The 71,530-nt window shown below is 49.0% G+C and overlaps 2 protein-coding genes across 2 annotated transcripts; one reads left to right on the top strand and one right to left on the bottom strand.

The window, feature by feature from the left end:
- The first annotated feature begins 1,807 nt into the window (after positions 1-1,807).
- On the top strand, positions 1,808-35,319 carry LOC127227811 (mucin-5B-like). Its single transcript, XM_051192136.1, is given in 51 exon segments — positions 1,808-1,877; positions 4,085-4,156; positions 4,497-4,565; positions 4,925-5,186; positions 5,330-5,441; positions 5,852-5,942; positions 6,168-6,274; positions 7,332-7,533; positions 8,004-8,129; positions 8,483-8,600; positions 8,686-8,824; positions 9,055-9,165; positions 9,432-9,501; positions 9,806-9,943; positions 10,319-10,483; positions 10,639-10,733; positions 11,591-11,717; positions 11,975-12,230; positions 13,313-13,368; positions 13,652-13,752; positions 13,992-14,143; positions 14,444-14,582; positions 14,681-14,794; positions 15,412-15,591; positions 15,965-16,204; positions 18,033-18,189; positions 18,513-18,641; positions 18,804-18,948; positions 19,076-19,119; positions 19,197-19,394; positions 19,831-22,074; positions 22,705-25,307; positions 25,309-27,115; positions 27,311-27,492; positions 27,789-27,957; positions 28,634-28,890; positions 29,150-29,336; positions 29,440-29,665; positions 29,765-29,943; positions 30,029-30,098; positions 30,246-30,346; positions 30,802-30,833; positions 31,084-31,264; positions 31,581-31,685; positions 31,815-31,852; positions 32,265-32,381; positions 32,927-33,013; positions 33,108-33,230; positions 33,380-33,425; positions 33,893-34,007; positions 34,605-35,319. Coding segments are annotated over 51 exon segments (13,044 nt in total). The 3' UTR covers positions 34,795-35,319.
- A 12,486-nt stretch (positions 35,320-47,805) lies between these two features.
- Tollip (toll interacting protein) lies at positions 47,806-65,662 on the bottom strand. The gene is made up of 6 exons (XM_051193427.1): positions 65,486-65,662; positions 56,932-57,081; positions 56,205-56,387; positions 54,963-55,115; positions 53,519-53,609; positions 47,806-48,985 (listed from the first exon to the last, which is right to left on the bottom strand). Exons 1-6 carry the CDS (start codon positions 65,516-65,518, stop codon positions 48,771-48,773), a joined length of 825 nt encoding a protein of 274 aa, XP_051049384.1. The 5' UTR covers positions 65,519-65,662; the 3' UTR covers positions 47,806-48,770.
- Between the last annotated feature and the right edge of the window lie 5,868 nt (positions 65,663-71,530).

Below are 71,530 nucleotides of genomic sequence, written 5' to 3' on the forward strand. Positions count from 1 at the left end.
CTAGTCCCATTAAAGATAGGATGCCAGAGGCATCTGTCTCTGTAGCTCTGATAGCTCTGGGATCCTTTCAGTAGTGGGATCCTACAGGACTCTCTCTTTAGAGACCAGGATCCTCAAGGTCCACTCAGGTTGCTGTGGGTATCAGAATGCCCTCTTTATTTAAATGTCTATATACTATACCACTGTAGGGATGGGCCATTGTTTGCTCAGCCATTGTGCAAGCCATTGGGATACTCCTGTTTTAGCATCCATGAACGGGGTTATTAGATCAGGAGTGCCAGTATTAGTCACTGTTTTCTCTTTTTCTGGGGAATGTACTTAAGAGGAGAACTGCTAGGCCATTCAGCAGTTCTACTTGTAACTTAAGTGTCAGGGTGTCCCCTAGTATTGGCCCCACTTGGCTGCTCACTGACTGGGCGGCGTTCCCACCTCCCCACATCCTCACCAGCACTACCTGTGTTCTGCTGTTTGATGGCAGCTGCCCTCTTGGTGGTGAGTCAGTTCAAAGGCTTTTTCCTTTCCCAACATTCCATATCTAGGAATCTGTTATCAGAAAGCTAAGTGCAGGAGCAGTCAGTGAAGGACTTCCAGGATACTGAAGTCACTCAAACACCGTGCCACTCCCCCAACAGGGCCCACCCCTGGGAACTTTCTCAGACTGCTATGATCTGGTGTGCATTGCTGGTGGCTGCATTGCTGTAAGTGAAGGGATGTGAACATATTCTGTGGACATCAAACAGGAAAGCAGTGCTAAGACATGACATCCTGCTCTTTGTGCAGCCTAGAAATGGCATTGGTGGGTTTGTTCACTGTCTAGGAAATGGCCCTCCACAACCCTTGGGAAACCTAACCAGTACAACTGATAGACTCCCATTCAGGATGGGCAGTAGGGTCTGGAAACTCCCTATTCCCCCACCCCATGGTATGGGATTCACCAGTTCCATCAGCTGAAGCCTCAGGCAGGTCCAAGGCCTTTGAGACCCTTGACAATCTTCTTTGTCAGGCCTAGGGTTGATAGGCTGGGTCTGGGAAGAGGTAGAGTCCAACAGGGGAAGTCTGTGGCCTGCATTGGCCCAAGCCAATACCGGGCTTCACTTTCATTGTGAGCTTGAGCTGTGCAGCAGACAGGAGCCCAGAGAGGCATCCTTTCTCAGAGTCTGTGAGGGTTCCCCTCTACCCTGCACCCCCAGAAGCTACACAGAACAGGGACCCTACCAGATCCATGGCCATCTGGATGGAGCATAGTCAGAGTCCCTTGGCCACCATCTTCCAGGCAGAGGGACGACCCTTGAGGAATGGGTCCACCCTCAAGCCGTGCCCATTCTTTTGGAACTCAGTGCTGAGCACCTGGGGTTAACTTCCTAGGCAAAAACAAGCCAAGGTTGCTGCCCCCTTGACCCTGATCCTTGTAGTGTCCAGACTCTCAGAGGAGCTGACATGGGACTGTCTGACCAAATACCCAACCCATAGGCCTAGGGCTTTGAATCCAGAGTAGCCAGCTCCACCCCTGTCCAAGTACTGGCCCTTCCTTGCCCTGTCCACTCCCTCCCAATTCTCAGAAGCTGCAGGGGGTGGGGGCACTCTGTCTGGTGGCCCAATGCTACAAATCCTTCCTCCTCCATGGCCTCTTCCTGCCATGGCCCCTCCCCAAGAGCAAACACACGTGGCTGTACAGGGAGTAGACAGTGCCTTACCTGGCCTAGGAACTAGGCACTGGGCCAAGGTCTTTTGCTATATAAGTCCAGGCCCCCAGGGAGCAGGCGCCTTGTCTCAGTCTCTCCTGCCTGCCCTCTGTGCTGCCTCCAGGATGGGCAGCAGGAGCTGGAGCTGGGCTCTGGTCTGGGCTTCTGTGGCCTTGTTCAAGGTGTGGCCAGCAGGTAAGGCCAAAGCCCCTTGCATTCTAAAACCCATCTTGCCAGAGAGATGACTTCCACTTGGGGATTTTCCCCCCTGAGATGACAGGCACCTCCCACTGTCCCCAAAACCATGGTCCTAGGTCTTATAGTTCTCTGGGCTCTGGCTCCTGTGTCCCGCACTGTAGCAATGTCAGCAGCCTAAGGGCCTGGCTTTGATGGAGGTGTCTGAAAGAGGTTAGGTCTTCTAAACCTCGATGTACAAACCCTGGTAGAAACTCCACAACAGCTTGGCCTTGGAAATGAACAGGAATGGGAGGTAAATGGGGACTACAGAGGTCTTTCTGAGTCAGAGAGGCCAGTACCAGAATCAGTAGGGACAGAGACTCCTAGGTAGGACAGCCGCCCGCCCCCCCCCCACTTCTGGAATCACAAGTGCCAAGGTGATCTTCACCAAAGTCTGGGACCTCCTTGGTGAAGTAGATTCTACCTCCAGGTATTAGGGCTGGAGCCAGATCTGATGGATACGATACTCAGAGCTGTAGTCTGAACTCTGGGCTGAATAAGGTGGTCTGTGTGACCCTTGTCAGTTAAGCTGTTTTCCTTTGCCTGTTTGCTTTTGAGAAAGCTGCAATACTAATACTGTCAACAGCATTGGAAAGATGGCTCCCACAGGGCTCAGCAGTAAGCAAGCAGAGCTAGCCTGAATCTCCAAGTGCCACGACCTTCCCAAGCTCTGTTCCCTAGACTAGGAGGCTAAGCAGGAAGGAACCTCAGCTCCAGGCTTCCTCTATCTGTGAAAGAAGACAGACAGTGAGGTAGGGTGGTGTCCCCAGAGCCTATTCTTTGAGAGCCAGAGAGGCCATGGTTGTCCCTCTTGCTTCCAAGGCTATCTGCTGGCTGGTAACTGCTCTCCTGGGCCACGGCCCTTCATAATGTGGCTCTCTCCATGTCAAGTCCTGTCTATCAGAGTGTTGAGCCTACCTGGTGAACAGTCAGCCCTCCATCCTCACTCATGTTATTTGGGAAGGGCAAATTTAAGCCCTGGGTTGTGGGGAAACATGCTTTTGTGACAACTGTGCCTAGGGTAAGGATGAGAAGGTGGGCCCTCACATAAAGGGAAATTGGTTCTTGTCTAGATGGGAATTGGTAACCCAGACCAAGATTTTGTGGTGTGTGGCTACAACTCTCTGGATAAGTGGAGACAAAGATCTCAGCTTGAGGAGGACTGGCATAGAGCAGTGCCTGGGGTGGGGGGGTATCTTCACCTGTGGGGCTCTCTATCAGATGACAGAGGACAGGCTGGGCCAAACACACTTGGGAGAGGCTGTGGATCTGGGATCAATGATGGACAGAGGGAGAGGCCGTGCCCTCTGGGAAATGCAGTCAAGCGGGGCCCTTGAGGAAGGATTAATGCACAGGACGGTCCCTGCGGTTTCCAAATGTCAGTTGGACACGCTGGGAAAATCAAACAGGAAGCCGCTCTGCCCATGGCATCAGAGCAAGTAGCCATTTGGGTCTAGGCCTGGGGGACATGGTCTCCTGCAATGGGCTGGCCTTAAGGAGACATCAGGCTTAGAAGCTTGAGTTGTGGAGGTTGAAGCTGTCTCCTGGGCCTCTAGCAGTCAGGCTGTGGAGGTGGCCTTGCCCAGAGGCAGTGGACAATCCAGGCCACTGAGAGTGGACATTTTACACCAAGAACTGAAGCCCTCATGCTACCTGCCCTGACTCAGAGATCCAGGCTGGGGCTGCCTCTGATCATAGGTTTATTCCTCTATATCCCTCTTAGAAACCTCTAATTGTATTCTCCCTAACAAAGCCAGCCTTTGTCTTCCAAGGGACTCAAGTGATGGGGCTGATGGTCACCTCTCAACAGATGATCACAGTTCTGATACTAACATCATTTCTTGATTTGCTTCCTTGAGCCACTGGCAACATCTGCCTTACTACCAGCAAGACTAGGTGTCACTCCATAGGTGCAGGTGGCAAGAGCCACTGCAGGGGAGGGACTAGTCTGGAAGGGCCAGAACTCCTGAAGACACCTGGCTCTTTGGTGATGTTTAGTGACTGAAAGTTATTACAGCTGATGGGGTTGGGATCACCAGGCCCAAGTCCATTCAGGTTTCTATAGATTATAGGAAGGCCTTGACCTGGGACCAGAGCCTGTCTGTATGCTTCCCACTAAGCCAGAGCAGTGGCCATGGCCTGACTCATGTTCCCCTTTACTGCAGAGAGCCAGAGCCAGGTAGAGCTGAGCTTGAAACACCCAGAACTTACTGAAGACGGTCAGAAAGTGTACAGCGGTATGTGGCTCAGGTTCTGGGTTGGGGAGTCATATTCTGGTGGCAGGGGTAGCAGTGAGTGGGATGGGGCTCAGGTGGCACAGGCAGATGGTGTAGTCCATTCTGCCTGAAGGCAGTGCTGGGCACACACAGACAGGAACACCCAGAGAGGAAGAGCTCCTGGATAGACAGGAGAAGTTTTCCGGAGGAGAGTCCAGGAATGGTCATGGAGAAACTGGATAGCCTGAAACCATCCTACTAGTCATGGGCTTCCTGATTTCTTTGGGCATTGAAGAGGGTGGGTAGCCAGAGAGGGTATCTCCAGCAACATCCCCAGTATGACCTGACCTTTCTCCTGCAGCCCCCACATCCTCGTCCACCCAGCATGTCACCTTCATCCCACCTATCACTGTCTTCCCTAGCATGAGCCGTAAGTGGACAGTATCTGCCAGCCAGGCCAAGGAGTGGGAGTGGGGGTGGGACTTGCCAGTCTGGTTGAAGCTGACATAGGTTGGGGCCCCTAAACAGCTCTGAACAGGGTCTGGAACTTGCCCTGGGAACATCTGTTGACCACCTTGGGGTGTCTGGATAAAAGGGATGAGAGATGGGTCTGGGTCTTTAGGTTTTATTCAATCAGTGAGGGAGTGGGGTAGCAGAGAGCTGGCTCACATAACTATGGGTAGCTGCCTTTTCTGCTCCAAAGATATTGCCTTGGCCCTAGGAGGTTGTCCCTTGGGTATCTGGGCATGGGTTGGTGGCATTTGATGACTCTATCTGGTTTCCCTGTAGCCATAAACCTGGCACACAATGGGAGAGTGTGCAGCACATGGGGTGACTTCCACTATAAGACCTTCGACGGTGACATGTTCCGCTTCCCTGGCCTCTGTAACTATGTCTTCTCTTCACACTGTGGGGCCACCTATGAGGACTTCAACATCCAACTGCGTCGTGGTCTTGAGGGTTCCAGGCCCATGGTCACTCATGTGGTCCTCAGGGCCCAGGGGCTGGTAATTGAGCTGTTCAGTGGCTCTGTCCTGGTGGACGGACAGCGGTGAGTTGGGCCTTGGGGAGAAGTATGTTCAGGCCAGGCCTTTAGACCTTTTTCTGTCCCCACTTGGTGCTCTGGGGAGGGGTCAGAAGCAGAGCAAGTAGGGAGGACAGCCCCTGCTCATCCCTGCTGACCTTTCTATCTAGGGTGGAGCTACCCTACAGCCGTGCAGGTCTTCTGATGGAGAAGAGCAGTGGTTACGTGAAGGTCGGCATCCGGCTGGTCCTCACCTTCCTGTGGAATGAAGATAGTGCCCTGGTGAGGACATTCACCCACAGTTCCCTACAGCCCCCCCATAACCCTACAAAGGCCTTACATAATTCCTCTCAGTCCTGTAGATCTCCACACACCCACATCACCCCCTATAACCCCCACAGTTTTCATGGACCTCACAAGCTCCCCCACAGATTTCATAAGCTCTCAGTCACTCAGGCTTCCTGCAGTCTCCACAGCCCGTACAGCCTTCCCCATATCCTCACAGTTCACTCACAGCCCTTTGCAGCTCTCTCACAGACCCTGTAGTCCCCGGGCCTACAATAGGGACCCTACAAACTATTGGGGGAATATCTTCTCTTGTCCCCTGGGAAAGTGGGGTGGGAAGCTGCCAAGTAGGCAACTGGAGCCAGAGCAGAAGCCCTGAGGCTGGAGTTGCTCTGTGTCACCCTCAGCTGGAGCTGGACTCCAAATATACCAACCAGACGTGTGGGCTGTGCGGCGACTTCAACGGGCTCCCAGCTGTCAATGAGTTCTACGCCCACAGTGAGTGCCACTGAGTCTTCAGGCTAGGTGGTCCTAAAGGCTAGAAAATCAAGGACATCCAGAAGGGACATGGGAGGAGGGGTTGCAGAGACATCGAGGAGGGAAGTGTATGAGTGTGTATGGTGTGTGTGTATATGTGTGCATGTGAGTGTGTGTTCCAAATAAAGTCCCCCAATAGCTGCCTCAGAAAGTCTATCTCTTGACTGTGAGCTCTCTTTCCTGCAGACACCAGACTGACTCCTGTACAGTTTGGGAACCTGCAGAAGCTGGATGGTCCTACAGAGCAATGCCAGGACACCCTGCCCTCAGCTGTCAACAACTGCACAGATAGGGTGAGCACATTGATCATGCCACAGTTCCCAAGGCTGGGGATAGTGCAAGACCTGCATCAACTGATCTCAGACTAGAGAACTGCCTGGCCAAAGATTGGGGAGCATCTTTGGGTGACTAGACAGCACAGGAATGACCTCTGAGCCCCAAGGGTGCTGCTGCTTGGGCCTGAGGGAGGCAGGCCAGGTTGGCTCTCCACAGTAGAACCACATGTATCACATTTTGATGGAAGTCACAACCCATTCACCAGGGCACAAGTATTCTCTAAGTGTAGGTTATGTGTGTGGAGGAAATGTGTGCCCACCACCACACAGAGGGACGAGGTGGACACTCAAGAAGTCCCTTCTGTAAGCAGGGAGGATTTATCCTTTGGATCTGATCCTAGAATCCCTGAAGCTATAGAATATCTGAGTCCTACCTCAGTTGTGAAGTGAATGAGGATGTTGCCAAGCCCTGGCCTATCTGAGGGTGCTGGAGTAGGAAGATGTTGGGTAGCAGCACTGAGTTCATAGGGGCCGACTAAGGGTGGGTGTTATCTTTATTCCCCTCTCTTCTGAGCCACCACACAGGGGTGCATTCTGCATTCTCCTGAGTGCACAAGTCACAAGTCAGCATGTCTTGGAGTCTTGAAGTAGGAGGTTGGAGAAACCGAGAACCCTGGGTGCCTCCCTCAGAGCCAAGTAGAGCTCTATACCTAGGCATAGCACAGTATTTGTGTAGAATAATGTATAAGGAAGATGGATGGATGGATGGATGGATGGATAATAGATGGGATGGGTAGATGAATGATGGATGAGTGGATGGATGGATGAATAAAGTAGGTGATTGATGGGAAGATGAGTGATGAATTAATGAATGGTGCTTGGCAGATGGGAGGTGGTTGGATGATAGGTAGATGATGGATGATGAACAGATGGACAAATGGATGTGTGGCTGGAAGGAACCTCCAGGGGAAGAAGGGGCTTCCTGCATGGCCTAGGAGGGCCAGGGTTCCCATTACAAGTGTCATGACAATCCTGCTTGAGGGTCAGAAGGTCCTTAGCTCTCTGTGCTCCCTAGGAGAACATCTGCCGCCACATCCTGCTTGGCCCTGCCTTTGCCGAGTGCACTGCCCTGGTAGATGTCAACATGTACTTGGATGCCTGTGTTCAGGACCTGTGCCTCTGCCCCACGTGCCCATGTGCCACTTTTGCTGAATATTCCCGCCAGTGTGCCCATGCAGGGGGCCATCCACAGAACTGGAGGAGTCCTGATCTTTGCAGTGAGCACCCTCACTACAGTATAGCCCAGGGTCTTTCTAAGGGCCAATCTTGAGCTTAGAGCCTGGCTGGGAAGTCAAGGTAGAAAGAGCCACTTAAGGGCCATGGAGAGAGGGTGAATGCCAGGGAAAGAGGAGGTAATGGGGAAGTTGAAGGGAAGATGCTGTGCCTGAGGGTTCTGGTGGACCCGTTCAGTCCAGAGTGGGAATCCAGCTGTGTCCCTGGGCACAGCAAGAATCTATGGTTCTAGAATCTTGAGGTAGGGTCTCCGGCAGAGCAGTGGTCTCGGGTGGTCATAGGTAAAGAAGGATGTGTGAGAAGTTCTATGCCTCTGGTTTCTAGCCCACTGCTTTACCTAGCAGATGACTTTTTGGGACCTCAGTGAGCATGGGAGCAGGGAGTGGGCATGGCTCCCATTGACTGAAGCCATCAGGAATCACTTCTCCTAAGTCAAGTGCTGCCTCTGTTACAGACTGGACATGCCCCTTCAACATGGAACACCGCGAGTGCAGCTCTCCCTGTGTGGACACCTGCTCCAATCCCCAACGCTCTCAGCTCTGCGAGGACCACTGCGTGGATGGATGCTTCTGTCCCCCAGGCAGGCTCTGTGCCCTTTGCCCCCACCTCCATGGCTTCCTTTGGGTCATGGTCTCCGTTTGAGCTAACTCTCTCTACTTCTAATGGCAATGAACCTGACTAGGGGTTGCACCCCATGTCTAAGGGCAGAGATTTGATTATCTGTGTACAGAGAACAGGTGTCTTGAGTGTTTGAGGTCAGGTGGGAAAACTGAGGGCCAGAGGAACTTATCACAAACAGTTCAGGCTGAGGCAGCATTCTAGACCAGGGGCCCTTCTCCCTGCCTAGGGCTGGGGTTGCCTTGGAGGCAAGCTGCCCCCTGCTGCCTGTGCAGGGGTAGGGGGGGCATCTGTATTCACTGTCCCTTCCTCCAGGCACTGTGCTGGATGATATCAGACACTTGGGCTGCCTGCCCCTGGAGCAGTGTCACTGTACCCATGGTGGCTACACATATGCCCCTGGAGAGTCCTTCAACACCAGCTGCAGCTCCTGGTAAGCTAAGCGGTCTTTGTGGATGTATGAGTGGTAAGGTTTGCCTCTTCCCACCGTACCCCTTCTTCTCATGGACTCCCCACAGCACCTGCTTCGGGGGACTGTGGCAGTGTCAGGATTTGCCGTGCTCTGGGACCTGCTCTGTGCAAGGCGGATCTCACATCTTCACCTATGATGAGAAATTCTACAATGTGCATGGGGACTGCGGCTACATCCTGTCCAAGGTGCGGCCACAATCCTGGTCCACAGATATCAGCTAGGGTCCTGTGAGGGTCCACAGCAGGGGTGAAGGTCATGGTGAACCCCTACACTGACAGGGAAGTCCCAGGCCCCAGGACAAGCTTTCTGTGGCAAATCAGGGTACACAAGGACACCCCCAGAAGCCCTCCAGGTCTTGAGAAGTTGTGCATAAGGGAACTCCACATCCAACCACATGTCTTGGGTTTCTTGACAGAAATGTGCTGATAGCAGCTTCACTGTGCTGGTGGATCTACGGAAGTGTGGAGTGACGGATTCTGAGAACTGTCTCAAAGCCGTCACCCTCAGCCTCAACAGTGGGGACATGGTGAGCACCGGGGCTCTGACTACCATCACATTCTGGGCTGCAAGTGACAGAGGTAGGGAGCATACAGGGTAGTGACAAGTCAGAGTAAAGAGAGGCTGCTGCTCCCTCTCTAAACCCACTACCCAGGTGGTAAGAACCCACTGCTAGGGCAGGCCTGAGCTTCCATCCTGCCTCTGGCACTGGGCTGGGGAGGGTATTCTATCAGAATTCTTCCTGTAAGTGGTTGGATGGATCCCGTGGGTACTGACTGTGTCACCCCATACCAGGTCATCCGGATCCAGGCTAATGGTGCTGTGTTCCTGAACTCCATCTTTACCCAGTTGCCCCTGTCTGCAGGTGTGTGGCTCCCTGGGACAGTAAGCCAGGGATGGCACTTTCAGTGAACAGTCTTCTTTCAGGCTAGCTCCTGGCCTCAGGCAGCTCCAGTGTTTCCCATGGGGTACCCCTGGTTTGGTGGAAATGCTATGTCTGGTAGTGTCATCCATGCTCTATGTGGATCAGATGGAAGTCATTTATGACCCATGCATGTTTGGAAACTTTGGGCATGGGATGTTTTTAGGTGCCCTACCTCCTGTCCCAGCCAGCACTGTCATGTTTGGTGGGTCAGCTCCAAACATGTCTAACACCTCTCACCTTACAGCCAACACCACCATCTTCAGTCCATCATCCTTCTTCATCGTGGTGCAGACAGGCATGGGGCTGCAGCTGCAAGTGCAGCTGGTGCCCATCATGCAGGTGTTTGTCAGTCTGGACCCCTCCTATCGTGGCCAGATGTGTGGTGAGGCACCAGTGGGTTTGAGGGTGGGACCATGCAGGGGGACTATTGGGGGTCGGGCCCGCCCTAGCTCTAGGCTGTGAAGTGGGATCCCCTGTCGAAGGGGGTTGGGAAACATTGGCTCCAGGGCTCAGTGGAGACCACAGCAGCACCCAGCACACCTGACATTTAATCAGTAACCTGTGGAGTGGCCTTGGAAGACAGGTCCAGCTGTGTTGCCCTGATTGGGCTGTCCCTGTTAGGGGCTCATCTGTAGGCAGTTCTGGAGTCAGACACGAGGAAGGGACTTTCCTCTTCTGATAGTCATTAGAGGGACAACAGCCCTGAGGAGAGTGGCCAGGTTCAGCAACCTGTTGACCTCCTAACTCCGGTCCCTAGGTCTATGTGGGAACTTCAACCAGAATCAGGCCGATGACTTCACAGCCCTCAGTGGGGTGGTGGAGGGCACAGGAGCCGCCTTCTCCAACACTTGGAAGACTCAAGCCTCCTGCCCCAACACCAAGAACACCTTTGAAGACCCCTGCTCCTACAGTGTGGAGACTGGTAACCATCCTTCCTGACCTCCGGGCCAGATGAACCCCTGGGGGAAGGGCTCAGAGAACCCCCATGGAGGCAGGAAGGCATGAGGGTTAGGGTTGAGGACAGGGACAGCCTCTGGGAAGCAGGTGAGGGGCACTCCACATTTCTCCCTTCCCTAGAGAACTATGCCCAGGAGTGGTGCTCCAAGCTCACTGAAAGCTCAGGAGTCTTCTCGGCCTGCCATGCCACCGTCAGCCCAGCACCCTTCTACTCGGTGAGACCATTACCTGCTGGGCCTGGGTGGGGCACGCTTAGGAGTCCTTGGTGGCTGGACTCACAAGGCTCTCACACCACTACCCACTCTGGGGTTTACTTCTCAGTCAAGGGGTTCACCAACTAAGAAGGTGAAAAAGATGGTTCTGGGGGCTCAGAAGGGTCCTTAATAATTTTAGTGTGTGTTCAACCTCCCTCTTTCAAGGACAGCAGGTGCTGGAGCAGAGCTATTTCACGGCCTTGTCCCCCTGAGCTCCCCCTTAAAGGCTTCTTTCTATGTTGGGCCCATTCACACATGACAGAGCACCCCAGAGCACCTTTTGGGGGACACAACTTAACCCTAAACAGCACTCCAAAGCCCTAAACTTTAGCACATCACTCCATCCCCAAGGGTGCGTCTCCAGTATCCCTCTTCCATGACTGGACACACCCTCCTGAGCCTAGCTGGCTTTTGTCTCAGTATACTCTGCCCTTCCCATCCAGGTCCTCTATGTGCCGCCTAGTTATGATGATACCTCAGAAACAAGTTGGACCTGCCCTGGTCTTGTGGAGACTCTTCCTCAGGGCCCCTACCTTACTTAGGCTTCAGGTCTTCCAGCTTCTATGCCCAGACCCCAGGTCTGGTCTCCATTCTGGCTGGCACTTTGCCCTGTGACCTCTGACACTGTCCTTAACATGAATGCCAGGCCACTGTGTCAAGACACTGCTTGTCAAAGTCTCTCACAGGGTGCCTTTTGCTGGGAAGCCACAGGTCTAGGCCTTGACCAGCGTTTGGCTGATGTTGATGGGAAAGTTAAATAAGCAATAAGGGGCTCTAGGAGTCAGAGGTACCTGACTTCCTGAACTCTTGTCTCCCAGAACTGCATATTTGACACATGCAACTGTGAAAATAGTGAGGACTGCATGTGCGCGGCCCTGTCCTCCTATGTGCGTGCTTGTGCCGCCAAAGGCGTGCTGCTCAGTGGCTGGAGGGACAGTGTCTGCTGTGAGTATGCTGTGGGCCAGCAAGGCTCCTTGTCACAGGTTATACCTCCCCACAGTAGCCACCTGGATCCTGTCACTCTGGCATGGGGGCACTTGGGACCCTTGACAGCAGCAGCTATCAGTCTTCTGTCCCATGTCTACAAGCACCTTGCCTCCTGTTGTATCAACAATGGCGTCACTAGTCCAAGGCAGGGAAGAACAAGGGCTGGGCCAGTTCACCCAGCCGTTGATCTCTCTGTCCCGTTCTTCTTCCTATAGTCAAGTACATGAACAACTGTCCCCAAAACAAGAGCTACTCCTATGCAGTGAGTACTTGTGAGCCGACCTGCCGCTCTCTGAGTGAGGCCGATGTCACCTGTGGCATCTCCTTTGTGCCCGTGGATGGCTGCACCTGCCCTGAAGGCACCTTCCTGAACGACAAGGGCCACTGTGTGCGTGATGAGGAGTGCCCCTGCTTCTTCCATGGGACTGTGGTGGCTCCCAGAGAGTTTGTTATGGACAATGGTGTGGCGTGGTAAGGAAGATCGCCCTCACCCATCCTTGCAGATCTCTGTCTGTGGGGTTGCTAGCTGCTGGTCCTTCTATACCCGGAAGTTTGTGTGGCTTCCTCACTGACAGTTTCAATACATACTTGGGGCATGCTGGTGTTGGGGGAACCTTTCAGATCCCCTGAGAAAGGGCAGGGAGGTTGTTCTGAGAGTCTTGTGGCATCAGGGCAGAAGCACTGACAAGCACGTCTCAGCTGAGGTCCTACTCTCTCCTTGGCCTCAAAGGCAGATCCTTACAGCTCACCATGTAAGCGAGCTTTCTATTACAACAAAAGCCCAAGAAAAGACACCGAGAGGTCTGTCTTGGTTTCGCAGTTTTGGAGGTTCAGCCCATGATAGGATATGACTGAGTGGCCCCGTGGCTTTGGGCTTGTTATTGTGTGGAACAAAACTCTCCTCACAGCAAAGAAAAGAAAGTGAGCACTTGGACTTACTTCTTTTTTCTATTAAACCATTTTTAGTAAAACTTTCATTTCTTTGCATACCAACCACAGTTTCTTCTCCCACCTCTCTTCCCAGCCCCTCCCCACACCTCCTATCTACCCGCATCCACTCCTCCTCCCATGAGTCAACCAAGTATAGCCTATCATGTTGAGGCAGGACCATGCTTCTTCTCCTGCATAAAAGTTGGGCCAGGCATCCCAGCATGGGAAACAGGTTCCAAAAAGCCAGTTCATGTGCCAGGGACAGGTCCTGATCTCACTGCTAGGGACCCCACAAACAGACCAAGCTACACAACTGTCATCCACATGCAGAGGGCCTAGGTTGGTCCTATGCAGACTCCCCTGCTCTTGGTTCAGAGTCTGTGGGCTTCTGCATTTCTTCTTAAGGGTACAACCACCTTCTAGTATTACTATAGGCTGATGACTAAATCTTTTGTGTATGGGAATGTGGAATCTGGGGTCTTCCCAAGGACCCCCAACAGCAGGCACCCTCTTGGCTTTGGGAGGAGGCAAGGTCGTCCAAACCATGGTGAGGTGGGGGAAATACTGGGGGTAGGATGTAGGAGACACTGGGCCTAGAGCAGGGGTACTATTGTCTCTTGTAGCTCCTGTGAAAATGGGAAACTGACTTGTCTTGGAGCCCTGATGCAGAGGAGTACAGGTACCATTCCACACTGACTAACTTGCACTTTGCCATGGATGCTGTGCCAAGATGGTCTAAGGGAGGAGGGCCCATGGGCTTTCTGGCAATGTGGTTACATAGCTCTTGGGGTTGTGGGCTATATCCTCTGGGGAAAGTCCACACAGCCTGGATGCTCGGGACAGAGCACAAAGCCATGCAATATCCAAGCTTGCTACAGTTTGAGCAGCAAGACAGGGTCAGGAGACCACAGGGACCAAAAATATCTCACTCCAGGCCTCTCTCACATGCTTGTCCTCCCCAGAGTGCCAGGCACCTATGGTATATCTGGACTGTAACAACGCCTCAGTGGGTGACAAAGGGGCTGAATGCCTCAGAAGCTGCCACACACTGGATGTGGACTGTGTGAGTCCTCTCTGTTGCTCAACACCAAGCTTCCTCCTAAGCTACAGGAAGAGTGGGGTCGGTGGGGGAGGGGGAGATGGCACTGGAAGGCCAGTGGTGTTGGGTCTTGCTGACCCTGGATGGCCTCCTTCTGGGCACTCCCAGAACAGGGTCTCCTTGCTTGGTGTCCTGGACACCTGAATAGGGATGAGGGAACAGGGTGTTGTTTCGGTCCCTGACCAGGCTACCTGTGCCCACAGTTCAGCACGCACTGTGTCTCGGGCTGTGTGTGTCCCTCAGGGCTGGTAGCAGATGGGAATGGGGGCTGCATTGCTGAGGAGAACTGCCCCTGTGTACACAATGAGGCCACCTACAGACCTGGGGAGATCATCCGGGTAGACTGCAATAACTGGTAGGTTTGGGGACCCTCAGAGGAGATCAGTAGGTATCTAGAGTGACACTGGTCTGAGTTGGCCTTGGCATTTCAGGGGCCTCAGCATGTGTCTTGGGGGCGAAGGTACCCATAGAACCCCATTCTGTGGAGGAAGGGCTGTTTCTCCACCTGGGAGTGATTGGATATCCACCCACACAAGACCAAAGCTTGATGTATTCTGAGCTTAATCCCCCAAGTGTAGTGGCATGTTAGCACAGAACTGGGACAGCCAGTCTCAGAGAGCAATACCCTCGTCAGCAACGACCTCTCCTTTCACAGCACCTGCAGGAACCGCCGGTGGGAGTGTACTGACCATCCCTGTATGGGTGCGTGTGTGGCCTATGGGGATGGCCATTTTGTCACCTTTGATGGTGAACGCTACATCTTTGAAGGCAGCTGCGAGTATACCTTGGCTCAGGTGTGTGGTCCCTGGCCCGTCCAAATGACTCACCATTCTCTGTCCTTCCCACCACTTATTTTGAACTGTGACCAGAGCCTTATCTCTTCCCTTCTCAGGACTACTGTAGAGGCAACACCAGTACTGATGGGACCTTCCGTATTGTCACTGAGAATGTCCCTTGTGGGACCACAGGGACCACCTGCTCCAAGGCCATCAAGATCTTTGTGGAGGTGAGAGTGTACCTGTAGCCACTGGGGATTACTTCCCTTCCCCTGCAGCTCTGCCCCTGGTTCTCCAGCCATAAGTTATTCTCAGGGACAGAACAGCAAGTGACCCAAACCTAGGACGTACAATAGCAGACTACTGTCTTCCATCCATTCTTGAGCCAGAGTTGGATCAAGGCAAGCGGGATCATGCTTCCTGTAGGTCAGGAGGAAGGATCCTTCCTGCCTTTCTGGGATAGGGGTTCCAGCAGTCTTTGGTTTGTGGCACCATCACTCCAGTCTGCCTCTGTCTACTCACGACCTTCTGCTTTGTGTCTGTATGTCTCTGGTCATTGTATGGACAGCCACTGAATGGCTTAGGGGACATCCGGGTAATTTCAGAAAACCCATCTCAAGATCCCCCAAAGGCTCTTTTTCTAGGAAAGTGTTATTTTAAAGTCCTGGGAATTGTGGGTATATTTGGGAGGGATAGTACACTCAGTACCCAATTTCTGGCAAAGGGAGTCATAATTCACAGAGCAGAAAGCAGAGCTGCTGGCTTGGGATGTGTCTTAGTTAGGGTTCCTATTGCTGCAATGAAACACCATGACCAAAACTGTTGCACTGTATTTTTCCATCTGCAGAGCTATGAGCTGATTCTTCATGAAGGGAACTTCAAGGTGGTAGAGAGAGGGCCAAGTGGGGACCTTCCATATAAGATCAGATACATGGGCATCTTCCTGGTCATTGAGATCCGCAGTGGGATAGTTGTGTCCTGGGACAGGAAGACCAGTGTGTTTGTCCGACTGCAGCAGCATTACAAGGCAAGTGTGGCCACCATGCACCCTGCTTCTAGACCCAGTAGGATAGGTCAAGGTCTGGCAACTGTCAAGGCTGCTGAGAAATGGTTCATTTTGAAAGTCCTGGTCCCTGAGACCACACATGACACCAGATTCCAAGAGGGATGAGTTGAAATTGCACTGAATAATGGCTGTACTGGACTCATGACTGGTGAACCAGCCTTTCCCACAGGCCTGTACAGAGATAAAATCTTCTAAAGAGAATAAGTGCAACTCACCCACCTGCCTCAGGACCCAATTCCCACATCCATTTGCTAGTTTACTGGGTACTCCCAAGCTAGGCTCTGTGCCACCTTACCTAACCTGCTCAGGATTCTCTCTCCTTATGTGTCTACAGGGAAGGGTCTGTGGCTTGTGTGGGAACTTCGATGACAATGCCATCAATGACTTCACCACACGCAGCCAGTCTGTGGTGGGTGATGTGCTGGAGTTTGGAAATAGCTGGAAGTTCTCCCCATCCTGCCCAGATGCCCCAGTTCCCAAGGACCCTTGCACTGTCAACCCTTACCGCAAGTCCTGGGCCCAAAAGAAGTGCAGCATCATCAACAGTGCGACCTTTGCTGCCTGCCACTCCCAGGTAGGGCCTGACCTTGGTTCACAGGGCTTGCAGTTGCCTGCTTCTTCCTGGTAAGAATTGAGTCTTGCTGGACTAGACACACAGCGAGCCTCTGAGGACCATCTAGACCCAGTCAGAGCACATAGTCCATGGCTCTGGGTTTTCAAGTTCTAGGTCTAAATCTTCCACAAGATGAGTAAAAACTCACGCGTATATCCTCATCACGTGATCATCAACACTATTTTTGGACCAATCCTTGACTACAGTCTCCATCCATGGCTTCTAATCAGGCATCTTGTTTATCCTTCTGGGTGACTCCCAGGCCTGTTCAGTGTGTATCAGGAACACCATCAGAACTGCCCCAGAAGAAGTGGTAACTGGCTCTCAGTAGATTTCCAAAGGCTACTTCCTGTTACTAAATCCAAGACTCAAGTATCCAGCTAGGAAAGCGGCTTCATAACAGAGGTTTTCTGGCCATGATCAGAAACAGCTCATGTGGAGTCATGGTTAGCCAGTGCTACTCACTTGTGCTGAGCACCCTGAGCACCCAACCTCATGAACAGGTGCCCAGCAGTCTTTGGCTATCCTGCTCCATGGCTTTGTTCACTGTGGCCTGACAAGGCTGACTTGGATGTGCCTTCAGTGGCAAAAGCAAGAGTTGAGTGCACTCTGGGGTCTGACAGTTGGTACAGTGTGAGTGGGGGGGGGGCTCTTCTTCACAGAATTAGACAACTCTTCCTTGTTGGGGCTGGGTGACCACATGTCCCACACCTGTGCCAGTCTGGAAGTTAAACAATGCTGGATGAAATAGTCACCACTCATTTCCTTGGGGCATGTTCTCAAAGGTATGGAAGTTCAGGTGGATTCTGGTTACTAGCAAATTCACATGGGTGGGGGACAAAATTTTCTGTCCCCTAGCGATCCTCCACTGGAGTGAGGTAGCAGAGTGGTCAGGGAAGGGCTCACATAAAAAAGCCAAGTAGAGAGCCACCAGAAGGCATGTAAACAGCGATCCGGGGAACAAGTCAGCTGTGAGAAGGCACATATAGGATGGAGGTCAGTGAACTAAAGCAAGAATTCAACAGAAGTGGAGCCACAGTAATGCCCTGCAGGTATGAAACCTATAGATCATATGGCCAGATCCAAGTAAAGGGATCCCAAAGAGTATTAGTGAAGATGTGCAGGTGGGCAGGTGCACATGTGAAGGTAAGCAGGTGTGAAAGTGGGCCAGATGTGTTGGCATACAGATGTATGGGTAAGTATGCAGGTAGGCACACAGGTAGGCAGGCAGGCAGATACTTATGCAGGTGTGGGTAGGTAGGTACACAGTATTGTGCAGGTGAGCAGCTGTACAAGTAGATGGATAGGTAGACATATGGACAAGAGGGAAAGTGCACAGGCATAGGCAGGGATGCATACAGACAGGTGTGAAGGTCACAAGTAGGCAAGCACACTGGTGTGCATTCAGGCATGTGCATAGGTGGGCAAGTACACAGTTTTCCAGGTGTAGAGATGAACAGCTGTACAGGCAGACGGGTGTTCAGGTGTGCAGATAGACATATAAGCAGGTACACAGGTGGCCAAATAGATAGGTATACATATGGACAGGTCTTCAGGTATATGGGTGCACAAGTGGCAGGTTATGGTATGTGGGTGCACTAGTGAGTGGGAAAGGTGATGTTGAACAGTTCCCACTTGAGACACTCAGATAGCAGCCATAGTACTAGGTCAAAATTCTCTTAGTGTGGGGTTTGAACTACAGCTAGCTCCATATACTCCCCACCTTCACCAGCTCTCTGGGCAGGCATTGCTATCCTCCCTGAGTGGCACCTTGTCCCCTCCATTCCAGGTTGACTCCACCAAGTACTATGAAGCCTGTGTACATGATGTATGTGCCTGTGACTCAGGAGGAGACTGCGAGTGTTTCTGCACTGCTGTGGCTGCCTATGCCCAGGCATGCCGTGATGTGGGTGTGTGCTTGTCCTGGAGAACACCAGACACCTGCCGTGAGTAGGGCTCTGTCCATGGTACTGAAGGGTGGGACACTGAATGAGGTCCTGGCTTGGATGGATTCTGGCCACTCTGGTGTGTGTGTGTGTGTGTGTGTGTGTGTGTGTGTGTGTGTGTGTATGTATATGTGTGTGTTTGTACATGTGTGCACGTATCTATATATACAAGTGGTTCTTTAACATCTGATATGTGGTAGTTGAGGGGACTCCAGGACCTGGGTTAGGGAATGAATCCAAGAAGGCCATCTGCTTGGCCCAAGGCCTGTATGTCTGGGTGTAGTCCAGCATGGGGCCTAGTAGACTCTGTCTTCTGTGCTTAGCTCTTTTCTGTGACTACTACAACCCTCATGGGGAGTGTGAGTGGCATTACCAGCCCTGTGGAGCACCCTGTCTGAAGACCTGTCGAAACCCTGCTGGACACTGCCTTGTTGACCTGCCAGGCCTGGAAGGTGAGTGTGGAATGTGTTGGTGGAGGTCTTCAGGCCTATACCCCATACATGGTACCTCTAGGATAGACCCAGTGTACCAAGGGTTCTCTACTGATTAGGAGCTGGGCAGCTGGATACATGCTCAAGAGGATAGAAAGTCAATGCTACCCCTGTCTTCTGTAGGCTGCTATCCACAGTGCCCACCCAGCCATCCCTTCTTCAATGAAGACCAGATGAAGTGTGTGGCCCAGTGTGGATGCTATGATGATGATGGAAACTACCATGACATTGGCACACAGGTTCCTACAGCTGAGAATTGCCAGAGCTGGTGAGAGAGGAGGCAAGGAGGGAATAAGATAGAGACTCAGAGTGGTTGGGAGAGGGCAGGGGTGGGCCAAAGCATGTGCCAGCTAGGGGATGCTCATAGGTCCTCAGAGCCCCTGTGTTCTCTCTAGTATCTGCACCCCTGGTGGCCTCCAGTGTGTTCACAACCTTACAGGTAAGCAAAGTCTGTGGGTTTGGGGTTGGAGGAAGGCTAGAGACTGAAGAAGCTGAACCAATACATATAACCCCCAGCCTGCACATGTACCTATGAGGGCCGTACCTACCACTATGATGATGTTGTCTACAACACCACGGATGGCCTTGGTGCATGCTTAGTGGCCATCTGCAAAGACAATGGGACTATAATGCGCACAGCTGAAAAGTGCCCTGAAGTCTTGTCTACCACACCATTCACATTCACCACTACCTTGGCGTCCCGTGCCATATCAGGTAAGACCATATCAGAGTCTCTAGAAGCCCTGGAACTCCTAACTACAATATTAACCAAGAGAGAGGCTTGGCCACATCTGGGATAAGGGAAGATGACAAGTTGTAAATGCAGGGAACTCTAGCTACAGAGATATCTTTGGTCCTAACCCATTGTCCAGTTGCCCAGGCTCTGCCTGGTATCTGTGACCCTCATCCCTCTATGATTTCCCAGGAAGTCTTAGCATAACTGCTAGAGCTGCCATTGGGACCAGAGAAATTTTCAGGTACCATTTGCCCTTGGTGTACCCCATCTCAGTGAATGATCTCTCTCAAGACTGTTAGCTAGGTCCAGGGAAAAGATTTGGAATGGGCCTAACTTGTATTAAAGTGACAAGTCGTCTGTTCCTTCACACTGAGATGGGAGGAGGTGAGTAGAACTTTTATCATTTTCACACAGGCTCAGCTCCCACTGTGTCCCCTGTATCCACTGTGTGTGTCCATGAGGTCTGCCGCTGGTCCATTTGGTATGATGAGAGCTACCCAGAGCCTGGCATGACAGGTGGGGACTTTGAAACATTTGAGAACCTGAGGCAGAAAGGGCACCAGGTGTGCCAAACCCCTGCTGCCATCGAGTGCCGAGCAAAGAAGTTCCCCAGCATGGACTTACAGAATCTGGGCCAGAAGGTGAACTGTGATCCATCTTGGGGGTTGAAATGCCTCAACAGTGAGCAGAACCCCCCAATCTGCTACAACTATGAGCTGAGGGTTCTGTGCTGTGATTATGTGCCTTGTACTTCCTCCCTGACCTCAGGCACAAGTACCACTCATTCCCTGTCTGAGATCAGTAGAGAACCCACTTTGCCCACTCTCAGTACTCAGACGGCAACCTCAGAATCCAAGTACAGACCCTCCTGGACCACAGAAGGGAAAGAGACATCCTTGGATATGATTCACAGCTCAAGGCAAACAGTGACATTTACCTCAAAAAGCAGGGCTACTTCACATCCCATTGTGTCCACAAACCCAGTCAGCAGTCTCCCCCCATCAAGCCCTACCTGGACTAAAAGACCAAACGAGAACACCTTGCACACAATGCCTAGCTCCCAGCCAAAACCAGTATTTACCTCACAGACTGGGTCCACTTCCACAGCCAGCACTGCCACAAAGACAGTAGGCAGCCCCGTGACCTCCACAACCTGCCAACCCCAGTGTCAGTGGACAGAGTGGTTTGATGTGAACTACCCTTCATCTGATAGGGAGGGAGGGGACATTGAGACATATGAGAAGATCAGAGCCACTGGGGCAGACATCTGTGGACAGCCTCAGGACATCCAGTGTGCGGCCCAGAACTACCCAGACGTGAATTTGGACATGCTGGATCAGAGAGTGAAGTGTGATGTCAGCTTTGGTCTGGTGTGTCACAACAGGGACCAGGACGCCAAATTCGGGATGTGCTACAACTACATGATCCGTGTGCTATGCTGCAATGTGAGCCACTGCCAGGGGCCGGCCACCAGTGCAGGCTCACCCCCAACACCAGGAACTGCCACCACTGCTACCCAGACTCTGTCCTCCAAGCCTTATCTCAACACGAGTCCAGTTGAGACCTGGTCTCCCTCAGGCTCCATCACCAGCATCTATCCCTCAGAGATCCCCACCTCTGGGATCCTGACTACAAGTGTGTCACCCCCACCCAGCACTCCTCTGACAGCAACCTCAAAGACCACTCAGCATCCCATGAGTTCGGCATCCTCTAGCACTGTAGGCAGCCCTGTGACCTCCACCACCTGCCAACCCCAGTGTCAGTGGACAGAGTGGTTTGATGTGGACTACCCTTCATCTGACAGGGAGGGAGGGGACATTGAGACATATGATAAGATCAGGGCCACTGGGGCAGACATCTGTGGACAGCCTCAGGACATCCAGTGTGTGGCCCAGAACTACCCAGACGTGAATTTGGACATGCTGGATCAGAGAGTGAAGTGTGATGTCAGCTTTGGTCTGGTGTGCCACAACAGGGACCAGGACGCCAAATTTGGGATGTGCTACAACTACATGATCCGTGTGCTATGCTGTAATGTGAGCCACTGCCAGGGGCCGGCCACCAGTGCAGGCTCACCGCCAACACCAGGAACTGCCACCACTTCCAATTCCAGATCAGTCACACACACTTCCTGGTCTGCGTCCAGTATGCCCACCATCATCAGCACCACTGAGTCTGTTTCATCCCCCCACAAAACTACAGTCCTCACCAGGGCTTTTTCCACAGCCAGACCCACACCCAGGGAGACACAAAGCTCATCATGGCTAACAACTGGTCTCTCCTCAGCCCCTACAACCATGAGGACTACTTCCACACGCTGTAAGTTTCAGTGCACCTGGACAGATTGGTTGGACAGTGACAAACCCCAACCTGGCCAGTTTGGGGGAGACATTGAGACCTACTATCATATTAGAAACAAGACTGGTACTCAGATATGCAAGAAACCTGTGGACATTGAATGTGAAGCAATCCTCTTCCCCAACATGTCCTTCCAGCAGCTGGGCCAGGAGGTGGTTTGTAATGTGGACTTTGGACTCATCTGCAGGAACAGCAAGCAGGCCAACAACCAAACCTGTTTGAACTACCACATCCGTGTACTCTGTTGTGAGGAAGACACCAGCTGTTTCAGCACAACTGGATCACTGTCTACCACCTCCAGTAAAGTGACTGAATCCCCTAACACAGAAGGACCACTGTCCTCCACTCCCATATCAGAGCCTAGATTCTCCAGCACAGTCTCCTTTTCCACAAGCAAGTGGCCACCAGAGGAGCCAATACCCTCAACATCATTCACAACTCTAAGGCAATCCTCTTCCCCTAGGACACAGAGGATTGTCTCCATTGCCACAAGCAGGACTACGGAGAATTTCCCTGTCTCTAGTCTGTCTACACTTACAGTCTCTCCCACCAGTTTTCTCCAAACGTCAAAAGAACCACACTCAGGTAAACCAAACACAACTTCATGGACAGCCTCTTCCAATGCTCCCAGCACTGCCACGCCAATCACCTCCACAGGGTTTTCTAGAACCACAACCACTCCATGGAACAGCCAACCCTTTAGCACCTCAGCCACATCCACCACACCCATTAAACCCAAGTCTACCTCGATGACAACAAACAATCTTCAAACACTGATCACTAGTGACATTTACAAAAGTCAGTCTATGCTGTCAAATAGCACCCATATAACCACAACACCCTCAGTCACAGCAATTAGTATGGATCTGGTGAGCAAGTCATATTCCTCTACATCCCTAACCACACCTGGACCATCCTATTCTCATCCAGGAAGCACCACCATGAACTCAGACACAGCTACCTCCATGACCACAACCATTACCCATACCAGGAAAACTCCAGAACTCATTAAAGTTGCTTCATCCAGCACCACAGCAGTACTCAGCACACAGATGGTCACTTCAACAGCCAGCACAGTTACAGAAACAGTCAGCACCCCCATGACCTCTACGAGCTGCCAACCCCAGTGTCAGTGGACAGAGTGGTTTGATGTGGACTACCCTTCATCTGATAGGGAGGGAGGGGACATTGAGACATATGAGAAGATCAGAGCCACTGGGGCAGACATCTGTGGACAGCCTCAGGACATCCAGTGTGTGGCCCAGAACTACCCAGACGTGAATTTGGACATGCTGGATCAGAGAGTGAAGTGTGATGTCAGCTTTGGTCTGGTGTGCCACAACAGGGACCAGGACGCCAAATTCGGGATGTGCTACAACTACATGATCCGTGTGCTATGCTGCAATGTGAGCCACTGCCAGGGGCCGGCCACCAGTGCAGGCTCACCCCCAACACCAGGAACTGCCACCACTGCTACCCAGACTCTGTCCTCCAAGCCTTATCTCAATACGAGTCCAGTTGAGACCTGGTCTCCCTCAGGCTCCATCACCAGCATCTATCCCTCAGAGATCCCCACCTCTGGGATCCTGACTACAAGTGTGTCACCCCCACCCAGCACTCCTCTGACAGCAACCTCAAAGACCACTCAGCATCCCATGAGTTCGGCATCCTCTAGCACTGTAGGCAGCCCTGTGACCTCCACCACCTGCCAACCCCAGTGTCAGTGGACAGAGTGGTTTGATGTGGACTACCCTTCATCTGACAGAGAGGGAGGGGACATTGAGACATATGATAAGATCAGGGCCACTGGGGCAGACATCTGTGGACGGCCTCAGGACATCCAGTGTGTGGCCCAGAACTACCCAGACGTGAATTTGGACATGCTGGATCAGAGAGTGAAGTGTGATGTCAGCTTTGGTCTGGTGTGCCACAACAGGGACCAGGACGCCAAATTTGGGATGTGCTACAACTACATGATCCGTGTGCTATGCTGCAATGTGAGCCACTGCCAGGGGCCGGCCACCAGTGCAGGCTCACCCCCAACACCAGGAACTGCCACCACTGCTACCCAGACTCTGTCCTCCAAGCCTTGGCCCATCACTAGTCAGAATGTGACCAGGACTTCCTCAATTTTCACCACAGTAGCAACAAGCCTCTCTGAGACTCCACCAGGCTCTAGCCACACCGCCACTCTTGTTACATCATCTGGCAGAAGCCGTCCACATGTTTCAAGTGTCAAGGAAACTAGTGGTTCAGGAAAGGTCTCCTCTATCCATACAACATTTGACAGCCTGCACAAAACAGTGCAGCCATCAACACTCACATTGACAACAAAACAAACTTCCTCAACTGGAATCTGGACAAGAATACTTACTGGCACAGCTGCCTCTGCCTCCTCAAAACTTCCACCCACGAGCCTGGAGTTGACTACAGGCATAAACGAGCTCTCTTACAGTACACCAAGGACACAGACACTACCAGTAACCATGACTAATGCCACCACCAGCCAGGGCACAACCCACTGCCAGCCCAAGTGTAAGTGGACAGAATGGTTTGATGTGGACTCACCAACCTCAGGTGTAGTAAGAGGGGACATGGAGACCTATGAAAATATCAGAACTGCTGGTAAGAAGATTTGCCAGGCACCAGAGAAGATTGAGTGCCGGGCAGAGAACTACCCTGCAGTGAGTATTGATAAAGTTGGTCAAATAGTAAGCTGCAACCTGGAGACAGGACTGGTCTGTAAAAATGAGGACCAGACAGATGACTTCAAAATGTGCTTCAACTATAATATACGTGTGCTTTGTTGTGATGACTATAGCCACTGCCCTAGCACAACTGCTGTACCATGGACATATACCACGAACAAGACTACAGTCAGCAGTGAAGTCCCCACCGCCGCCATCAGTTCATCAACAGGACAAGGACACTCCACTAAAGCTACCACCTCCTCTAACACTGCACAAAGTCTGATGACCAGCATTACCCACACAGGATCTACACCTTTCACATACTCAGGCAGCATCCCCGTGACCTCCACCACCTGCCATCCCCAGTGTCAGTGGACAGAGTGGTTTGATGTGGACTACCCTTCATCTGATAGGGAGGGAGGGGACATTGAGACATATGATAAGATCAGGGCCACTGGGGCAGACATCTGTGGACAGCCTCAGGACATCCAGTGTGTGGCCCAGAACTACCCAGACGTGAATTTGGACATGCTGGATCAGAGAGTGAAGTGTGATGTCAGCTTTGGTCTGGTGTGCCACAACAGGGACCAGGACGCCAAATTTGGGATGTGCTACAACTACATGATCCGTGTGCTATGCTGCAATGTGAGCCACTGCCAGGGGCCGGCCACCAGTGCAGGCTCACCCCCAACACCAGGAACTGCCACCACTGCTACCCAGACTCTGTCCTCCAAGCCTTATCTCAACACGAGTCCAGTTGAGACCTGGTCTCCCTCAGGCTCCATCACCAGCATCTATCCCTCAGAGATCCCCACCTCTGGGATCCTGACTACAAGTGTGTCACCCCCCACCCAGCACTCCTCTGACAGCAACCTCAAAGACCACTCAGCATCCCATGAGTTCGGCATCCTCTAGCACTGTAGGCAGCCCTGTGACCTCCACCACCTGCCAACCCCAGTGTCAGTGGACAGAGTGGTTTGATGTGGACTACCCTTCATCTGACAGAGAGGGAGGGGACATTGAGACATATGATAAGATCAGGGCCACTGGGGCAGACATCTGTGGACAGCCTCAGGACATCCAGTGTGTGGCCCAGAACTACCCAGACGTGAATTTGGACATGCTGGATCAGAGAGTGAAGTGTGATGTCAGCTTTGGTCTGGTGTGTCACAACAGGGACCAGGACACCAAATTTGGGATGTGCTACAACTACATGATCCGTGTGCTATGCTGCAATGTGAGCCACTGCCAGGAGCCGGCCACCAGTGCAGGGTCACCCCCAACACCAGGAACTGCCACTAGTGCCAGACTCTCTAACACTGCCATAAACACTTCTCCGGCTTCTTCTGCAACCCTCAGTAGCACTTCAGCTGCCTCTGTAACCACAAGTACTTCCAAAGAGACTCAGCCCTCATCTCTGCTGAGTACCAGGACTACAGCCATCTCTACTACACTCTCTAGTTCCAAGGGCTGCAAGCCTCAATGTACCTGGACAGACTGGATGGACCAGAGTTCCCCTACACCTGGGAATTCTGGTGGGGAGTTTGAGACCTACACCAACATTAGAGCAGCTGGAATTGCTATATGTGAAAAGCCCCTGGACTTAGAATGTGACATTGTTGACCAGCCCAATGTGCCTCAGCAGGAATCAAGACAGGTCATCAACTGCAGTCTGGACTCTGGGCTGGTGTGCAGGAACCAGGACCAGACGGGGCCCTTTAGCATGTGCCTCAACTACCGCATCCGTGTGCTTTGCTGTGATGACTACAGTCACTGCCCTAGCTCCCCTTCCAGCGCCTTAACTTCAGGCCTGCCCTGGTCTACCCACACTCCCACAGTCCTTTTCACAACCACAGTGTCCTCTAGCACTGAATCCACCTTTCAGACCAAGCATCCCTTCAGCTCCCCAGTGCCAAGCACCCAAGCATCCACATGGACCACATTTCCTGACTCAGGCTGTGTACCTCGATGCACATGGACAGACTGGTTTGATGCGGACTTCCCTAACCCTGGTCCCAGAGGCGGGGACTTTGAGGTCTATGCAGTATTACGTGAGGTTGGCTTTGTGTTCTGTGATCAGCCCAGGGACATCCAGTGCCGCTCTGAGAAGGAGCCTGACAAACCCCTGGAAAGTCTTGAGCAGGTGGTCCAGTGTGATGTGCGATTCGGGCTGATATGCAAGAATATCAACCAATCCGGGCCTTTGCAATACTGTGACAACTACCATGTGCGCCTCCTCTGCTGTGACAACGTCAGTCACTGCACCACATCACCTATGGCCACTTCCTCCACCGTTCCTTCTACCTCTCCCCTGCAGTCCAGTCACACTTCCCCAACTTTGAACACCATGACTTCTTTACCTGAGGTCACTGGCTCTGTTACATTCCACTCCTCTTCCCTGGGACCCACTCACACCGCTCCAGTTTTGACCACAGGAACTTCACCTGTAGCCACAGGCCCCACTGCGGCCCCCTCCTCTACCTCAGAGACCACGCACACCACTCAAGTTTCCCACAGCAGCCAGGTGACCTTCAGCATGCCTACTGTTTCTCCTTTGGGCCCCAGTACCCTCAGGCCTACTGTCTTTTCCAGCCAATCATTTTCCCCATCACCCTGTTTCTGCCGGGCATTTGGACAGCTGTTCTTACCTGGTGAGTAGAAAAGTCCATGTTCTCCCTGTCCCGTGTCACTTGTCCATATGGGAGCTCTGGGCCCTTTCATGAATGCAGAGTTCAGGCCATGCCCTCTCTCAGGCAGGCTGCCCTGCCCACCTTCGGTCTTCTACTGCCTCTTCAGATGGGGTGTAGCTATGTCTTTCTGTGTTTTTTTTTCTTCTCCTTCCACAGGAGATGTCATCTACAATAAGACTGATGGAGCTGGCTGCCAATTCTATGCCACCTGCAACCAGTACTGTGATGTTGACCGCTTCCAGGGTGCCTGCCCCTCCTCTTCCCCTCCAGCGCCCTCTACTTCTGCACCTTTGTCCCCCCTGCCTCCTGGCTGTGATGATGCCATCCCTTCCCGGCAGGTGAGCCTCCCTCCTCCCTCCACCACCCTCTGATGTGGTGTGGATATGGGTTCTCAGGGACAGCCGCATTTGGGTTGCACCATGGCTAGTTCTCAGCACTATCTCAACCCTGTAACCTATCTTAGTGACTCATCTTCCAGCAGCTCCTGTTGAGAGAGGTGCAGGGATCTAAGGTCATCAGCAGAAGCTGGCTGCCTTTTGGGATACATAGCTGTAGGAACCTGGGCTACAGAAAGGACAGGGCTTGGGTTTCCACATGACCTCAAGGTGAATACGCTGTATATCTTCTGCCTCAGGTGAACGAATCCTGGACCCTGGAGAACTGCACAGTGGCCAGGTGCCAGGGAAATAACAAAATCATCCTCCTAGAGCCGGAGCCTGTGGACAATGTCACCTGTGTCAACAAACACTTGCCCATCAAAGTGTGGGACCAGGAGCCTTGCCACTTCCATTATGAGTGTGAATGTGAGCAGAGGGCAGGCATGGGTCAGCTCAGCAAGAAGGGACAGGATTGAGGCATTTGATCTCAATGCCTGGCAGTCTCAAACAGCAGATGTAACTGGTGTGCTAGCCTGCAGACATTGTGTGCAAAGGGAGACTGGGAACATGGATGTGGCACAGGCACGGGGTTGTGTGACCAGGGAAGGGTAGGTTGCAAAGAGTCACAGCGGGAGTCCTTTCTTGCAGTCCTGATGACAACTTCCATTGCTGAGTGTTAAATGACTAAAACTTGGGACTTAGAACACCAAACTCAGGGACTCCCATCCCTGGGCTAGAGTCAGATCAAGACAGTCAAGTCATCCCTATGGAGGATCCTTCTTGACCTTCCCAGTTAAGGGCTACAGGATTCCTTGGCTTGTGGCTTCATCACTACACCCTTTCTCCATCTTCTTATGGTCTGCTCCATGTCTACCTCTCTTGTCTTTTATGAGTATACTGTCATTTGGTTCAAGGAACATGCAAGTAATTTGAGATGGTCCCATTTTAAGACCAATGTTACATTCACAGTTCCCAAGATAGATATGGTTTGGGAGACACTTATTTTATAGATAAGCAACTGTGTTCCCCTGAAGGAACAGTTCCAGAGGCGGTGCTGGGTATCAGGGCTGGGAAGTGAGCCTACAACTGTAGTCTCCCATAGGCTTCTGCAGTGGATGGGGGCGCTCACACTATCTGACATTCGACGGCACCTCCTATACTTTCCCGGACAACTGCACCTCAGTGCTCATGAAAGAGATCTACCCTCGCCACGGCAACCTGAGCATCCTTGCTCACAGCTACTATTGTGGGGCTACCACCAATGTCACCTTCTGTCCCCGTGCCCTCAGTGTGTATTACAACTCTATGGAGATTGTCCTTACCATCACCACCACTGCCAGTGGGAAGGAGGAAAGCCTGGTGAGTCTTAGATAGAGCCCCAAGGTCGCACTGCAAGCATGAGGCCTGGATATGGGTGACACAAGCAAAGATGAAAAGCCCTTGCTACCAAGAGCACTCTGCCTTCTGCAGAAATGAGCTGTAGGAGCTGTCCCAGAGAAAGAATAAATGCCTAGCTTTGGTTGAGGAATAAACAGGAATGTACCTGGTGTTTTGCAAAGCAGCACCCACTGCTGCCCAGCTGGCCCCCTGGTTACTGTTTCCCTCTGGACATCCCTAGATCATATGGGACCAAACGTGGATAAGATCAGGTTCCAGCAAGAATGGTGTGACAGTGTCCTTGAGTGGCACCAGCACAATGGGTGTCAACATTTCTGCCATTGGTACCAGCATCATTTTTGATGGACACATCTTCCAGATATGGTTACCCTACAGACACTTCAGCAACAATACTGAGGGCCGGTGCGGTGAGTAGACATGGCCTGGCTCATGGCATCCATAAATGGGGGGAAGGAATGGGTCTACGGAAATTGACAAGAAGCTGATTGCCATCCCTACCCTATTCACCAGGTACCTGCACAAACAGCCAGACAGATGACTGCCGCCGGCCAGATGGCACCATAGCTTCCAACTGCCAGGACATGGCCAAAGACTGGCTGGTGCCTGGGAATAGCAACAACAGCTGCTTAGTTCAGCCTAGCCCTCCCCCAAGCACTACTTCCCAGCCCCCAGTGTCCAGCACAACCACCTCTCCCCCATGCCCTACTGCACCCCTCTGTGAGCTGATGCTGAGCCAGTGAGTCTGCCTTTGGGGTAGTGGGCCTGGGCTGCAGTCCCCTTGGCTAGCCTCCCTGCTGGGCCCTGAGCTCCCAATCATGACCATTCACTGTCATAGGGTCTTCGCCGAGTGCCACAGGCTCATCCCTCCAGATACCTTCTTCAATTCCTGTGTCAGTGACCACTGCAGTACCAATTTTACTGGCATGCTCTGTCAAAGCCTGGAGGCCTATGCAACACTCTGCCGGACCCAGGGAGTGTGCATCAACTGGCGCAATGCCACTGGAGGGCTATGTGGTAAGTCTGGAGCATCCAACTTAGTCAGGCCTCCAGTCCTCTTGTTTCTTCTGAACCTGTCTGATGATACTCTCTGTGCCCACAGACTTCTCTTGTCCACCCACTAAGGAATACAAACCTTGCGGACCCTTGCACCCAGTATCCTGCAGCTCCAGGTGAGTGCTGGCTAAGTAATAGGGAATGTGGAGGTAGCAGCTTGCCTCCCATGTCTGAAGGGTCTGAACTTTGGGACCCCCACAACTGGCTCTTGGAGGTGCCACCTCATTTCTGATCCTACACTCTGCTGCTCCTCCTCACACTAGGACCCTGAGCATTTCAACTGGGCCCCTGGCAGAGGGCTGCTTCTGCCCTGAGAATCAGCTCCTCTTCAATCCACACATGGACATCTGTGTGCTGGAGTGTCGTAAGTGCCATTCACCTGCCACGGGACGAGCTCTGTCGTCCTACCCCTGTCCCCCGTAGGGTCCCCACCTGACAGGCCAGGATCCAACACATCTGCAGACCCTCTTCTCCCTGATTAATGTGTGAGAAGACCCTGGTGAGGTCATTAGTCCTGCAGGTGTCTAAAGGCCTACTGTGAGTCTGCCATCATTCTGTCTAAACTCTGCTGCTTGGAGCTACTCAGAGAAGCTGCCTTCCTTCACTGAATGAAATGCCAGACTCTCAACATTCAACCTCACCACTGACCGTCTCATGGACCTGAGACCCTCAGAATTCTCTAGGGCCTTCTGTTCTAAACTGGGAGAAGATGTGAGATCTTGGCTTGGGGTACAAGTAGCCAGGGCTAAAAGCACAGTTCTCTCTGCCTGGTCTTGAACCCCAGCATCTCCAGTAACAAGCCTACTCATTTCTTTCCAGCCTGCGTGGGACCAGATGGGCTTCCTAAGTTTGTGAGTGGTGGTGCTCCCCCAACCCCATACTTGAGCTAAAGAAAAGTAGGAAGGAAGTAGGGAGGGTGGCTGACTCTTTACAGACCAGGAGGCTGAAGTGGGGATCCTGGGTTTCCTCCCTGCTGTTACCCTGGACAGCAGAGAGCTAACCTGCTGAGAGCAAACAATGACTTGAAATTGAGTTCAGGCAGTCAGGCCAAGGACTTTAGGACCTCGTGGCCTTCAGAGATCCTGATTTGGCCTGTTCCAGCCCGGAGAACACTGGACCAGCGGCTGCCAGTCCTGTGTGTGCGACCCCAGCTCTGTGTCAGTACAGTGTGAACCAGTGAGGTGTGAGAGCCAGAAGGAGCTCCCAGAGTGCACAGAGGCTGGATCTATGACTGTGACCAGGCCCAAGGCTGACAATCCATGCTGCCCCGAGACAGTCTGTGGTGAGCACTTACTGGAGACACAGGAGAGTCATGCTCTAGCTTAGCTATACTGGGCCGTTCAGGTGGGGGATGGTCTCAAGATGTTTCAGATTTTGACCTGAAAATTAGGCTGGTGACCTCTGGGCTGACCTAACGGGTAAGGACCAAGGGGGGGGGTGAAATAAGTAATGGGACTTGATGAAACCTAGAAAGCCATGAAGCATACCAGGTCCCAAGGGAAAATGACACTAGGGGCCAGTATTCACAGAAAGGGAGAAGATGGGGGCTGAGGGAGGGGCAAAATGGGCATCATCCTGACAGGGCTACATCTCTACAGTTTGCAATGCAACTACCTGCCCCAAGAGTGTGCTCAAGTGTGACCCAGGGTATGAGCTGATCCAAACCCATGAGAAGGGCAGCTGCTGCCCCAACATCAGCTGCCGTGAGTAGGAATGGGGCTGAAGCATGGAGGAGGATATACTGAGGCTGGTTGCAGTGGAGTTCAGGGATGGGGAGGAACAGGGTTTCTGTCTCAGTACCCAGATGCATACTCAGCCCCCTTTCCTTTCAGGACCTATGATGTGCACATACAATAACACCCTCTATGGGGTAAGGGCTCAGCTTGGGCAGGGTGGACAGCAGGGGTAGGCCAAGGTGGGTGGGAAGCCCATGTACCCAGTTCCTGATCCTTGTCTCAGCATCCTTGCCATAAAGGCAGATCTGAAGAGGGGATTCTGGGCCCTTAAAACATAGGACCTAAGGCCATTTGTGTGTATGTGTGTGTGCATGCATGTGCGTGTGTGGGTGAGTGCCTGTATATTGTGGAAAGCTTCTGGGTCTCCCAGCTTACTGCTGTCCCTACCCACTGGATACCTGTGGTCAACTAGTGGAACAATTACACTGTGGGGGAAAAGAACTGGGCCTACGGGCCATGCTTGGACTCAGCTAAGAGTCCTGGCCTGATATGAGCCCACCCCCTGCCTCCACCTTTCTCGGTGCCACTCCTCCTCATCTGCTCTAGGTCGGTGCAAACTTCCCAGGGGACGATCCCTGCCAAACATGCACCTGCTTCTCTATGGGCAATCAAGAACCAAAAGTAGAGTGTAGAGAGAAACTTTGTACCACCTCCTGTCCCCAGGTGAGCCTGGTCTTGGCATACATTCTGAGAGGCTACCCATGGCAGCCCATTATTGAGAGTCCTCCAATTGACATAATTTTGAGGTCTTGTTTTTTTCTAAAGGGAAAAGTAGGGGGGTTATGAGGACTGGAGGACATCAAGTAGGTTGATGAGATGACTAGAAACAGGTCTAGTATGGTACCAGTAGACCAGTAATTCTCAACCTGTGGGTCATAACCCCATTAGGGTCAAATAACCCTTTCATAGGAGTCTCATATCAGATATCCCGCATATTGGATGTTTACATTACAATTCATAACAGTAACAAAAGTATAGCTATGAAGTAGCAACGGAATAATTTTATTAGGGATGCTGAGAACCTCTACAGTAGATGAGAGGCTAAGAAGCAGGGTGAGCTAAGCTGCAAGACCTGGGAAGGGGGGACAACACACAGCAAAGACATGACCTCTCAGGAGTTCCTGTTAAGGAGGTCCAGGGCCCCTAGAGTATACTCAGAGGGTGGCTGGGATGAATGGGAGACCTGACCACCTGTCCTGTACCCACAGGGCTTCAAGTACACACCGATGCCAGAGCAGTGCTGTGGGCAATGTGAACAGAATGCCTGCCTCACGCCAGAGGGCCAGGCAGTGCAGGTAATAGGAGAGAGTGGAAGAGATCTTCCCCTGAACATGTCTCAACCATAAGTGGATCCCAGTCTGGACCTCCATTGTGTGTTTTGCTTTTCAGCCCAATGAAACTTGGGTGAACAATCCTGTGGACAACTGTACTGTGTACCACTGTAAGGTTGAGACTGGAATCCATATACTGACTCCAATCCCCACAGCCTGCCCTGATGTGTCCAACTGTAGGGTATGTGCCTTGAAGGCCCTGCCTTTGGGTGGTCTACCCTCATCATGGTCCCTGGGAGGTTCTGACCCAAGAAGTCTGTGTCCCTATGACTTGTACCCCATATCCTGGTTCTGTCCTAGTCCTAGTCTGTTCTGTTCTTGGCCCTGCAGGGAATCCTAAGGAAAACAGGTTGCTGTTACTCCTGTGAAAAGGAGGGTAAGTTGAAGATAATCTCTCATCTTGTCATCCAGCTCCACCCAGTTCCCATTCAAAAGCAATTCAAGTTTCTCCCACTGGGTGGCAGATTCCACCAAAGTCCCAGTATAACAGAAGTGACCTGTCACCCAGGAAAGGTGTGTCAGTTACTTCTCTCGATTTAAGGGAGGAAAGCTTTATTTGGCACATGGCTTGAGTGTACAGGCCCACCATGGCGGGGACACAAGAAAGCAATAGAAGCAGATGCTCATATGTGTCTGCAGCCAACAAGCTCACTTTCTCCTTTTCACCGAGTCCTGCCCATACTCAGGGTGGGTCTTCCCAAATAAGTTAATTTAATCTAGAAAGTCTTTCAGAACTTTGTCTTATTAGATGATTGTACATCCTGTCAAGTTGAAAGTCAATATTAACCATCATGGATGGTCAGCCACATCGGGTTCAGGGTCTCTGACCTGTCTTCTTTGCAGACTCAAGTAGATGCCAAGTGCGTGTAAATACAACCATCCTGCATCATAACGGCTGTGAAACAGAGGAGGCAGTCAACATCACCTTCTGCGAGGGTTCCTGCTCTGGAATGTCCAAGTGAGTAGGTGCCTTGCCTCCCCAAGAATATAGAACCAGCTGTTACTTTGTCACCTTGGGTCTTACTGAGACTGTTTCCTTCTTGGAGTCAGGAGGCCACATATACTGGTGTGCATAAAACATATGGCCCATCTCCCAGTCAAGCGAGGGGCAAACCTGGCTTAGCTATACAGAATAGGGATTTGGCTGGGGACTTGTGTCTAGAAATCTGAATGTGTCTAGAGGGACAGGAAGCATCAGATCCCTCTGTGGTTCCCAGATGGTCCCAGGCTGTGGTCAGCTGTGAACAGGAGTGGCCAGGAAGGTTGAGCATTTGTGGTCAGAGAAGGCAGGAGGAAGGGTCCCAGGCTGGCTTAGGGTGGCTGTCCAGAGGGAGTGTCTCAACAGTGTCAGCAGGATGGAAAGGGAGGAGAATCACAGGGGGCTATGCAAGATGGAGTAGAGTTTAAAGAGAGCCCAGGAAGGGCAAGGCTGCATGTTCAAGAAAGTAGCCATGGTGGACAGTCAGACAGCTTCCAAAAGCCCACAGAGGACCATGAATCACTATCCTGCTAAGGGGATCACGGAGTTGAAATGCTGAGCCTCCCATGCCCACAGGTACTCCATGGAAGCCCAGGCCATGGAGCATCAGTGCACCTGCTGCCAGGAGAGCAAGGTCCATGATGTAGCTGTGGCCATGCAGTGTCCCAACGGTACAGTCCTGCAGCACACCTATACCCACATCGACGAGTGCAGCTGTGCCCTGGCCTGCAGCTTCCTGCCCACGACTTCCATGAACACTCCCTAGAGCCCAGTGCTGGAAGGCAATTGCGTCCCCCAACCCCCTCACGTCCCTCAACCTGGAGCAGAACCTGCACAACTGACCATAAACCTTAGGCAGGCATGTTCTGTGTGGCCCACAAGAACCCTCTGTGGCCCCACTGCCTCTTCTCCCCTTGGTAAAACCAGCATCATGGAGGGTAAGGGGACAATTAAGATCCACTTGAGGAGGGGGCCAGGTGAGGATTTGGCCCTTGGAGGACCCTCTTGGCTGCCTTGGCCTCATCTTCTGTGGTGACACATAAATGTCATGGAGAAAAACAGAGAGCCTGTGGCTGTAGGGCTCCCCACAGCAAGCCTGTGTGCCCTTGATCACATAAAGAAGCCCTCTGCCAGTTATCTTAAGTGCACAAAGGCAGATGGAACTGTCCAGTCAAGACAAGCTACCCAGGGAGCTGTGTCAGGCAAGCCTGCTGGAGGGGCCTTGAGATCTGGGGTTAGAGAGGGGCCCGTGCTCACCCAGCCCTAAGCTGCAATAAACCCTGGCACTGTGTGTCTCCTCCTGGTGTCTTTTCCTGCCCACTCTGCATGGCTCCCTGTTTATGGTTTGGAGTTGCCAAGGATGAAGCTAGAGCTATCAACAGGAACATGAGGGATGAGAAGATGGCTAAGAGGAATAGGGGAGAGGTACCTGGCCATTGGCTGGACACTGAGAGCATGGGCAGGGCAAGGCCTGCCAGGGAACCACTTACAAGCCTAGCTGCCACAGAAGCCAGGGGCAGCATCAAGGTATCCTAGAGGAGCCTGCGGGCTGAAGAGGCATCCTAGTACCCACAGTGCTTTGCACTGCTCAGACCCCAAGGGGCTGTGGGACCCCAGGTCTTTTTCTGCCTCCTCAGGTGCACTATATTCAAGATACCTGTCCATTATTGGCTTACCATACAAGTGGCTGTCCTTGGCTCCTTCCTTTCCCTCCCTCTATCCAAAACCGAGAATATTCCATAACCATGGCAGGGAGTCACAGGGGTCAGTGCTTGGGAATGTGGAGCTCTAAGGCTTGGGTTCCAGAAGTAGGAGTGGCAGAAAGGAAGCATGTCAAGAAGGATCCTGTTTGGTGTAGGTCAGAGGATGTCCTGGTTTGATTTTGCAGGAAGGGTACAAGACGACCTCCAAATGTATACAGAATATGATCAATGATGGGGCTGTGATCGAAAAAGATAAAGACACAGTGGCTAGCTGTGGCCCCAAAAGCCTCTGGAGACATCTGGAAAGGGGTCCTGCTATGGGCTGTGGGCTACCCTGCTCCCCAGAGTGGATGCAAACAGACCCAGTATCGCAGATCTCCTGTGCCTGGTGTTGGGGTCAAGGGCCAGGTTTCTCACAGACCTGGCCAGTGAGCCTGCCTTTCACATGCACTTGCTGAGGTCCATCTGGCAGGCAGCCCACTGGGAAACATGGTCCAGAGACTGAGGAGGCAGCAGGTATGCTGTAGGACAGCAGAAGGCTACTGGGGACAGCTTCTCTAAGCTCACCTTTGATCTTCATGATGTGGCTTCCAGGACAGAAAATTCCACGCCCCTGCCTTCACCAAGCCACAGCAAAATGCTCTTTCTCCAACCTCAGTCATCCCAAGCACCATGACTGGAGTCAGGAGCATCACCTGACAGACACTCTCAAATGCTGAGGTCTTCCATGTCTGGGGACATTCCTGACAACGGTCATAAATATAGTGTGTGCTGTCACTGTCACACTTCACCAGTCAGGAAACAGGCACAGAGAGATGAAGAGCCTTGCTTTAGCAGGAACAAGGCCTGCTCCAGCCAGAGTGGTAGACTCAAAAGTCCACTCTGGAAAAATAAGGCCTGACCAGGAGTTAGGGAAAATCACAGTAAGATGCAGATGAGTAAACACACCACTCTAGGTCCATTTAAATACATGCTAAGAGGGATTTCTATCTCCTACATGGGAGAGTGGGCATCTCTTCCCCACAGACACTGACAAAAAGAATTCACAATAGATAAGTGGATTAAGGATGTCTGAAAGAGAAAGCCTTTAGCAGCACACTAACAATGACAGGGCAGCCCAGGGGTCCACATCAGGAGGCCCAACACCCTTCCTCGTAGGGAATGTGTACAGTTAGCTCCTAAATCACCAGGCCTCTGGGTCTCTGCATGAGGCAGACTCAGAAAAAAAAAAAAAAAAAAAAAAAAAAAAAGGGAGCAAGCACCAGGCGCTCAGGTTTGCAGTTAAGGTGGTGTGGTTTTAAAGAAATGACTTAAGATTATTGGTGAAGTTCCCCCAAAGGAAAGAACTGAAAGGGATCCGGGGGTGGTGGCACATACCCATAATGCCAGAGGTTAAGGCATGAGGGGGCCAACCTGGGCTATATAGTGAGACCTGGTATAAAAAAAGAAAGAGAAGGCTGCCTGAAGATGAGTACAGGAATGTTCTTGCTGGGGCTGGGGCTCCAATCACGAGGCAGGAAGAGTGCTGCTCAGCCTGGGGGAAACTACATCCTACATGCTTCCCCATTTCCACCCTGAAGCTTTTAAATAGATCTTGGCTGCAGGGTCCTGTTCCATAGAACAGTAGAGGTCTGCAGTTCACAAAGATGTTGGTGAGTCATCTTCAAAATATAAATGAGGGGCTAGAGAGAAGGTTCCATAGTTAAGGGCACTTGCCGCTATTCCAGACCACCCAGATTCAATTCCCAGCAACTACATGGCAACTCACAACCATTTGTAACTCATCCCTGGGGCTCTGACACCCTCTTCTGGTCTCCATGAGCACTAGGCATGCATGCACATGGTACACAGACATACATACAGGCAAAGCACCATACACATAAAATAATAAAATATTTCAAATCATAAATGAGAGCTGGGGAATAGCTCAACAGGTAAAGAAAGGCACTTGTCACACAAGCCTGGCCACCTGAATTCAACCCCTGGAACCCTCATAAAGGTGGCAGGAAAGAACTGACTCTAAAAGTTGTTCTCTGCTCTCCACATGCACATGATGGCATGCCCACGCCCACACTTACATATACACCATCCGCTCACACGCAGTATTAACAAATCAAAGTTAAAACTAACTGAATGGGGCACTGGGGAGCTGGCTCAGTTGGCAGAATGCTTGCCACCTGAGTGCAGGATTTAAGTTCAGTCCTCAGAACCCACATAACAGCAGGACGTGGTAGTGTGTGCTTTTAGTATCAGTCCTGGGGAGGTGGAGACTGCAGATCCCTGGGACTCACTGGTAGCCAGTCCAGTCTACTTGGTGAGGTCCAGGCCACTGAGGGACCTTGCTTCAAAAAGGCAGTGTCCAGCTTCCTCACAATCCTCTTGTAGGTGCTTGCATGCTCTTCCATAGCCTTTGAACCTCTCTGCTTGTTCCTGTAGAGCCACTGGGGCCTCCTCCTTCCTAAAGTTTCCCCTTCCTCCTTGCTTTATAAGGTGATTTTGAATGAGAATGGCCCACATAGATTCATAGGTTTGAATGCTTTGTTCCCAGTTGGTAAATCATTTGAGAAGGATTAGGTATGGCCTTGTTGGAGGAAGTGTGTCATGGATGCCGGGCCCTGAGTTTCTTCTCTGTCTGCTGCCTATGGATCAGGATGTACAGCTCTCAGCTACTGCTCCAGTGTGGCAGTCTGTCTATCTGCTTCCCATGGACCAACTCTGAAACTATAAGCATGCCTCCCTTAAATGCTCTTTTATAAGAGCTGCCTTGGTCATAGTGTCTCTTCACAGCAATAGAACAGTGATGAAGACATGTCCCTCTCCTTCCCAAGCATCCTCCCCACCCTTGGTGAAGCAGGCCTTACCCAGACATGCTTGTGAGCTCAGAAGAGTAGTGTGTGCCTCCTTGTCATCCACATTCCCCAGTACTGTTTGTGGTAGGAACAGTGTCCATCTTTTACCTGCTTCAGGGCCTTGGGCAGGTCCCACAGATACACAAGGCAGAGTTGCCAAGTGCCCTCTTCTGGAGTGCTTACCTTCCTGGTTAGCAGGTTAGGCCCTTGTGAGACTCCCCTGGGTGCTTAGAAGAGATCACCTTTGTTGTAAGATCAACATGACTCCTTTTCTTTTTATTTCTGGTGTGTGTGTATGTGCAGGTATGCATGTGTGTGTGTGTGTGTGTGTGTGTGTGTGTGTGTGTGTGTGTGTACAGTATGTACATGCGTATGCCGATACACATGCATGTGGAGGTTAATGGTCAACCTTAGGTGTTGTCCCTCAGGTGCTGCCCATCTTGACGTTTTAGGTAGTGTCTCTCAGTGGCCTGGACCTCACCAAGTAGACTGGACTGGCTGCCAGTGAGTCCCAGGGATCTGCAGTCTCCACCTCCCCAGGACTGATACTAAAAGCACACATTACCATGTCCTGCTGTTATGTGGGTTCTGAGGACTGAACTTAAATCCCGCATTCAGGTGGCAAGCATTCTGCCAACTGAGCCATCTCCCCAGTGCCCCATTCAGTTAGTTTTAAATTTGATTTGTTAATACTGCGTGTGAGCGGATGGTGTATATGTAAGTGTGGGCGTGGGCATGCCATCATGTGCACGTGGAGGGCAGAGGACAATTCTCCTCTCTCTGCCAGCCACTGAGATGAAGAGACAAGAAACTTGGGTCATGGAGACTGTGGCACTGCCTGAACAGGTTTAGGACAAATACGGGGCATATAATAGGCTGTAGTTGTCAGAGAAAAGAGACATGAGCCCAGCACCCCAACCCTAACACAGGTGGCTGCTCCCCCAATATTCCCAGGAAGAACTGTCCTAGCTCTGCTGCACTCTCGCAGTGTTTATTCTTCCAACCCGCAGCTGATGCACTGGAAGCAGTGACAACCAGCTTTCTGTATCTCCACTAGGTCTAGCTGACTGTGCCCTGACTCCCGGAACCTTCTTCCCGGCTCTTCCACTGTCCAGAACAGTCTGGGCTGCCACCTTGCTGAGTCTATTCTATACCTTAAAGGCCAGGTGGAGACTCTCCTTTTCTCCAGCATTTCAGTTGTCCTGAAGCCCGAGGCACAAAGTGACAGGGTGGTCATTTAGCCATCCTGTGATACAATGTGACTTCATGCTCTCTGATTCTCCCTTTGGATGCGACTATTCCTGCCCACTCTTGCCCACTCCTGCCCAAGCCTTGTTAGTCCTATGATCCTGTTGTGGCTTGAATGAGAAATGTTCTCTATAGACTCAAAGTATTCTCTATAGACTCATACATCCAAATACTCAACCCCCAGCTGTTGGCACTATTTGGAAGGTTGAGCAGTCTTTAAGAGGACTGAGAATGGGTCTTGAGGTTTTACAGCTTGACCCGCTGTCCACTTGTGACTAGATTCACGTGGCCAGCTTCCTCATGCTCACATATGCCACCCCTCCATGATGGCTTTAAATTACTTCTTGTCAAGTATCTGCTCACAGCAATGAGACGATTAACAAACACAAGTCTTTTCTATTCTCTCCTGGTAGTCTCATCCTACCTTGGTACTTGGAATGAATTTGTCATTATGTCCTTTATAGGAAGAACCAAAATGGTGAACCTTGGTGAGAAACGGGCACCACCTCCAGGTTCAGCCATGGGTGTGAAAACTGAAAGAATATACAGAAAAGACAGGCAGAGGGACTTTGCCTGTCTTTGAGATGCGGGCAGAGAGCACAGATACATACACTGCCAACAGACCCCTGTGCTTTCATCTACCACAAGGGTAAACATTTAGGGGAGAAGATAGGCGTAAAAGCCCCCAAGACAGCAAGAATAGAGCATGATAAAGTCTAGGCAGGAAGGTAACAATAATGCTCGGCACATACGTGAGGCTTAGTAAACAGAAGACCGAGTGCTGTAGAGGAGGGCTTGCCTCCTAACATGTTGACTGTATACATTCCAACAGTATCACCACACTTCTCCTAAAGTCTAACTTACTATGAAGTGTGCACATGAATCCCAACAATAACAGCCTAGCCAGAACAGTGAAAAGAAAAGCAACTGTAAGCGAGAAGACTGAAGTGCTAAGGGTCCTGTAGGCAACGTGGGCAGGGCAGAGAGGCAGTCACTATATGTGCAGAGATGTAGAGTACAGTAGCATGGAGGCTAAGGCAAAGGAGATGTGTAGCTAACTGGACAGTGGCCAAGAAATGATACCTGATCTACTCTATATGTTCTGTCTTCCTGTTGTCATTTTTGCTGGGGGTGATGAATGGACAGGCTCACGTGTGATAGAAAAGCACTCTGCTGCTGAACCACACATACTCTGGGGAACAGCCATTGGACTGGAAACTGTGAAGGTTTGTACTAGAATGGCCTCCTCAGGCTCAGGTATCTGAATGTTTGGTTCTTGATTGTTTGCAAAGGATGGAGGTATGATCTTGTTGTAGGAGATAGGCTACTGAGAGTGGGCTTTGAGATTTCAAAAGCCCATGCCAGGCCCAGTCTCTCTGCCTCCTGACTGCAAATCAGGATGTAAGCTCTCAGCTACTCCTGTAGCACCAAGCCTGCTAACCTGCCTGCCTATACCACTTCTCCACCATAATGATCATGGACTTACCCTCTGAAACCGCTCCCAATTAAATACTTTCTTTTATAAGCTGCCTTGGTCATAGTGTCTTTTCACAGCAATAGAACAGTAACTAAGACAACTCAGAGGCAAAAGAATTTTAAAAAAAACTATATATGCATTAGGAGAAAACATGGGTAAATTTCCTTAACCTGAAAAAAGAAATCAACAACAATGTAAAAAGACAAGAGAGGGGGCTGGAGAGATGGCTCAGTGGTTGCTCTTCCAGAGGACCTGGGTTCAATTCCCAGAAACCACATGGCAGCTAAAAACTGTCTATAACTCCAAGATCTGACACCCTCACACAAACATATACACATAGGCAAAACACCAATGCACACAAAATAAAAATAAATAATTAAAAAAAAGACAGATGGGGGCAAGTAAAACATCTGTAGCCCTGTCAGAATTAATACCTGTAACATGAAGCTGTGGTTTGTTTTTTGTGGTGTTGAGGACTGAACCTAGGGCTTGTGCACGCTAAGCACTGTCACTGAGCTACACTACCAGCCCAATGCCTGCAACAGAGAAGAGACCAACAGCCTCAACAGAGACATGACCTGAGACTGGAGGAGACTTCATGCAGCAAAGCAAATGTTGCTCAAATACACAGAACCTGCTCAGTCTTGTTCCAGGTTAGAGAAATCCAGGTGACAGCTGAGCTGCTACAGCCCAACAGGGGGCCACAGAACCTGGAGAGGTATGCACGTCCCAGATCTATCCTGGACTTATCATCTCATCATCCAGGGATCTGTCCCTAACACGGACATGTCACAGCCACCCTAGGAACAACAGAAAGGGCCCCAGGAAGAGACACTGCAGTGGTGTAAGTTACAACTGAAAGGAGGGTGTCTGTACAGCAGCAAAATATGCAGGAAAGGAGAAAGAGGAAGGACAAACAAAAAAAGGGTTCAGATGGGAACTTATAGCAGGGTGCGCCCTGGAAGAGTGGTGAGAATTCAGTATCTGTGGACACTTTGACTTTGGATCAAACAGTTTACATGCTCGACACAGAAAAAAAACAAAACTAAAACCAAGGAATATTTGAAAACCAACATCAACAAATGTACCTATGTCACCAAATGCACAGCGTATAAAGAAGTGACTTCAAATAGCCTACATGCAGTGACTGGATAGATCTCAGTGAAGCCAGGTGCCCCAGAGCTAACTGTAAGGCAGCCTGCTAAGGACCCTGACAGAGCTATGTGTCTGTCCTGTGCTCCCATACTGTTCATATACTATCTCTCCCCTGAACTAACTTTCCTGGCTCAAACCTGGGAGGTGTGAGGCAAAACAGGGGAGATGACTGGCCTGAGTGCATGAGCTTGCATGTTAAATTTTCAGAACAGCTGCTGAAATGCAAGACCCCTACAATTGCCATTTCAGGCAATTGTATGCAATGCAATGCAATGTATGCTATGCAATGATTCTAACCATCATGCCTCTTACAGATAGATGGTTAAAGGTCAGCCTTAAGTCACATGTCCCCTTTGGGTTTTACCAGATCAGAAAAATGAGTTACTTAAGACAGGTGAGGGTCACCTGCTTCCGAGCTTTCTATCCTAAGGGTGGCCCTACTTTGGGCTCTATGCTCCAGGCTCCAGCATTGCAACTAAAGCAGTGTGGTCTGCACAGGGACCCCAGCATCTTGTAAGCTCTTGTTCACTTCCGATCCAATGTGGACTTGATTTATCTGCTTTGGGTTCTGCTTGGCCTGTCAGATGCAGTAGTTCTTATTAAACAGGTAAGAGGGCCACAGGTACATACCAGCTGCTGAGCATCCAAAGTCATGGGAAATGATCAGAGTTCTGTCACCGAGTGGACAGAAGCAGGCCTTGCCCCTGGCTCTACAAAGTCCTACCTAGCATGGGCACAGTGGTATGCCACGTGATCCCAGTATCAGCAATGGCCTGCCTTTGCTCTAACACTCTTGATCTGATATTCTGACCCCACGCATGCACTAGGATACACACACATACACAGCTCTGGGGAGGCTGGAGACCCAACACCTTGTGATATCTCTGGGGATGTTTCTCAAGGGAGTCCTGCCTCTCCTTCAGCTTTGATCCCACATCAGCCTGAGGCTTACAAATGGGTAAGACTCAGAGCTTCCCACAAGAGGTTGGCCTCAACCTCTGCTGTCCAGTTCATGCTTGGTTCTGAGTACATATTCTTGAAAACTTGACCTTGAATGTTATATGGTCCAGGACCAGTTCCCCCCAGATCTTGCTGGCCACACCCCTGAGATGCCCTTGGACCTACAGTTTATCAGGGCCTCTGGCAGAAGCTTGCCATTTCTCTGCTAGCTCACAGTCCATTAGTTCAAGAACCTGATCTTACTATACCTCCTCATACTTCATCCTGTCCTGACTCAGCCCTGGCGACCATCTCAAGAACCTGCAGATGGAGCACCTAAGGCCCTTGTTGCCATCTGACTGGGAGGGAACCAGGTTCTTCCCAGAACCCCAGTGCTGCCACCTATTCTCTGGGACAACTCCCCAGAAGCACACTCAAACAAGGGACCTGGGCTGCTATGTTGTTTTGTTTCGGATTTTTGAGACAGCTCTGACTCTCCTGGAACTTGTTCTATAGACCAGGCTGACCTGAAACACTGAGATCTGCCTGCCTCTGCCCCCAAGACGCTGGGATTAAAGGTGTGTTCCACCACTGCCAGCTATTAAGGATGCTCTTCCCAGTAGAAGTGAGAGACAGTAACAGGGACTGGGGGTGGGGGATGGGGGGGAGAGGCACCCAACCAAGCTGCCTCTTCAGAGAAAGGCTCTGCTTAGCCAGGTCAGCAGGGACATAGTTTGTTCATTTGCAGTTCATGGTAAGAGCCCAACCCAGCCAGTCCTTGGCTTGAGGATCACTTAGGGGAGGCATTCCCAGCTCAGCATGTGGGGACAAAGTCCCCTAAGGAAGTTCCTTCTCCATCTTTCACATTACTGTTACCAGACATGAACTACTATGGCTTCAGTTTGTTCTTCTGGCTTCTCTGGAACCCTTGCATCTTGTCAGTATTGTCCACCACTGTCCTTTTGACATGCTGCCTCCCTCCCCAAACTCTGAGCCTCTTCTATCTACCCACAAAGTACCTTCTTTGCACAGCTCCACTTTCCAGCTCATTATTCAGTCTTGCCAGCCTATACAAGGGCATCTGGTCATGAAGAAGTGCACCCTAAGGCTCGGTTTTTAGCTCTCTATATTCAACTCAGTTCTTGCCATTGTTGTGTGCTTTTAGTAGTCTGCTGATTTCTGCATCCAACATTTTTTAATACTGTTTTTAAAAGCTTAAGAAAACAACAAACAAACAAACCAAAACCCAGTATACATGCTTCAGCAGGAATTCCAAAGCATTGCGTCTTCTGCTGATCCCAGCTGACAGCTTGCTTCTCAGTGCTCCTAACTTTCCATTGGATGCTGGTGGACCTGCATCAACTCCTGCTTCTCCAGAAGGGACACTCTTATTTCTACACAATCTGGACAAATTCTGGACTGCATGACTGTGAACCACGCATGACCCAAGACAGCAGGAAGAAGCCAAATCATGAATTCCTATTGTTTACCCCTTGCTTTCTTGCTCCTGTCAGGTCGTCTTTTCCCTAGCTTGACCTGAGGGTGAGGATCTTACTCTTCTAACACCCTAGCTTGACAACAGTCCCATTCATGAGCCAAGGCCCTGTCCTGGATGCAGGACTGTTTTCAAATGCCTTGTACCTGGGGCTTCAGACCTGTGTCCATCCACACATGCCAGTACTGTGCCTCATCTCCAGAAAAAGCAGCAGAGGCCAAACCCTCCTGACCTGCTGAAATGAAATGCAATTTTCACTCTACCCTGATGGTGTCCTCCACTTTCTGATGAGCACTTAGGGAAGTGACATTTGTCTTAGAAAAGCTTTTGAGAATACATGTCCCTTATCAGCACCATGTCCAGTGCTGACACAAACTTCTGTCAGCAGTTTGGAGCACAGTATTAAGGGCTGAAGACCACACACACTTTGCAGAGTATTGCTTTCAGGGTGATGCTCACTCCCAGGGTAGCCTCCCCCGGGGTGCTCACTGCTAGGGTGCCTTCCCCATCTACTCACCTACTTCAAAGAGTGCAGACAGAAGAGGCCATACCAGCTGCTGCCTCAGCACATACCTTACTGCTATAATGAAGGAAACATCCAACATGACCATGACCTCCCTACCAGGCCCCACACGAAGAAGGGCAAGTAAGCTGTGTGCACCCTGCTAGCCTTCAGAGTTTAAAGATAGCTTGAGAAGAATATCACATGGGGACTAATGGCCATGTAGGGAGATACAATGGGCCCTCTGAGAAATGGTGGGAACCCAGAATGGGCTAGAAGAGAGAGGTCAGAAGCATAATAAAGTCAGGAAGTGATATTGTAACAGCCAGTAACACAACAAAAGCACTGGATGCTGCCAACCCCTGCAGAGTCCTGCTTCTCATTGGAAACACCCATACTGAGTACCTGGTTCATACAGAGCCAGCCCCAGGCTTGTATTCTAAATCACCTTCAGTGCTGCTCAGCACAAGCCTGTAGTGGGTCATGAACAAGGGAGTTTATTGGTTCGCTGTACTGGCAAATTGTGGGTTTTGTTAAACAAACAAACAAACAAAAACACCCAGGAACAAAAATGGTAAACATTTCCTTAAAGGACTTTATTTTTCTATTTTATATAGACGACTTATTAAATTAGAAGGCTGAAAAGTAAAAATATATCATATAATCAAAGAAAAATCTGGACATGGACCCCATCCCCAAGAAAACCACAGACATAAGAGTTCTGAGAACCATTCCCACCAACCTCCAGACAGATGATACCAGTATCTGTAAAGAGTGACCTGGGAGGGAGAGGGCAGAACCCAGTCACACAACTCTTTTCTCAATCAGGTAGGTGTCATTCACATGGTGCGATGAAAGCCAGTGGCCACATCAGACCACAGATGTGCAGCAGGTTACAACTTCAGCCAACCAGCATGTCCACAGGATAAACTATTCTGGGCCATACTCAGACCCATGTCCACCCTAGAGCTGGCTTGAGGGCAGGGGCTCCAGTGATCACTGTGTGAAGCTTTGCTACCACTTTGAATGTTCAAACTTGGCAAGAGCAGCAATGACACCCAGTGAGAGTCTGGACTGCACCCAGAAGCCTGTCTACATCTGCTATGGCTTCTGCTTTCCAGGTGTATCAACTTTTCATCTCAAGAAGTCCCACTAGGATGGGATGGAAGGTTAAGCAAGCCATGCTGGATGCCTAGGCTCCTAGACAGGCACTGACAAGCTCTGCTTCTTCCCTTGTACTAGATGGGCTCTGACACAATCAAATTCCAAGACAAGACAGCACAAAACCTAGGAGAGTGGGGTCTCACTCAGGCCTTATAAAATGTGGTCTTCCTTCAATCTATTAAAAAAATAAAATGTTCATGACAAAGAGTCTGTGTTCAGCTCAGATCTTTCACTCTTCCCCATTTGAGCAAGTTAATGAATGATGCCTCTGAGTGCCATGGGGGCTGCTCAGGGGTTGGTAGCAAATGGTGATGCTCCCTCCAGAACCTCACATGAACAAAATGGTCCTTGCTCAACCCATACCTCCTTAAGGCAGAAGCTGATGCACATAGCCACAACTGAGACCTAGAGACAGATGCTGAGGTTCCTGCTCTGCAATGTCTCAAGTCTACTGGTAACACTAAGTGGACCACTTAAGAAGGTCATGTCCTGCTTGACTCATCTACCCTACAAGTGGGTATCTGCTTACCAAGCACAAGGCCACGCAACAGTCTAGAATGGAGACTTCCTGTGTCTGGCTGGGTTACAGTGAGTGGTTGAATCTATTTAACAAACATTGGTCTTCTCCATTTTGCAGTTAAAAGGTTTAAAGACTTACAACTAAAGAAAAGTGCTTGTTACCATCCCATGCCCACCATCACCACATACTGCCTTTGGGCTTACAAAAATAAATACTTAGGAACAATACATTTGACAAAAAGCACCCCCATGGATGACAGAAAGTAGTATATTTTAGCTGACATCAAAACTTAATCTGTGTTTTTAAAGGGGAAAAGACCAAAACTGAAGTACTAACTTTCTTATTTTAAGTCTTTCACAAAGTCCAACTGCTAGAAGTTACCTTCATGCCCATATTGGTGGACCATACATCCAAAGGCTGGGTGCAAACTCTTGGAAAAACAAGAAGCAACTGCAATGTAAGGCAAACCTGTAACACCACAAACATGTGACAATGCTTGCTAGCTTCTTAATGTACCTGTACAATGTATCAATTCTGAGAAAGCTTTCAAGGCTTTGAATCTCAGGACCAAGTGTCACCCATTCGGTCCCTAAACAGATCTACAGGTCATGGGCCCAAAGGTTTGAAGCCCAAAATATAATAATAATATATATATATATATATATATATATATATATATATATATATATATATATATATATATATTACCTAAGTACAGGTACCTCTACCTCCATGAAGGTTTAATTTAAGCATGGGATTTTTATCACTCAAGCTGAGCTACAGTATGGGTCAACAGAGTCTGCTGCAGGTCAGTAGTGTCACAATGCCCGAATGCCTTTTAGTAGTAAATACATAGCGCCACACCTGCCCATCTCTCTCCTTCAGTTGACTCTGGGCTGTGTGAAGTAGGCCTATCAAGAAGAAAGCCCCTGGAGTAATTCCCACAATGCTAGTACAAAACAGAAGGAGGTGGAAAGCAGCCTCTAGCAGTGAGGGCCAAGGTGGGGCCTGTCCAGCCAAGCACCAGGTCTGGACACCTTCTGTGTTCACGTTGGATTCCTGTGGCTGAGGCCTAGCCAGACACTGATGGGTAAGCTAGACAAGAGGTCAGACCTACTGGATATGTCTGGGAATCATATCTTATAGGCCCAGGAGTAGAAGAGGGCTTGGGTTCACATATGACATCAGAAGGAAGGAGCTTTTAACTTGAGAGTTCAAAAAATAACCTGCAAGTAAGTGCACACAAGCTCAGTGCACCTTCCACAACCATCCCAGTTAGGCTGAATAACTTCGTGACATCCATTGATTAAGAAGGATGGTGTACAAACTCTAATGTCCTGGCAGGGGCAGCTGCTTTTTGTAAGAATGCTTTCCAGAACAGGGTGAGGGAGGAAGATGTAGGTCCCTAAACAACAGGACCACTGGTCTGTGCAGTAACAAGGCCATGACACCATCACCCAATTAGAGACAAGGAGGGAGCTTTCCCCCACCAACAATGAAGAGGACTGCCTGCCTAGAACCAAAAACCCACATGCATCCCCCAAATAGGTGGGAAAGGGCGGCACAGATGTCCAAGGAAGGGGTACACGGATGGTCTTTCATTGGAATCTTTTGGGGATGGTGACCCTGGGGAGCCTTGGGTGGGCAAGTCCAAGGGTCGGTGGTGTGAAGCCAAGGGCCACAGATGGGTCTAGGATTCTTCACCCATTTGCAGCAAGGAATTGATGGCAGCATCCTTGTTCCCTCTCTGGGCTTCAAGCACAGAGCGGATTACTTCCCTGTCCATGTTGGGAAACATGTCCTGGATAGCCTTGAGGTCCTCCTCATTACAGCGGGGCTGAGGAGCCACAGCTGGTGGGGGCATGGCCACAGGTACCATGCCAGGGCTGCAAACAGCAGGCATCCCTAAAAACAAAAGATGAAGTTCAGTTAAAAAAGAATGGGGTCAGCTGGGTGTGGTGGTGCATGCCTTTAATTCCAGCACTTTGGAGGTAGCAGATGAATCTCTGATCAAGGCCAACCTTGTCTACAGAGTGAGTTCCAGGACAGTCAGGGATACAGAGAAATCCTGTTCCCCAAAACCAAAAACAGTGGGGCCACAAAGCAGCAGTGCCAAAGGGAGAAATAGCACATTTGACTTCCCTAAGGGGAAAGGCTACCTTGAATCTAATTTTAAAACAGACCCAACGAGGTTGCCCATGGCAGATGGGCTGGGCCATCTTCCTCACCACTAAGGTCTCCTCTCCTGATATATTTTCTTTCTAAACAAAAATTCAAGTTGGGTCTTTCCAATCAAAAATTACAGGGAACAAAATGAAAATTTGGTAACCATATATGCTACTTCAAGAACTTAGGACAGTTGTCACAAATATGTCTTTATTGAATGGGGACAGCAAAGTATGCTTGTTTCACTCCATACTCCAAAGACTGCTTGTGTCAACATTTTATAATTTACTTTCACAGCCTAGCAAAGACATTACAGTAACTATGCATGTGTTGGTAAGGTAAAGCTACATACAACAGGCCCTAAACATTTACATTTCAGAAAGGCTATTAGCCTTTCACAATGAAGACAATACACACATCAGAAAGTGCATGTTTTCAGCAGCCTAACGGACCAGGGAAGCCAATCCTTTTGCCATATGAGCAACATAAGGCTGCTGGTGGAGGGCTCAGTACTGATGCTACATGGCTCCCTGCACCATGCTAGATGAAAAGGCACAAACTGAGAAACTGGTTTCCTAAGTACCCTCTGGGTCAGGCCTTTACCTTTGTGGCTTTGTCCTGACTGACCTGGACAGGTTCTAACTACACCTTGCTGCTCAGCCTTTCAGTGATAACAAAAATGAGAATGAAATGCTACCCTTCTCTGAGGATAGTGGACTAAGCCTGTTCCTAAAAGGATTCAAACAACTTCAACTGGATGGATACACAACCTGTGCACACACACAGTCACTGCCACAACAACATAAGGAAAGGTGCATGACTATAAACAGCCCAGGCAACTTCCTTTGAGTTCTGCCCAGATTGTTTCAATCGTCCAGGGAAGAGGGAACTGGGAACTGCTATAAAACCTACAGACCAAATGCATGGGTCAGCATAGGTGAGTTGTCTACAGTCATCTGCTCTCATAAACCAGCTCCCTGGGGAGCAGGCCAATGTGTAAAAAGAAATAAGACTGGCCCTGGAGTCTTCTATCCTCCAGAGTGGACACCATAGTCCCATACTTTGACTTATCACCATGACTGAGTGTAGACTAGTTTCTCAAAATGTCCTTGAATTTGTGAGATGTGGGGCGACCAGTCAACTTTGTGGGTAAGATGGACAGGAGCTCTGCAGTCTTGGGCCCTAAACAAGGTCCTCTCAGAGGTTCAAGTGGGTACAGGGAGGAGAGCCATACAGATGGAAATGAACCCATAACCCACTCTAAAGTGCTTCAATAAGAGCAACTCAATGGCATCATCTTATGATAAGACAAGATCCTTCCTCTTTATAAATGGACACAAACTGATGGTATAGGAACAACTCATTTCTAAGCTACAATGCACACACTATGGAGACAGTGGGCAGGCACAATTCAGTTAAACAAGAGTCTCTTCATCAATAGAAAACACAAGCAAGGGAGTTTTCCATTCAAGAACTGGTGCCACAGCATGGCAGCACAGACAGCCTGGGCCCCACAGTGGTTTCACTGCAACAGCTCAGAACCAACAACCAAAGGTCCCTGATACTTTAGCTGCTGACTCAGGCTGCATATCATGGGACATTTCTAAGCTCTCAAACTAGAGGATTCACACACACACAGCTAACTCCTGATCCTTAACCTTCAGCCTCAGTTCAGCAAAGCTGTTGTGATTTTGAATCCAGAACCTCATACACAGAGAACAGGGTCTATGTCTCCTGATATGCAAAGGCAGCTGACACCTACTGGCTATGTACTGCTCCCTGGGCACATGTCAGGGATAGATCAATGAACAGTGAGAACAGACTAACTCATGAGCCTCCTCATTCCCATTCTGTTGCTAACAGACTTATTTCATTCCACTGTCAGGTGCTTAAGTGCAGTCCTTTGTCATACATGGTCTGTAAACATGTACCTGGCACCCTGAATAGTCAACTATGTGAGTCTTTCCTAAGAGAGCAAACTCTGAAGGACAGCTATGGAGCTAATATGAAGCAAGAAGCATCATGTGACTTGACCTTACTTTTGAGAAGCTGGAGAGCAACAGTGAATAAAAATGCACTGAATGAGCTATTGCTCCTGCTTCTGTGGACTGAGATAACCTGAAAGCAACTACACAGACCAGATAGCAGCCCCTGTCAGTCTCTACACAGGACACTCCAAATAATCTGATAGGATGACTCTGTCATCATAAACACAGGAATTATAAGAACCAAAGTTGGGCATCAAGTTTCAAATGAAGCAGTAGGCTTATTAACCCTTCCAATGATTAAGATAAACAAAAAACAATTCAAGAACTTTTCTAGAACTGACTCTCCATTAGTGGAAGCCAGGGTTCAGGGAGAAGTGGCTAATTCTAGGGTGGAGGAAGGAAATGCACAAGATAGCCAGAGGTTTCCTGTGTCAAAGTCAGGAAGTTCACATAGCATGTAAGACATCAAAAACCACACAAATCAGATGGAAGAGATGGCCAATCTGGGGTCACTGAGTGACAAAACAATATATAACAAGTTATAGCTCAGAAAATAAAACAAACCTCAAGACACACTGCTACAGCTATCAATGGACAGCCGAGTCTGACAAATGACAGGCAGAGACTGTGACCTTGAATATCAAAACTTGAGCAGATATGAAGAGGTTCTCAAGAGACTGAAAAGGCGTACTGTGTCACTTCACCAAACACTAAGGTGTGAGTGAGCAGCAGTAATAAAAGAGGGCAGCTTTCTAAGCAGTATCTGGGTACACCTGGCCAGATGGTAAACAAGGAAGCACAAATAACTGGAGGGCCTGTCACGGGTTCTGGGAAGACCTCCACTAGCCCCATGGCCTGAGCTCCTTCACAAAACAAGAGGGGATGAACCTGGCTGCAGTCCTGCAGCAGTTTCCTCTTGGGAAGTATCTTCACTTCCAGGAAGCATGCTTACATGGGGACAGAACAGACATCAGAGACTGTCTCTAAAGGAAAAATATCCTTTTATTTCTGTGGCAGCTTTTCTGTCAGTAGGAGACTGTTTCTGACTTTCAAATGTACATCAAAACCAAGAATTAAATAAAGTATATTTACAGAGGAGTCTTCCCTAACATACACATTGTCTAGAGGCATTACAGAGAATGAAGGGCAGGAGCCAAGAAAGAGTAAACTGGTCAACAACTTTTATCTTTTGTTTAGAAATAGTTCTGATGTCAGCAACTGGACATAAGTTTGTCTCTGTTGCCTCCCTACCCATCTGCCACCACCCAAAGATATAATCAAGTCCAACCCTGATGCCTACAGATGGGCCTTACTTGGAAAGAGGCTACCCTTATTAGGGTGAGATCATGAAGGAACAGAAGAGCTCTTATCCAGTGACCGTACAGGATAGAAACAAACAAAGAGACTGGGGAGATGATGAAAACAGACTGTGGAGATGTGTCTAGAAACCAAGCAATGTCAACAGTTCCTCTGTGCTGTCCCAGCTCAGATACAACACCCACCCTGAGCACTAGCAACCTGGAACTGTGTGGATCAGGTCCCACCCAGGACCTCATATTACTTCTTGGGCTACACACATGGCCATCCTCACTGCCTTAGCCTTTTATCTCCTTGGGGTAACAGGACTACCACAGTCTGCTTGGACTCCAGTTCCCTGGATCCTGGCAGAGAATAGGGGGGGACTGCGGGCTTGCCCTGGTGTCAACTTTCAGAGCCATAGTCTTTCCCACTGGTTGAGACCAGGAAGCAGGTATGGTCTCATCTGGCTTGCCCTTTTCTAGTGAGGGGGCCAGCGGGGCACCAGGTACTGTGAAAGTCACAGGAAGATTAGAAAATGAAAAAACAAAACAAAAACAAACATAAAAGCCACATCTTGACTTTATGACCCAAGCAGATGTTAATTTACATGGGTAAGTATTTTCAATGGAAGCCATGTTTTTTTTTGTTTTTTGTTTTTTTTTTTAAGATGCAGTATGCCTTGTTTAATAGGAACCAGGTTTTCTCATTCCAGTGACTTATATATGAAAATGTACACAGATCACATTTCTACTCCTCTAAAATCTTCAACTCACCTCACATGTGTCAGCAACTAGAGAAATCAGCATTCCCTATGTATGCATAAATAATTCAAGTATGGCCCTGGAGTCAGTTTTAGAAGGCTCTTCATTTGAAGTAGCCATCTTCAAACAATTCTACACTACCCAAGCTTCATAGGGATATTGGGCCCCTCCTTCTTCCAGTCCTACTAGGTCTCAGGATTGCCTACCAAAGAAGCAGCACACACCTGCAATGGGCACATAGCCGACACCCTGCTGGTACACAGTTGGCATTAGGACCACAGGCTGGGGTGGCATCATCATGGCAGCTGGGAGGGACTGCAACAACAAAGAAAAACATGGGGGTCAAAGAGGACATATATGTAAATCTTGTTACTTCTGGTCTCACAATGACAATCCTAGCCTCAGCCCAGGCTTTAACACCCAAGAACATAGAGTCCTCAGAAAGAATATAGTGGCCTTGGCTACTGGTTCCATCTGCACCAACACTCCAAAACACACCACCTCCCCTTGACTGGAAGACTTGGGCTAAGACATGCTGTAGACTCACAGAACTACACTTACTGAAATGTGACCTAGAATAGGACTAGGCTTGGGAGACACATCAATTAGGAAAGTGTTTGGTGTGCAAGCATGAGAACCTGAGTTTAATTCCTAGCACCCATATAAAGTCAGTGTGGATGGCACATTTCTATAAATCCAGAGTTAGGGAAGCAGAGACAGGAAGATGCTGGAAGCTCACAGGTTAGCCAATCTAGCAGAATAAATGAGCTCCAGTTTCAGTGATAACAAAAGTTAGAGTGTCAACCACTGGCCTCTCATGAGCTGCCACCGCTACCACTCTTCACACAAAGCTCACTTCAGGGTCTGTTTTGGAGACATCATCAGTATCAGTAGCTTCTCACAGAAGTACTGAACTGTTTGATTTTGTTTAAATTTATTTAATGTGTCTTAGTATTTTGCCTGCATGTATGCATATGCATCATATGTATGCCTGGTGACAATGATGTTTAGATTAGAGCATCAGATTCCCTAGAACTGGAGTTACAGTTGGTTGTGAGCTGCCATGTGGATGCTGGGAATCAAACCTGTGATGTTCCACAAGAACAGCCAGTGCTATTTCCTGTTGAGCCAACTCTCTAGCCCCCAGTGTAAATAATCTTGAACTGAAGGTAAGCTAGTACAAAATGAACCTGTGCTACACAAAGTGCCTATTAAAGACAGGTAACACTAGCTGGGCGGTGGTGGTGTATGCCTTTAATCCAAGCACTCAGGAGACAGAGGCAAATGGATCTCTATGAGTTTGAAGCCAGCCTAGTCTACAGAGTGAGTTCCAGGAGAGCCAGGGAGGGCTGTTACACAGAGAAACCCTGTCTCGAAAAAAAAAAACGAAATGAAACCAAACCAAACAAAAGACCCCTATACACCCAAAGGAGAGACATGCAGAAAGGTCAAGCTGAGGAGGCCTGCACACAGGATGCTTTATACTTCCATGTTCTCACAGGCTCCATAGCAACCAAAAAGAAAAGGCCTGGATGATAGAAAGGAGACAGTGGAAGTCTAGACCCCCAACCCTGCCTCCCATGACTTTCCAAGGTCCAGGGAGCCATCGCTCCCTCAAGGAGGTGCCACAACCTCTTTGAGTGTGGCCTCTCCAGACAGTGAACTCACCGTGTAGGACATGACCAGGTTGATCATGCCTTCCTTGTCATCACCCTGCCTCCCACTCAGGCTGTACCACTCATCCTCCACTTGGCCTTGCTTCAGGGACTCAGGGATGGTGATGTGGGTCCAAGCTATACGGTCATCCATGGAGAAGGCTCGCTGAGGAGGACAAGAGTAAAGTGACTTCATCGTGGTCCACAATGACCCATGTTACAGAGACCAGCTTTACCTATGGTTTTAACTCCACCCAGGCTGCCATTTGTATCTTCTATCTTCTTGGCAGAACTGGGTTCTTCCTCACTCCTCCAGCTTCCTTCAAGGAGCTTCCCATTAAACCACAGTCCCAGACCTGCATGAGTCACCTGAAACCTGACCACAACTTCTGCACCTTCTGAGTAACCACCATAAGGTCAGGCCAAAGGACAAGAAGGGATCTCTGGGCTGTCATCCTGGCTCAGGGATGGACACTGTCCTCCCCAGTCCTTGTGGGACTAGATATAAGCTGCAAGTCTCAAGACAAGTTAAGTACAGAAGACGCAAGAACTCCAAACCTCCTTTTCATATCCTACTATTCTAAGGACATGAAGGAGAAAGGGATCAAAAAACAAAACAAAACAAAACCAGGAAGAGGCAGTGGAACAATACAAGGGGGAAGCTACATCCTCCTGGCTGGGCTGCCCATGCCCAACTCCTCTCTAGTCTACACTGTTCTCATTTTCTCCCCACTGCCCTTTGTGCTGGTTTAAGGAGGCAGATACCTACAAGCTCTCTAGAATTAAGCTACCAGGAGACACCTTCAGTCACCTGAACTTTCTGACTGCCCTCAAAAAGCTGCATGTCTAAATGCTGGTATGGCCATGGGACACTGCTGACAGAGCCTGTGACTCACGCCTGCAAGAACAGTGTTCCCACCACTTCCCACCATTAGTGGAGTCTGATTTGCTTGAAATCTGACCTACCCATGAACAGCTATTTTCACACTCTGCCCACATTCATATCACTGGTGATGTTTCCCAATGGTCACTGTCAAAGGAGCTGAGAGAGAAAAAAGCTGTACCTTGTCATTCAGCCACTAAATGCCAGGTGTCCAGGGAGGTCACACCCCGTCATCCAGCCACTAAATGCTAGGTACGCAGGCCTGAGCAGCAGTAGCGCAGTCTCATGACTATAATTGCTGGCGGACTGCAGTATACCTAAATCTATCAAATCTCAAACTTGGCTGATCTGTGACATTGGGGCATCCCTCACCTCATCGAAGATCTCAAGGTAGAACGAGTCCACACCTGGGGGCACCGTGCACTGGATGACCTTGTTCCAGCGAGGGTTCTTAGCACCATTATGTGCTGTGGGAGTTTCATAAACAGCATAGCCCAGACGCAGACGGCAATAGGGGTCCATACGAGTCATGCCATAATTCTTTGCCAATTTTGCCTGAAATAACAAGTTTAGAAAAATGAGGCACCCACCAGCAAAGAGGAAGGCAAGTGCTTACCTAAACTGCTTACCTCACAGGTATTTTTCAGTGCATAAAAAAACAGCCTTCAAGTTCACCTAACCTTATCAGCAACTGGCTCTTGAACATGGTGCCAGTCACTGCTGAACTCACACAACTGGGAACCTGGCCACACTTGACAGTGGGCAACTTAGACAAGATCTCTAATCTAACTGTGCACATCCTAGGCCTCAGAATGGAGCTTAGATTGAGCAGGAACTATGGTGTGCAGGGCAGTTGTACAACCCAGCTGCTGCAAAGGGGTTAGAGTAACCATCCTCAGGGAGGACACTACCCAGCATGAACCAACACTGGTTGTATCATAGGCAGAACCCTGGGAAATCAACAGGACTCTACTGATTTTTCAGGGATATTTTTAGGAATAACTAGAATAAACAGAGTTCTATTTGTCCGCTTGGTAATTGAGTTGCACTACCTTTTCTCCTCAGCCCCATCAGTCTTCAGCAGGAAACTGAGACCCACCTGTACTACAGTAATGCTGAGGCGACCCACAGTGCCAACTGCTCCTCCATACTGCAGCTGCTGGGCTGCCTGGGCATCCAGCTGGATCTGCTGCTGCTGCTGTGTAGGCGTTATACGAAGGAAGTCCTGGGGGAGTTCACCAATGTACACCTTCCAGTGAAGATAAAAAACAACAACAAAAAAGAGTAGAGTCAAAGTATGTAGCCAAGCAATCTCACGGTACTATCCTACTTCCCTTGGACCAGTGTTCACTCAGGCCCAATCCAGCTCACTCTCACCTCACCAAGGCCTAGAGGATGCTTAGCTTGCTTTTTCACCCACAAGAGTTTCCAGCCTGCCTTCATTTGAGCTTGCTTCCCCTGAAGATGAACACCTTCTTATTCAGACAGTGCTCAAGACAAAGCCTGGGGCCCAAGATGGACGGGCCAAGGACCAGTGAGGGCAACCTTGGGAGCAAGCATCTATAGCTTCAACCAGGGTGTGCCAACAGAAGGCAGAATTGTTCGTTGCCTAGTGGGTACAGGTCTGAGGGTTACATAGAGGAAATGTCCACAATTAAGGAACAGCTGCTGAAGCTCTGTAGGCCGAAAAGTCCACTGCAGGAAGGGCCTGAGCACCAAACCACCTGACCACCCAGGTGCCTAGGACAGTCCCACCATGCATAGGTCTCTAGCACATACACTTTCAAAGACATATGACCAAAGTCATAAATGTGAGCTGTAACAAAGTGAATTTACTGCGAGCTGCTGGGTAACCAGGTTCTGTGACCCTGACTACCTCCACTGCACACACTACTGCCTATTCCACCTAGCTGTGTGCTTCCACTGATATGCATCACACATCACATAGACTTCCAGTTTCTGCAGGTTTTTCAGCTCACAGCACCTGTCTTCGAGGGGTCTGGCTGATCTTTTCAAAGGTTCCTGAAAAAAGCCGGTAAAATTGCTCACTCCTGCAATCCCAGTACTTAAGAGACTGAGGCAGGGAGTACTGTGAGTTCAAAGCTATCTGGCTACATAGTGAGTTTCAGGACAGCTTGGGCTATAAACCAAGACCCTGAGTCAAAAAAGAGATGAAGCTGGCCTGATGATGTTCCCACTGCTCTCCTCCAACTTGGAAAAAAAACAAAACAAAACAAAACAAAAAACAAAAACAAAAAACCACTGTCATGCTGTCTGGTAGGGGATGTAGGCTGTGAGGGATAACTACTTAGCAGGATGGCCCTCTGCACCTCTGGAGTCACTAAGTCCACAGCCAGGCTCTCACATGCAGAGGCTTCCTGGAAAGTAGCTGTTGCCAGTGACACCCTCTCTTACCAAGAGAGGCACAGTTCCCAAGGCCAAAAGTCTCTCTGGGACAGGCAACCTTTTCCAAGGCACATCACACAGACTTCCAGAGAGTCCAGGGAGAGCCAAGAAAGGGCTGTGACACAAGAAGCCAAGAAACAGTGTCTATGGTATACAGGAAACACTGGGTCCTTCCGGAGGAATTCCTGGCTCATACTGTGCTAGTTGTAGTGAATTTAAAGGGTGCAACTCCAAGATGCATAACCAACTTTATGCATTATAAATAGGTTATTAGCAAAACCAGACTTCCTTCAGCCAGGTTCTTAGGATTAACATACATAGGTAAAGTTCTCACTCGTCATAGGAACAACTACCAATTGTATGTCATGTATTACAGCTTCAGAGTCATAGCAGGGCACACCTATGTCTCGTAGAGATGTACCCAGGAGGGCAGACAGGCCAGTAGGTATTACAGTGATAGGTTAGGATACATGCAGTCCAGGGGCAGCTTCAAACATAGAAGTCAGGAAAGGCCAAGTAGAGCAAGCAGAGAGAGCTGTTTTTTTATTTTAATTATTTCTTATCTGTCCCCTTCTTAGGACTGGGACCTTCAGACACTGAGATTTCATATTATACTCTTCCAGGTTTTCATTAAAGAGAAAGAGACTATTGGGGATGGGGGATGGTTAAGATAAAATGTGGTTAGAGGTATAGCTCTGTGGTAAGGCACTTGCCAAGCAAGCACAATGCACTAGGCTCAAAGGTTTTAATACTTTTGCCCTAAAAAGATCAAATTCAAATGTGCTATTTTTCAATAAAAATTTAATCTTAAAATTATAAGAAAGGAAAATGTTAACAATGTGAGTTTAACTGTGTTATTAAAGAGTAGAAAAACAACCTTATGGTAGAGAAAGCTAAGGCTAACTAACTGCCTTAGCCAGGTGAACCATCATTCAAGCAAGGGATGTGAAACACCACTCCGAATAATGTACCTTCTCCAAAAACACCAAGGGCAGTCTGAAAGATGGTCAAAGGCAAGGCAAGGAACTAAGAGGTAACCACAACAGGGAGGGAAAAAGCTGAATCTGGAACCAGTTTCATGGCAGTAACAATGAATGGTCTGTGGCCATGACATTAGGGTAAAATACAGTGATAAAGGGGAGAATATTTTTCTATAGAATTTTCTTAAATATAAAATTATTCAATTCATAAATTTAGTAGAAAAAATTTTGCCTTAACCCAAAGAGGGAGCAGGAAGGGATGGGAAAGACTTTAGCCCAAACCAGACAAGAAACAATCTTGTTATACAATCAATACTTGCTGTCCTAGGAAGGAAAGGCAAGCCTGCCTGTTGCTGCAGTCCCCCCGATGATTTCTCTAAAGATACCTCATGCTACACTTAAAGGAAGTCACACTGTTAGCATAATGAGGAATGCTTCAAGAAAAAAAGGTGAATCCAGGCATTGGTGCAAATTAATAAAAGTCAATGACCACATAGGAAAATGCCACCAATAAACAGCTAATTTTAGAAAAGTTTTATAATACAGGGTTAATCATAAAATTTATTTTTGCCATATATTGGTGGAGAAAATGTTTGGTCACATAAAAAGGTATATTTTTATCATGGCTTAAAGACTTAGGAATGTTAAATGATGAATTCTGTTAACAGACTCACAATGGATCTTTTTATAGTTTTATTTAAATTGAGTCCAATACTAACAAGTGACTTAAACATGTAGATTAAACAACTTCACTTCCAGGCTCAAGACCCATGGAAAAGCTGCAGGATTATAAGGGTAGGTATGCTGAAGCCTTGTGGCCTGGGAAAAAGAAAGAACCACCAAGCAATGTCCGACTTACCTAACCAGAAGCATCTGTGTGCCCCAGACTCACAGTCCTCAAAAAGAATGGGGTATTTCTGTATCCCTTAAAGAATGCAAGGAACCCTAGGACCCTGTCCAAAAGGAGGAGGCAGTAGGCAGGGCACACTAGGTTTCACCCTTGGCTCTGTGTAGCACTTGATGGCAAGTAAAAGTAGGAACAGGCAGACTAATCTAGTGAGTGAGGGGATTCAATGATACCCAATCCTTGCATCTAAGGCACACAGCCTATGGGATGGACTGAGAAGCAAGTTGTCTCTCCTAGGGTTATCCAAAGGCTTTTGGTGTGCCCAGCATGAAGGACCTGCCTGCTAGCATGTCTAGGACAACACAGAAAAAGGCAAGAAGCTGCTAGTCTACAGAGTTCAGAAAAAAAAAAAAAAAAGATAAAGACACAGTTCAATGGGTGTATAACTTGCATGCGTGTGTGCATATGTGTGAGGCAATGGCAACAGCAAGACTACAGGAAGCAAGGGAGAATTCCAAAGATGCACCAGCCAATAGTTTGGAGCCTCTATGGCAGCTGGGCAGAGGTGGATCTGTTGCCTGGTACCAAGGCCAGTACAGCCTTCCAGAGCCAGACATCATACACACAAGACTAGCTGATGCTGTGTCTCCCTAGCTGCCACAGCCAGCCCCAATCCCTGCCTTCAACAGGTACACTGCAACTGCATACTCCACCTGTACCCAGCTGCTGTCTCTCTGGTGGCAAAGCAGAAATGGTATCTGAAAAGGATTTCATCACAGAAATAATTATGTTTTCTAAAAAATGAAAAGTAACTCATAAGGACCTAACAGCTCACTAGTTCATGGTATTTCCCACAGGCTGGGTCTGGTGTACTTTCCATGCATAAACTTGGCACATCCTCACAAGTGCTGACAACAGTTCTATAAACAGTAACTGACTCTCAGTCAGAACTGAAACTGCACTTAAAGGTGTGCTGTAATTTACACCGAAACTCCAAAGAATGGAAGAGAAGTAAAATAGTGACTGGGATGAGAGCAGGGCAGACTTATAGTGGACTGAAAATCTACTGTCCACTGCAACTCTTCACAGAGCCCCCAGGACCTACAGTGAAGGACTCTAAAAGATTCTCACTTGAAAGTAAGGCAAAGGGACCATGACAACAGACACAAAAGGACTGGGAAGAAAATGACACATCTCAGAACTGAACAAGCATTGACTACATAAAACCACTGTTGCTCAAAGGAAAGCAGAGCCATCACACATGGCACAACAGCACCAGGTGGCCAGCTGGTCACCACCAGCTATGATGATCTTTGCACAGACTGGAAGAGACAGAGAGGTAAACCAACTTCAAGTCTGCAGTACTGTGTGTTGAAATTCCTAGGGTAACTCCCTACAAAAAGAAATACACAATACTTTTACCAAACTCGTGAAGAATTTACTACTGAACTGATTTTTTAAAAAACTATGCTTGGTGAATCAAAGCAATAATAGAAACATGTAGGACAAACAGAAGTCTAAAAGTGTTTTAAAAAAATACAAGTATACATTTATCCTATATAAAATAAAGCTATTTAATAGATTCTACTACAAACTTGTACTTCTTAGGTTTGATTTTTAAGGATACAGCTGTATGCTGATATGGATAGATCACTCTTAAACACAAATGTTGAATAAAATGTAAACTAAAAAAAAAAAACCTGTCAAATACTTTCTAGAAAAGTACTATCACACACAATAAGAGGCCAGTGGAGGTCACATTTGGTGGCCACAGCCTGATGCAGGAATGCTAGATTTGTATCCAGGCATATAGCCTTACATCAAAATCCATGAGGATGCTGGAATTAAACCTGGGTCCTTTGGAAGGGCAGTGTTTAACCACTGAAACATCTCTCTAGCCCCAAAAGGGTGATTTTTGAATTTGAGCCTATGTTCTGCCCTTGGTAACTGGGTCTGTTGTTAAAGATAAGCTTTTCCCATCAGCCAAAGGTGCCTTGGTTGTCCCTAAACAGTTTCTAAAATAAGGCAAAATACAGGTTCCTTAATTTCTAGTAATAGAGGAAAGAGTTCTCTTCTTTAGGGTGTGTGTCAGCTTTCTTTCTGAGTGTTACTGCATACTGATAGTTTTCAATTCACCTGTGTGAGTTAGCAGCCTCTGTGTCCATGCCACCTCACAGAGCAGAACCTGAGCAAGAGGTTGTGCTCACAGCAGCCACAAGGTCTGTCTCTCTATGTCCCTGGGAATGTCTGTTCTGGATTCTGAGGTGAGGATATGCCTAGGCACAAGTCTAATATCCCTGCATTAGGCTATGGCCACCAGGTGGTGACCTCGACGGGCACCAAGAATGAACAAGGCTATATATGGGCAAAATATTCTTATACATAAAATAATCTAAAAAATTTTTAAAATCATCTTTTGTCATCTCTAATCAAGTCACTGGCTCAGTCACAATTACCAGGGAAGAACAGTACTGATGAGGTTCCAGACAAGCATAGGCACTAAGAATAACCCACAGAATGAGGAGGGGCAGAACCAGAGCCAGTGGCCTTTGGCAAAGCTCACTGGTTAGCCGGCATCTCAAGCAGGACGAGTTCCCATCTGCTGGACTCCACAGAACATATCTATAAAAGAGGACCTTCAAAACACCACCCTTACATCTGGTGCACTCTCACAAGAAGTAGGGTCCTTAAAGTCACTCACTGTAGGAAAGGAGTAGGTATGTGGACTAGGTAGCAAAAGGGATAATTTCAAAATACCAGCCTTTTCAAATGGGAGATGGATATGATAGATTGTAGTGTCCTATGGTGGCTATTTAAAAACAAACAAACAAACAAACAAACAAAAACCCTAAAAAATGCGAAATACTAAATGTCCTAGGACAAAACTTAATCCTTCACAATTATGTGGGTGCTGGCTGCCTTCCTCATGTGTGCCCTGCTCACCCAAATCTTCAACCAAGAATAGAGAACCTTCCTAGCTCAGATGAGTGTGCCCTTTGCCTTCTATAGCCACCCAGGACACTGTCAGTCCTTTTCTACTCATCAGAGGTGAAGGTCAGCTGTAGAGACAATGCCCAAGCCTAGTCCAGGCTCCTGGGATGGGGACTCTGAACCAGAACCTAACTCCTTGCTGTGGCTACACAAAGAAGGCTGCCTATAGAACTCAGTACTGACCAAATGCATACTTTATCTATGTTTGGAAGCCAGCATTCTGTTTATCTTTACAGCTCCACAACCCCCTGAGTATGGCATGAATAGTAGAGAAGAACTACCATACTCTGACAGTTCTACTAGACCCAGACAACTGGCAAAAAAAAAAAAAAAAACACCTTTGCAAATATTAATGAATCCAGAGGAATATGGGTAGATCATTCTAGGTGAAGCAGCCAGTGAAAAGTTGAAAACTGAAAAAGGCATGCACTCTGAGAAACAACACTTACCATATGAACTTCAAGACCTTCTATTCAATAAGAGACCCTGGTCATAACCCATTCACTCATCCCACACCAAGTCCATACCTTTCTGCTTTCGATGGTTAGGAGCACAGACCTGATGGTGACTGTTATGGCTTTATATGAATCACATGTTTAGCTGTGTCCCTGTGCTCCACACTTGTGGCTCAGGGTCCAATCGCTCTAAATCTTGTGGTCACTAACACTACGATGAAGTCTTGCACATGCCAAGCAAAGTCTGAGATAACTATCACTGATGACAAATTCTTAGAGCCCAGATACAAGGTTACAAGTCAACAAGAGTGCGCCTAAAACCATTCAGCTGCCTATGTTTATTTATAAGACTATGTGGTCCCTAAAACACTGGGCAAGTAGAAAGATCAAACGTCAGGACTTGACTTTACAGATTCTGCTAGTATGAACATCATCTGACACTCTCAATTACTCATCACAGTGTAGGTTATTCCAGCTCTGTACACACAGTACCAGTTTCCCTCAGCAACAGGGAAGGATAACTTCTCACTCAATTAATGGTAGGCGCTGAGATCATCATCAGATGAATTCAAATGCAGCCCAACCACAGAAGTAAGGACACTCTCTAACACACAGTAAGGAAGGGTCCATTCTGCCTGGCCATGTGTCCACTTGGCAGGACATATGAAAAGGGCAAAGTACTGGCTCCCTTTCTTTTTTTGGCAGCCACTAGAAATCTTCTGTAGTTTGGTGAGACACAGTGAGGATGAAGTAGGGTTGCTGAACATGAAGGCCATTTCACGGGAAAGCTCCATATCAAGTATAACAATGGGTCAGGAGGTCTGGCTTTAAAGCCCTCCAAAAAAGCACCCTGCCTGGGGCTTTCTTCAAAGTCAGAAAATCAGTCTTATGCGCGTACACACACACAGACACACACACACACACACACACACACACACACCCACACCCCTGGGGCTTTCTTCAAAGTCAGAAAATCAGTCTTATGCGCGTACACACACACACACACACACACACACACACACACACACACACACACACCTCTGAAATACCAAGCTGACAGGGTGAGGGACCTGGGAAACCAAAGGCTTTGCCGACACTTTCAAAATGAACTCCAGGGAAAAGACAGTGCAGCCATCAGAACTGCGTTCCACTACACAAGCCACTGTTAGCTAACAACATCCAACCCACACCAGTCTCAGAGGGCTATGGGGAGAACATCCACACTAGAGGTAGAGGAGACACGTAGGTAGTTTCGTGGACCCCAAGATAACCCTTAAGAAACATAACTGTTGGGTCTCCCAAGTTCTCTGCTCCCTCCTCCTCATTTACAGATGGACAACTGAGGCTTGGAAAGGTAGCCACTAACTGGGCCCCGGAGATAGCATCCTGTTCTCTATAGGTGCTGGGAGAGGAGGAAACTGACACAACTAAGGACTGACTACCAAGTGGGATGTCTCTCCTGGGGAACCGAGGGTGTCCGGCCCCACTCCTCTGTGAGATCATGGGAGACAAGACTATCAGTTTGGGAAATTCACAGGATCAGAACCACTTTCCATCTGGGGAACCAAGTGTCAGGGCCCATGTCCATCTGAAAGAGCATGGGATTGGTACATCTGGGGAAGTAAGGGGGTTCGGGGTCCCTCTCAGTCTGGGGAACCAAAGAGGGTGGGTGCCCCTCTCCCAATGGGGCCAGGTCCCTCTCTGTGGAGGACTAAGGGATTCAGGTCCCCTCTACATCTAGGGGCACGGGGGTTTCAGGGCCCGTGGGCATCCAAGGAACCATCAAGCTCTGCCTTCTTCCACTCGCCAGACCCTCAGGACCAGAGTCACTACTCCGTATGGGGTACCCGAAGGTGGGACCCGCGCAACTCCGGGACGGCCGAGCAACTCGCTAGGAGCCCCGTGAGGGGCTGAGAAGAGGAGCCGGATCTCGAGCTCCATTGCCCCAGTCCGACCCTCGCCCAGAGGACTCACCGGCCCGCGCTGCGTGCTGACGGTGGTCGCCATGGTGCTGCGGCGGCCCTGTGCCTCAGCGACCGCACAGAGACCCGCCGGGAGAGCTCTTCCGCCCCCACCACAACCTGCGTCGCTGACCGTTGTCCCGCGAGGCAATCTGCGCCTCAGTCAGCTGACAGTCGCCCCGCCCCGCCCCACCCCGGCGTTCCCAAAGCGCAAGCCGCTTCGCAATGGCTAATCCCGCCCCTTCCGGCTAATCTGCGCATGTGTACTACGAGCTGGGGGGGGCTGGGTGTGTGTCGGGTTAAGTCTCCCGTGTACGCCTGCGCAGTGGCTCATTCCTGGAGTACTGTTAACCTCTTAAAATGGCTGCCAGACTGTCCGCGCATGCTCAAACCTGAGCTTTTCCTAGTGGAAGCCAGTCTGTTGATCCAGGAGCAGACGCCTGAAACGTGGATGTTTATCTCAACTCCGTCTAGTCATCACGACGTTCAGTCACCTGGATGGAGATAGCTATGAGATCACCACCAGCAGGTGCCTGATCTGCTTGAAGAGAGGAGAAAACTGATGTTTGGCAGCTTGAGGAGAAAGCAGATGGCAGTAAAACCAGTTAGTTACCTTCAAGCCCTTGAATTACTTCAAATGCTGTGGGAGGAAGAACATTTATATTTAAATTTTAAAAAAAGAAGCCAAGCTGAAGGAGAGTGAGCTGGAACACTTCCACCAGCCTTGAACTTGCTAAATCAATGGATGAGATGGAAGATAGGTTCCCTAGGAAACACAGGCCACCCACTCTTGCCTCTTCAGAGCACTCTCCTCAGAAGGACCTTTGGCCAAATAGGCTCAGTATCGTTCCTGTAAGAAGTTTACCCTATGGTGGTCTCAGATCTACACGTCCCTTTTCACTTGTGCTGCAGTACACCTGGTACTGCCTAGTACCAGATGTACTCCTAGTAAATTTCTTCACTCACACCGTTTTCTCTTGTGTTTCTTTCGTCTCTAAGACCACATCTTCTATCTCCATTACCAGTCTCTACCTTGATAGCACATGGGACTTCACCTGGGCTCTGTCCCTAAACAGCTGTCTATCCAGTTCTCACTGATCTCCAGCTCCTGTTTCCTGAAATGTTATCTCTATGCTGATAAAGCTAAGACAGACCAGGACACAAGACTCGACGCCCAATGTGGCAGACAATTTAAGAGACCCCACGATCCCTTCCTGGTATTCACATCACTGTACAGTCCTTTCCCCTTGGTTATAGACAAAACCTGTGACTTGTGCCTAAAAATGCAAAAGACATCCTGCAAGTTGTGTAAGATTGTATCTGGATAGCAGACTAGGAGGAACCCCTTTTCACTGAGACCAGCTCAAACTGATCGGGTTTGGGATGTTCACACATATGCCCTTTAAAGGATCCCAAATCCCTCAACATTAAAGAGGTAAAACAAACAAAAGTGGGGGGGGATTGTTACTGAGGAAAAACTCTACCCCATAAAATGCCCTAGTAAGTCCCCAAAGTCAGTTCAAGTGGCATAGTCTGTCAGAGCAGAATCACAGCATTTGCTCTCCTTTGACTTAAAGCTCTCTAGTGGTGGTGGTCACATGGCAGTACAAAACCTTGTTTCTACTAGATTTTCTGTAGGTAGCAGCAGCTCTGGTGTATGTGGGCTATGATAGAATTTGCCTAGGTTGTTTTGCAGAAACTTGAAAACTACTTGAATACTGACTCTCCACTCAGTGGAGAGATGTTATGAATAGCAGAAAACGGATGAAAGACATCTCTGTCTTCATCATCTTGTATTTGTCTCCCTTGCTGCCTTCATCTTGATTCAGATTTATGGTACTTTTCTATTGATAACACCAGGGAAATTTAAGGAAGAGTTAATTTTGGTCTTATGGTTTCAGAGGGTTAGAGTCCATGATGGTAGGAGGGAGTAGGTAGCAGGTAGCAGGTAGCAGGTAGCTGGAGCAATGACTGAGAGGCAAGCAGGACACAGAGAGAACATTAGGAATGACATTGGTCTATTGAAAACTCAAAGCCTGTCCCCAGTGACACACCTCCTCCAATGAGGCTACACTTCTTAATCCTTCTCAAGTAATTACACCAACTGAGGATCAAGTATTCAAACCCAGGCCTATGAGCTCAACCACAACAAGATTTTACTCAATTCTTCATGTAGACACATAGAAACTACGGGGAATGTGTTTTTGCTGAGTAGTGACACATATCTATGATCCTGAAAATCAGGAGGCTGAGACAGAAAGAGGATTGGGAATTTGAGGCCATCCTGGGCTACAAAGCAAGGAGGAAGCAGTTATGTACAAGACTGCTATGCACAGGGCTAACTTGTCCATTGAGGCTGGCATGTGCTGCTTTTTGCCAACCACAGTGACTCAATTATCTAAGGTCCCGTGGCCTTTAAGGTTCAGACCAAATCACAAGACCAGGATGTTTAAGCAAGACACTGATACTAGCTCTAAACATAACCTATAACTTCTTGGGTTAAGTCAGCTGAGTAAATTTCAAGGCCAAAATAATTTTCCAGAAGAAGGAGAATATGCCCATGGGCAATGAAATATTTCCAAACTTTAATCTTCGCCATAAAAATCAATAAAAGCCTGATGCTTCCTTAATTGATCAAGCAGCCTTGTCACTTCTTTAACTGGAGTTAAGTCCCTCTGCTCATGAGCTGAAATCTCAATAAATCTTTGACTGTCTTGTCCATCATATTGGGCTTGGTGTCATTTCTTTTGCTTCCATACTGTAAGATCCAAGGTGGTAGTTAAAAAAATGTATAAGATCATCAAAACACATTTGGTTATGTACTCGAGTGATGGGGGATATCCTTCTGTATATATATTTCTCTTATTGGTTGATGAATAAAACACTGTTTGGCCAATAAGACAGGAAGATAAGTGGAACTAGGAGACAAGGAGAATTCTGGGAAAGGTAGTCAGGGAGATACTTCAAAAAGACACCATGTAGCTGAGGAAGGAGGAACTAGTCCGGACCCTTCTCTGTTAAGATGAGAGCACATGGAAATATTTAGATTATTAGAAATGAAATAATAATTAAGACAGAGCTAGCCAATAAGAAGCCTTAGTAATTGGCCAACAGTTTTATAATTAATATGTCTTTCTGTGCTTATTTGGGACTGAAACGGGTATGGGATCTGACAGACAAAGAAAAACTCATGCAACACTTGAGATATCTGTGTTATGATGTACACAAGTTTTATCTCAATGATTTAAAAAATTAGTGACAAAACATCTCCTATGTATCTGACAGGGTTGCTAGTCTCAGCTCATTAAAAAGCCCAACACATTTATAAGAAAATGTAAATAAAGGAGAAACTAGTTGGAAGCAACGTAATTGTCCTTATACCCATTGTTGCGAAGTATTCGCCCAGGGCTCATGTGTTTAGCATTTGGCCCCAGTTGGTAACCCTGTTTTGAAAGTTTGCTAGACCTTTAGGTGATGGAGGAAGTGGGTCATTGGAGCCAGGCTTTGAGGTTTCTAGCCTGGTCTTACTTTCTGCTACCAACTGCTCCCCTGCTGACCCACCTTCCCCCAACATGGGCTGTACCTTCAAACCGTAAGCTGTAACAAGCCCTTCCTGTCTTATTTCTTTTTTTCAGGTACATGGTCACAATAATAAGAAAAGTAACTAGCACACAACTCTATGCATTCTTAGGAATAAGGGTTCATTGTGGGGTGGAGGGAGCCAAAGAGAGATACCTGGGTTCAACTGAAGCACCAGCTGCTCCATCCAGAGAAGCATGTTTTGTGAGAATAGGGAGGAGCTTGAGTTGCTGAAGCCCCTTCTCCATGAATTAATGGATTGATGTACAAAAGGACCTAGACTATAAAGTGTTTATTTTTAAAGGATTTTAAAGACTCAAATATTCAGGGTACAATCAGGTGCCAAGTGTTACATTTAAGCATAGTTCAAGATATTTTAATTAAATGCTTGTTCGCCAGAATGTGGACAGGGATAAAAAGGTTCAGATGTCACTTTGGTCTGTTGTGGATTCTTTTGTGGTATAAGCAGTTGTGTGTGTGTGTGTGTGTGTGTGTGTGTGTGTGTGTGTGTGTGTTTGTGTGTGTGTGTGTGTGTGTGTGTGTGTGTGTGTGTGTTGCATCTCCCAAGGGAAAAATGTCTCATAATAGTGTCTGTCTATCTGTCTATGAGTATATGCTTGGCACACTGCATGTGTCAGAGGACAATCGTGGGAATTTGTTCCCTCCTTCTACTACAATGGTCTTAGGGGTCAAACTTGGGTTAAGCTTGGCATCAGGCACCTTTACCAGCTGAGACATCTGGTTAGCCCACTATACTGCCATCTTAAAGTCTCTTTTCAATTTTCATGATATGTGTTCTCCTGCACACAAGTAAGTCATGACCTTGCTTTGCTCAGCTGCAGGTGTGATCTTAGGAGTAGCCAGAGGGCTTTGGCATACCCAAGGCTGGAACTTCCTAGTTCTGTGTGTATAGCTGTCAGAAAAGTCAGAAGTGAGTATTCCATATCCTAAATTAGATATTTCTTTAGTCATAGCAACTAAGTGGTTCAGCCCATGTCTACTTCATTTATTAGTCTTCTGCCTATGCTGAATTCCTTGTAGTTTGTCACCATATGATGCCAATTCCCAATGTTTCAGTCCCCCTAGCAAGGAGTATATCCATGTGCTTATCACTCTGTACTAGAATCTCACTCCAAGAGTCTGTTTCCTGGGACCACTTCTGCTACCAATTACTGTGTTAGTTGGGATCCCAGCGGGGAACAGATGGCATGCTCAAAAAATAATTAATGGGGACACTCTGTCCTAGCAACCACAAGTAATATGCTGATAAGACACCTAGAAAAATCAGCAAATCTAAGGATCTGTCAGAGAAGTAAGGGCATGGGGCAAATGCCCCCAGCAGATAAACTAGAAAGACATACAGGAGAAAACAAAAAAATTGTAATTCAGCAAAGCAGAAACCACAGGAGAACCTGGCATCTAATTGATGAAGTGCAAGAGGCTCAGGCTCCCAAGAGGACTTGGTATGAAGCTGCATGCTTTGGGAGACTCACCCTCAAGCACTCTACCAAGTTCTCACAGAGAAGATCTGTGAAACTCCTCCCCAAGCATCCACAGCAAGTAGAGAATGAGCCTGTTGTGAACTGTGTCACGTGTTCTACTTTTCTTAAGGCCTGTCCCCAAGAGAGAATAGTTTACCAGCACTGACTCAACCAGGGTGTTACCACTTCACCTGACCTGTATGCAAACCCTGCTTTGCCTGGTTTCCCACGGGAGAAGGGAGACACCCAATTTCAGATGTGTCCATGCCACACAACTTGCAGTTGCATGGGGACATAAGAAGCTCTGATGAGGTTGACTGGATAGGCCTCTTGGCAATGGGTCCTTTCAACACATCATGTCAGCTTTTCCAATAAAGATGACAGGGCACACTAGAGAGCAGAAAATACTACCTGGAAAGAGAGAGAGAGAGAGAGAGAGAGAGAGAGAGAGAGAGAGAGAGAGAGAGAATATAGCCAGACCCAGATACAGTAGGATGTAAAATAAAAACAAAAAACAAAACAAACAAACAACAACAAAACAAAAAACCTCAGAATGGGGATTTAAAACAACTATGGCTAATACCAGGTTGTAACAGGGGAAAGAGGGATGGGATGGAAAAGGTAGGCAGATAAAGGACCAAAAGAAAATGACAGAGAGTAAAAATTATCATGGAAATGAAGATTGCCCTTCTGCATCAGGTAGGGTTTCTATTGCTGTGGTGAAACACCATGACCAAAACACAAGTTGTGGAGGAAAGGGTTTATTAGGCTTACACTTCAGCATTGCTGTTCACCACTGAAGGAAGTCAGGACCGGAGCTCAAACAGGGCAGGATCCTGGAAGCAGGAGCTAATGCAGAATCCATGGAGGGAAGCTGCTTACTGACTTGCTCCTTATGGCTGCTCAGCCTGTTACTTATAGAACCCAGGACCACCAGCCCAGGGATGGCACCATCCACCATGGGCTATGCCCTCCCACATTGATCACAAATTGAGAAA

This window comes from Phodopus roborovskii, unplaced genomic scaffold (assembly GCF_943737965.1).
Source record: "Phodopus roborovskii unplaced genomic scaffold, PHOROB, whole genome shotgun sequence".
Taxonomy (NCBI): Eukaryota; Metazoa; Chordata; class Mammalia; order Rodentia; family Cricetidae; genus Phodopus; species Phodopus roborovskii.

What these genes read in the sequence shown, in the direction of transcription:
- Tollip (XM_051193427.1), bottom strand. Translation starts at nt 65,518, where the DNA reads ATGGCGACCACCGTCAGCACGCAGCGCGGGCCG. An exon ending in TCAGCATTACTGTAGTACAG is followed by an intron (nt 56,388 to 56,931) that starts GTGGGTCTCAGT and finishes TTGTTATTTCAG; the next exon opens with GCAAAATTGGCAAAGAATTA. An exon ending in ACCTGGTCATGTCCTACACG is followed by an intron (nt 53,610 to 54,962) that starts GTGAGTTCACTG and finishes TTGTTGTTGCAG; the next exon opens with TCCCTCCCAGCTGCCATGAT.